The sequence below is a fragment of the Hippoglossus hippoglossus genome, chromosome 24 (genome assembly GCF_009819705.1).
Source record: "Hippoglossus hippoglossus isolate fHipHip1 chromosome 24, fHipHip1.pri, whole genome shotgun sequence".
Taxonomy (NCBI): domain Eukaryota; kingdom Metazoa; phylum Chordata; class Actinopteri; order Pleuronectiformes; family Pleuronectidae; genus Hippoglossus; species Hippoglossus hippoglossus.
The window spans coordinates 12,619,896-12,675,883 of NC_047174.1; the positions used below are offsets into that span (position 1 = coordinate 12,619,896).

General features: G+C 41.8%; 1 protein-coding gene and 1 long non-coding RNA gene across 2 annotated transcripts; both read left to right on the top strand.

Moving 5' to 3' along the window:
- The first annotated feature begins 38,893 nt into the window (after positions 1 to 38,893).
- On the top strand, positions 38,894 to 53,573 carry LOC117758454. Its single transcript, XR_004613292.1, has 3 exons — positions 38,894 to 38,905; positions 45,474 to 45,480; positions 53,458 to 53,573. It is a non-coding gene; the product is annotated as an uncharacterized LOC117758454 (long non-coding RNA).
- Positions 51,364 to 52,863, top strand: LOC117758453 (thyroxine 5-deiodinase-like). The gene has a single exon (XM_034580154.1). It carries the CDS (start codon positions 51,458 to 51,460, stop codon positions 52,262 to 52,264), a length of 807 nt encoding a protein of 268 aa, XP_034436045.1. The 5' UTR covers positions 51,364 to 51,457; the 3' UTR covers positions 52,265 to 52,863.
- Positions 53,574 to 55,988: the final 2,415 nt, after the last annotated feature.

A 55,988-nucleotide genomic window follows, 5' to 3' on the forward strand; every position in this document is an offset into this window, starting at 1 on the left:
TTTTTGATCTGCAAGTTTTTTTTGGGGGGCTCTTTGGAAAACACTGCATGGCTCTTTGAGTCTGAATGCCTTTATTTCAGTTCCGAGCCAGAGCCGGGCTTCATAAACAAGGCTTCTCCACTGTGGGATGCTTGCAGAAATTCTAGGAATTGCAGTGTGTGCTGTGCAACGACAAAAACCCCTGAATGTTGCCTTTGTTAGCTGCTTTTAATTAAACCCTGCATTTTCTTCTCACTTATGCAACAACAGCACACAATTATGCAAGCATCTAACGATCGCTCTCGATAAAGTTGCAGGCTGTGACATGACCTGAGTCCAGTGACACCTTTGTAGCATTTTTGATTTACCTCCAACATGTTTTTGCGCACGTAACAGCAACACATCGCCCTAAAGGTCAGCTTCCTAACGGGATTATTCGGACAACCTAAAGACGGTTCTAACAGGTTTGGCGACAGGACGGTGGCCCTTCCGTCTCACAAGGCAGATCATGCAACAGATTATCCTCCCAGTTGTGAAACGTGTGTACTTGAACAAGCAAATCGCTGGGGTTGCGTTGGAGCACCATTAGAGGAGCTTTTAATGTCGCTCGACCGTGTCACAGTATCTGTTTATTCAGGGATCACACTGAAGCCCGGGTTGCCCTCATTTAAAAAAAGTTCCTAATTGTCAAGAGGCACATGTCATGTCAAACAACAACATCTTCCAGTCGACTTGTTTCTAAACAGCCTCTAGTTAAGACCCTAGCATCGCTGGGGCACATCAGACAGCAGGGCCTCGCATGAGTGACTCATCAAATGATGGGCGTTCACATAATGTCTGCTTCATTTTGTTGTCAGAATCGGTCCTTGGCAACTACCACTTGGGCCCCCTTTCACCAATTGCTGTTTGGGCTATTTTGGGATCCCTGCGCTCCCCTGTCGGTGACGTGTGCTGCTGGGTAAATTTGCAGCTCCGGCGGCCTGGGCCTGCAACCTCAGATTGCATCAATCAGGAGAAAAATGGATGGATGGGAAGGTAGGAGGGAGCTGGTCGGGAAACATTAAAAATACAAGTATTGAAAGATGACACAGGGACACGAGTGGGGTCTGAATAGAAAGTGGTGCTGCTGGAAAAAAATGTAAACTATTTAATGTGAGAAACTAATCTGATTGGAATAACTGGAAAACAAGTCTTTGACGAATCATTCAAATTGGATGATGAAGAAAACGTGCTCGCATGTAATGAGATAGATAAAGAATGTGTTCATGAGGAAAAAAACAATGTCCTGGAGTGACGAGTGATGATGGAGGTGGCAGAGTGGGGGCGCTATTGCACTTCCTCACCTGGAGCTGACGGTTTGCCAAAGAGAGGACACGCAGAGGAAACGTTTCTGATGCTCAGTGTAAATTCATGTTGTGCGTGGTTGTGTGTCTGTGTAACACTTGTTGTGTTCGCTGTGTAGTGATGCAGCAAAAGAGGCTTTTAATGGGATTTATTTCACTATTTAAATACAAAAAAAGAAAAAGAAATATTATTGTCTGTCACTCGCTCTTATGAAGGAACTAATGTTACAGAAATAGTAATAAAGCATTTTTTTAAATAAGCAATTAACTGTAATATAAGAAATTGGCATTAATACATAAAAAAAACTATTGATTAAATCATTGAGTTATTTATTATTGATATTTTAGTGGGGGGGGGTGAGTGTAAAGTAAAAATCCATTTGGAAATGCATCTTAAAAGGAGAAATAAGTAACTGAATGAATTAATGAATCGCTTTCCCTTTTTCCTATTTGCTATTCAACCAGCTGAGTCATTTAGCTCCTCCATTCAACCTCTCCATTCCGTCACACTTCGGGCCTTGTGCTGGTAAAACAAGGTCAAACAAAGCAAATTAGCCACGAAATGTAAGAAGCTCTCTGATAACCGGGGTTTGGGATAATCTGATAATCTCATTCAAAACCTGAGACTATTTTGTAGTTTTTGTAAATCCCTTTTTAATTTGAAGAATTTATTGATTGATTGCCTTTGAGTCTAATTGTGTAAAGATTAATACATTGATTCGTACAATTTTTTTCTTTCTTACTGTTTCCTTGAAACTTGTGGTCCTCTGTAGTTTCCATGGTAAATCCTCAGCTCTTTGTATTCATCCAACATTTGATATGTGAGATCAGCACACACACAAAAACACACACACACGCACACATCACAAAATAATACGTTTCTTTCACTTGGAGATCTGTTGTTCCGATAATGAGGTGCACTTACTAAACTGTGAAATTAAATATGTCTGATTCAAAATAACTGAGAAAACCAATGCAGGTAACAACAATGCATCATTCATCCTGTGGGCGTGAGTGAAAACTTGTAATGTTTGTGGTATATTTTGGACCAAACCAATTTCAGACTGGAGATTGAAGAGCACATAATTGCTGACTACAGTAACTATCGGTGATTTCACCTTTCTGCATTTCAGAGATTTCATATGAAAATATTAACAATTTTCTGCTACAAGCTATAAGAAGATGTTCTATTCTTATTTTTCATTATATATATGAGCAGGTATAGACCTTGACCTGTGTGTGATCTGACGGCTTGATTAACCCTCACTCCAGAAAGGAGTGGTTGTGCTGAGGGGTTTTTGACAAGCAGCAATGTACATGTACAGGACGACAGTTATTCAGGTCACCAGTGTCACTTACTTATATACATTGCTCGCCCACATTGGTGCCGCGTCTGTGGGTGCTGAAAATCGTAAGGAAATTCTTTTGGAGGACTGTGCACAATGCAAAGCAGAGTTTTAACTGTGAGCTAAACCTGTGTACACTCCTATATTTAACTCTTTCGGTGGGAGTGTCTGGATCAGATGGGGTCTGTGGTCGATTGCAGTATTTAAGTCCAAGTCATGAAAGCAGAATCTTTATGTATCAAGACACTGGCATTGGCCCCACCTGTTAACTGGGGCCAGGAAAAGTGCACAACTACTTTCAAACTGAGGCTGAGGTTTAGTGAAATACATATTCTGCCAATCAGCAACCAGACATTGTACTTTTCTTTATTGTTTTTAATCAAATATTAGTAGGACATAGAGGGTCGGGTTACATGGAGTTATGCCAGTCAGCTGACACCAGTGGTGAGTGAGTCCATATTAGCTGCATCAGGTCAGTCAGGAGAGACTTGCGGAGAAATAAATGAAAATGAGTAAATTAGACTAAAATTAAATCAACTGTGAACAAGAGGAAAAGACTATTTATAGAACAGAGTATTTTGTCACCTGCTTAGATACAGCTCAACACAAACTTCCATGTGTGTAGAAACGTATTCCTATAGAGGGAGGGGTGTTGTTTTAATTTTCTATTTAACACATTTTATTTCAGTTAATCAGATGTGAGGTTGAGCTTGTTTGTTGACTGTGTGGAGTAACTGTGTGTTTATTTGTTGTTGTTGTTGTGGTTTTCACCATTGTCCGTTTATTTGCTGGTTGCTTTGATCGAGCGAGATAGAACGCAAAAAAACGACTGGATGGATTAGCATGAAACCTGGGGGAAGGATGAAGTTTGGGTCGAGGAAGAACCCTCCTCCGTGTGGATCTGGATCCGGGGGGCGTAATTAGTTTTCTTTATCTATTTTTTTAAACTGTGAGGGCAGTTTTGTGGTTTTCTCTTATAATAAATTATGGACCTTGATGAAAAATTAGACAAGTTTAGGGGATTGATATTTATGAGTCTGCAATTTGGTGCAGACCCAATGTTTTTTACAAGGGGACTTTTGGGCCTGGGCGGCGACATTCTTGCTTTGTTTTTCCCTCCTATTCTGTTTAATGCATCGTTGTGGGTTTCTGTTTCTCAATGTGGGAAAATGTTGACATTTAAAAAAATATTCGAATAAAAAAAAAAAAGGAACAAGTGGTTTAGATATATTAGTCAGCTTCGATAATGATTGGGCCATACAGGAAAACCAGGCAAATGACCTGGAGAAATCATTGTTTTTTAATCACAGATCTCCTCAGGGGATTTTTCTGAAAAAGTTCTATTGCCACAGGCCCTAGTGGTTTCGAGGTGAAGTTGACAAATAGGTAACACAAAGTTTTGAGACGCTGAAATGAGACCACATTGCTGTTATTAATAGTTGATCCATATTCATAATTAATTGCATGTGGCAGTGTTGCCTATTACTTTAGTTTGAGACACAAACTGCTGGGGCTCGGAAATCCAGCACAAAAACACCAGGGGGGGGTTGTTTCTTCGAATGACATCCACCAAAACTGCGAAATTGTTAATTGCAATGCTCGTCTGAGTGGCCGGAATCACCGGATGAGGTTAGGATCACCCATAATAAGCAGCTCGGAGGATCCATGAGTTGACCATAAATTCCTTATCTTCTCCAGAGCTTCCTTAATTGCAGACGTCGGGCAGTAAACACCCATGAGAAGTGATGTGAGCGGTCCCTGCATCACAACGGCCCCCAGTAACTATTCACTGAAGAGAAGTTTAGTAATGAAGACAGCACTCCACCTCCTCCTCTCTCTTTCCCGTCATATCAGAAGACAAAAAGTCTATCTATCTATCTATCTATCTATCTATCTATCTATCTATCTATCTATCTATCTGTCTGTCTGTCTGTCTGTCTGAATGTCTGTCTGTCTGTCTGTCTGTCTGTCTGTCTCTGTCTGTCTGTCTGTCTATCTATCTATCTGTCTGTCTGTCTATCTATCTATCTATACGGAATTTCAACCCTGACAGCTTCAAATGATTTTACTACTAATTTCAAATATGTGAAGCACAATGGATGTTTTATTTTATGTATATGTTATGTTTAGACACTCGGAGCACATGGTAAAGTTTGGGAAAAGATGGTAATCTTGAGCATATGACAGGATATGCTTACATTATCATGTTTGACCCAAAGCAGAGACAAAATGCTTCTTGGATCAACGCATGGTGTCTGCTATCCTCCTCACTTGCACCTCTCTGATGTCGGAATGAGATGAATGAGTTGTAAGCCTATGTGCAGTAAAGGTGCCGGGGCAGTTGAACAATGCTGTGAACGGTAGGAGTTGAAGAGTCTGTCCACACGGCTGAGATGCTGCAAAGTCCAGCAAACAGCAGAATCAGCAACAACAATTTTGTCACGTCTGCAGGGGACCGGTGAAGGAACACTTCAGAATTAAAGACTGTGTGAAGCATAAACATGTTTTTGTGATTGTTGCAGCCATAGACTGTAGATAAAGATGGATGCCAGGACAGCGCCCCAAAAGATAAGCAAAAGTTTCTGTATAGGTCACAAACCCTGTCTCTCCCATGTTAGTAGATGGGACATGGATCAAACAGAAAAGTCAAAGTACAAGTCAAAACGTTTTTTTTATGGTTTCTGTCTTTTTAGGCAGTTTTTATCAAACTGTATGACATAATAAATCATTATAAAACTGACTGACTATTGTCTCCCAACGCCGTCCATCTTTATATACAGTCCACAGCTGGGGCCTGGTGTCATTTAATCTGCTACACAGGACAACACATGGTGCACAGGCGGGACAGCGTGCTGCAGCCTTAAGCCAATTTCCGACTTGACCCTCCGGGTAAAATCTGGAGAATTGGCGACGGAGTTTACCCCCAGTTTGCCTTTCACACATGCACAACACAGTTCTCTGCACGGACGCTTTCACAAGTGAATTCCAGAGAAAATACGGAGGAACTGCGGAGGAAAGTGTGATGGGACACTGAGGTTAGACGCCACAGCTCAGGCCAGAGGGACGGAGGGAGGACGGCCAGGTAGTAAGAATTAATTCAGAATGTGAATATATCCAATCAGGGCCCAGATCAATAAGGCTTTAGTGAACAAGAGTAAAAGTAAAAAAGTAAAAAAGACTGAATTGGAGTGAGCGTGAAAAATGTGCCAAATGGAATCTTGATTGGTGGCAAAAAGAACAAATCACACATGGATCAAGGTTCAGAATTAAATCGATCATTACAGTGAGTTCAGCTAGAACTAATAAAGTCCGTTAATCGGGGTCATCGAGAGCGATGGAGGCCTGGAATTAAAGCTTCTTAATTTGGCTCGAGGCCCCAAAGACTTCAGCATTTACACTTTCTTTTTATCAGCTCTGGCAAACTGGCTTGGCTTCGGAAACCAGAAGGCCAGACCACCAACTGCAGCACGCAGAGGCTGAGGGAATCCACGCTGCTCCAGACCTCTAATACAGCTGTTTTTCACAGCAGACATATTGAGCTGTCAAAGGAGCGAAAGCACACATGGACTTTATAACATTAAGAGTTTAATGGGTGGGCCAGTTCCAGGGCGCTGGTGTTGAGCATGCTCACTCCCGGACATTGTCTGCTGAAACTTAATGGAATGGAGCCACTGTTGATGTTAGTGTTTACACACGTGTTTGAACACCAGTGATACTGATTCGAAGTTTAAGTAGAAGCAGCTGCCGCAACGTCATCACCTGCCAGCCCGTGTTTAAAGGCACAGGAGATAAGTTCTCTGAAATAACGATGACCTGAACTGAACCGAGCGAGGGTCGGCCGAGTGTGTGAAGAAGACGAGGGAGAGAGAGAGAAGAAGCATTTGCAAGGAAAAATAATGAGCAGGCATACAGAGAAAAACACAGCAGCAGGCAAGGACACACTGGAGGAGAGAGGGGGGGGTAAGAAAAACAGAGATACCAGATATAGGAGTGTAAGAGAGGTGGAACATATCTGCAAATTCACATTGACACCGAATGTATCCTCGAAATCTTTATATTTCATTTGTATTTCCCCATACAGAGAAAAACACAGCAGCAGGCAAGGACACACTGGGGGAGAGAGGGGGGTTGGGATAAGAAAAACAGAAATACCAGATACAAGAGTGTAAGAGAGGTGAATGGAAGGAGCCCGTCACGCAGCGCCGGGGGGCAAGCGTCAAAAGGAGCCCTGATTTTGACGTCCCCGATCGCCTACTCACTCTGGCAGCAGGCCGCTGTGCTGGAGCGTTCACTCCAGGTCAGGTCAGGAGATTCTTGACTCTGACGACACTTTGGCAGGCAAGACCAAGAGGAAGGAAACCCAAACTATTCAAACCATGTGTTCGGACCAGAAATCAAACCGTAAATACATTCCATGTTTAGCGTAGTTAGTTGGGACATTCAAAGCAAACAAACACTTTATAAGATGATGAAGTTATTACATATTCTGGCATCAGGCTTTCAAACTAAGTGTGGTGGAGTTTAAAGAATAACAGAGCTGGTTCCTGCCTTGTTATGTCGGACTCATTAAGAAACACAAATGCATAATTGGCAACACGAAATCCAGAATAAAGACATTAGGTTTTCCTTTTTTCCATTTCCATCAAATGAATTAAAGACTTTATTAGCTGCAAGCTGCATTTCATTTTAAGAGTGTGAAGCCCGGACAGATGATACTCATTACTAATGTTAAACAAATACTGTAATCCCGACTTTACATTCTACAGATGTGCATTAGCGAATATGTATTGAGACATAATACAACGTAATCACGTTTTGTTATTAACATAATGTTGGACTATGGTAGATGAACACATCTGCAAAGTCATAATACGTTGATACTGAATGTTTCAGCAAAACACTCTCTGGCAACACATTTCATTTTATCACAGATGGATAATGGAACAGGTCGGTATTAAGGAGCCCCTGTTCCAGAACCTATATATATCTATATATATATATCCTATCTATACATGTGACTGCTCAACCGGCCACAAACCAGTCCCCAAGAGGTGTTTAAAGAGAAAATGATCTGTATTTATCCAGCAGCTTCTCTAGTCTAGACCTGATGACCACTCAAAGCTCTTTACATCTACATCTATGTGCAGCACTTTCTCTATCACACACACATACACTTGTACACTGTCGGCAGAGCCTTCAGGGACAATTTGCGGTTCAGTATATTGCCCAAGGACACTTCAGCATTCAGAATGGGGGAGACTAAGATCGAACCGCTGACCTTTGGTGGACGTCCCATTATACCTCCTGAGCTGCGGCCGGACTTATAATTTCAATGCATTTTTTCCAAAAAAAACCGTGATGCATGCTGCAATGTTTTAGACAGGTTTCTTTGCAATGACATCGTGGGAGCAAGTGAAAATAGCTTAAAATTGTTTTTGTATAAAGCTTTCACACCTTTTTTTATGTGAGACTTTTAATTCTGAAGGTTTTCACACACACACACACACACACACACACACACACACACACACACACACACACACACACACACATGCACAGGGACGTTGCAACAGGGTAGGCAAAGCAGGCAATTACTCACAGCAACAATCATTTTGTGAAAACCGCATTAAATTTTATGAGCAGCTATGTTCAGGAGACTGTAAAGACTCGATGGTCAGAGACCCCCCTAATTAGGTCAAATGCCATTATCTTTCAGCCAATGGCTTTGTCATTTTAGGGGTTTGGTTGAAAGGCTAGTCTGTCTATTGTGTATCATTTGTTTCTTGGCAAAGTGGGGTGGGGAGTTCAATGTGCCACCCAACCCCAAGGGAAACATTCCCTGGGGCCCCCAAAGTCCCTTGAAATGCGCCTGCACACGGATGGACTGAATTCACAGGGTTAGTTGTATCTGCGACATCATGAACAGGTGCAAAAACAACTACAAAAATACAAATCTGCAACAAACACAAAGACACAAAATGACCGCTGAGTAACTTTACGGGCCTTCGTCACAGCAGACATTTTGACATGTCACAGCAGGAACAGCACCAGTGTTAAAGATAAAATCAAAAAAGGTTGAATTTCAATCAGATGGTTCAGTTTCAGGGTGCTGGTATTTTACATGCTGTCATACTGGGACACTTGAACTGAACAAAGCCTTTGTTGATGGTATCAGACGTACCTGTGCTTTTCTTTTTTCACATGTTTAGTTCATTAAAATGTATATGAAACTACAATCTTTTCCCAGCTATTAGCAGAACTCTTTCTTTGCCTAAGCCTTGTTGCTTATGGGGATAAGGTTGTAAAGAGGATTTGAAAAGGCCTATATTTAGTTTTGGTCTTTCAGGAATAAAGGCAGAAATAATGTGAAATCATTATTATCACTTTAAAACGTCCTCAGGAGGAGGCGGGGGTGGTAGAATGGGTTCACTTAAAAGACTGCTGCTTGTTTCCTGTTTCATACCAAGAGCGAAGATTTCTCTTTTGAACGTAACTTAGCACTTCCTCACTCCTCATCTAAACCAAAATTCGATTCAACTCAAAAAACAAACCAGACCTTAAAGGATCAGGTTTTTGAACCAAAACGTAACCAAACCGAAAAAAATTACCAATGCAGTTTTCTTTAATTATTACAAACTATAACCAGATTTTCATATAAATCAGTACCAATTGCCCATAAACATGTGACTATCTCTGCTGATTTTAATCTAGTGTACATATTCCAAGAGTTTTATTCAATCTGTAAAACTGCTTTTGTTGTACAATGGCAGATCATAAAAAAAAATAATGTAATACTGTCATGTGCAAGGAATAATCGTAAATCCTCAATGATAAGCCGTCACATGCTTATAATTGATATAAAATTACTTAATTTTGCAAGTTACTGCACAATTTGTTCCTCTGGAGTTGAACCCTTAAGGTCTGTGCTGTTTCCTGTCCCGGCTGACTTATGTGGCAAAGCTGCTCAGAGTTCACAGGAAACATTTTATTGACATCATGACAGGAATTCAAACGCAAGTGCTGCCGGCAAAAATTTTTTTAAGATTGACACAGCGGGAACATAACATGACCCTACCGATTAAACACACGCTTCTTTATTAGGAAGCTACTCACTCCCTGGGATGAGGTAACTGTTTGACCTGGAAAATATCAACTAATGTATGCATTCTATACGCCTCGGGATCACGTACAAACAGAGCGAGGGTGAGGAAAAGAGCAGGAACACGAATCACCTAACCAGGCGTCATGTAAACAAAGTCACAGAGTCATGTCAGTGTATGGACTGCTCTGACCAGTGTACATGACCTTATGCAAATATTGAATCTGTGATGATTCGGAGTTGGTTTTGTCGGGATGTGTTCTCTCTCTCCCCCCTCCCCTTTCTGTTCTTTCTCCTGCAGGGCATGTGTGTGGCAGGCATGGCATGTGTAAATCTTCGGTGTTCTTGTTCTTTGAAGTGCCTAACCGGTGTTTTCTCTCCGTTTTGCTCAGGTAATCCTTTGTGCCTTGCTGCGCAGCACTCGTGCCGTCCCTGGGACTCTACCAGCCAGCCTGCTCTCTGCCTCCACCGCCTGCTCTTCTTTGCTTTGGTTGAGCAATAAACTCTTTATTTTTTCTACTTACCTGCATCAGTCTCTACTTTTTCTTTGCAATTTTCTCTTTTCAGTGTTTCACAGTGGCGATGGCCCATTCAATTAAAAATAAAGGATCATATTTTAATGTCTGACATCATAAAGTACTGGCTGGTTCGAAAGGGCAAATATCAGGGTCTCCTCCATTTTGCCTCACTGAGAAAACTACAGCCAATGGGAGACAGGAGGGGTCCACCACATAAACGTCAAAACTGTTGGTTGATGCTTTGCAGTTGCCGGTCAAAGTTCAGCAAAGTTGAACTCCAAGAAACTCAACCAAGTCCAGTTGACCAGTTTTTTTAGCACTTGGATTCACCATTACCTGGATGACTGAGAATCTCCACAGACACTAAGGCCTCTGTTTATACCATCAGTTAGTAGCTACACTGATAATGAGATAGGATCCATCAAGATCTGTGTGTTTCAGATAAGCAGGTCATTTATTGCAGCGTGACGCAAACACGGGGATCAGGGAAAACCTTCAGAGGAGGTTGGGAAAAAAAGAGACAAACAGCCACAGTCGGGGTGAAATTGGTTTGGTAATCACCGGCTGAACAGACACTTAATCTTACAGCATCTGCACTGAGTTACAGTCACATCAAGGTCGGATGTTGCACAGCAGGTATTCTGTTAGTAGCTTTGTGTTGTGTGCATGTGTGACTGAAAGAGCCAGAGATTCAGTTTGAAGGGAAGTGCCGCCTCGTCCCGACAGCCACAGTCGAGTTAGGTTTGTGGTTGTATTAAAATATGCAACGTCTCGTTTACAAACTACTCGGTGTTCTGAAACGCAGCAAATGAATTCCCCTGCAGTAGAATGAGTATATTGTCTACGCCACGTCTGTGCTGGGCTAAGACACATCATTGGGCCTCATTCACCAATATCTTCTGAAGAATTTTCTTTAATTTGTTCTGAGGGAGTTTTCTCTAAGAAAACTCTACGTCAGATTCAATATAGTGCATTCCAGTTTTCCTAATTAGCATGTGCATACACAGAAATCACAGAAACTGAAAAGAACATTTAAGAATTCAGGAATGATTGAACAAAAATCTTAAGACGGCGTCGTACAGAATTTAAACCGTAAAAAAGTTGTAGTGTCCGCAGTGGAGATAAAATAACACAAAATGATACACGGAACGCAGTTACAAGTTCAGTGAATGCTGTATCGGCAGAAAGTCGCATAATTGAAGTAAAGAAATAGTTTGATCAAGTCAAAATATTATTAAACACAGAAGAGAGGGGGAAGGGAAAAGACTAGGAAGGTGAATCTGTGGATACCTGCGCCTGATGAGATCCATCTGGACCTCACATGCCAGGCCAGGTCCAGATAAAATGTTTTCAATAATAGTGGGGTTCAGGTCCTGCTCAGTGCGCACTGTGTGGTGCGGCTGCATCTCCTGAGCCATTTCTCGTCTCACAACAGAAATAAACTTGCTTTTCAGAATTAACAGGATACACAGAACATTTCAACTAAAAGCTGTAGCAGTAAAACTATGGAACATGTGACACATTTAATTTGTAAAACCTGAAGATCTGTGACTGTTCTTGTGACTAAATATTCTTCCCTTTAAGCATGTTCATGTGTTTAAAAAGTTTTATCTTAGTATAGTATCAACCAAATATTCTGTGTGTGTTCAAAACAATTATATTTTAAAACTTGTCAATTATATATTATTATGGTAATTTAAATCGTATTATACAACTGTAGAATTAAAAAGTAAAAAAAACAATAACAGATTTTTTACAGAAGCATTTCAGTTGTCCAGTGTGTGTAAGAGTGCTCTTCAGTGAGCAAAGCTTCTCTTCTTACATAAGATCAAATCCTTATTAAGAAATCATTGGTGAATGTGTGAAAAACTGCGTAAGTGGGTTTTTAAGAAGAGATTTCTTCTTAAGAACGGTTGGTGAATGAGGCCCATTGTAAGTACAGAGAGCAGCACAGTTGTTCAGATGTCAGCAGTGTTACCTCACAAGATCCTGGATTTTAATCGGCTGTGGCCTGCTGGGTGTTCAGAATCAGAATCAGAATCAGAATCAGAATCAGTTTCCACGTTCCCCAAGTGTCTGTGTGAGTCTCCTTCAGCTGCATCCGTCTCCTTACACGGTGCAAACACATGCACAGGAAGTGAAGTGGAGACTAAGGCTACATACATCCATACTGCATACATATGTTTTTGTAGCGACTCTGCTACGAATACACCTTTTACCACCAGTTTTAAAGAAGTTTGGAAACGCTGCTAGACAGTTTTAGTTTGAAAACTACCGAGCTGCATCTTAGTCTTGACGGGCAGAAACTATGAAGTTTGAAAACTGACGTAGACGCTCACAACCGCTTGTTGATTGGATCTTTTCGGTGGCGAGGTCGCCTTCGCTGATTCGTCAGGCTCCTATCACATGACCCTCTTCCTGAAGAAAATAACGGGCATTAGCCTCGGCTAACAGTGCAGCATGGATAATAAGTTACAAGCGCTGCTGACCCTGTCGTCTTTGCTAACAGCTGTTGTGCACTTTTTACTGTGATACAACTGCTTTAATGTGTAGGAGACGCGCTATTATTCGAGCAATCTGCGACAATGCCCTTGTCCAGCGGGATGAGCATTCCCAGTGTAGGCAATTGGTCACGTGACATGCGTTTTCAGGGATGTTAGTTGTTGTGATCTGACATTCTAATGCCTACCACTACATACCACTAGGTGACACTGTTGAAAACAGGTTCTCATTGAGATGTCGTAAATAGAGAGTAAGAGTGGAGAGAGAATACAAGATAGCGACTACTGAGTGTACGCTATTATGCTGCTGCTGCAAAAACGCTCTTGTAAACAAAGTTTTAGTTTAAAAATGACACTTTCAAATGAATACGTTGTGTTGTGGATGTAACCTTGAACGTGTGAAGGAAACCGTGACTTTTACTGATTTTGTACTCAGAAAGGCTCCAGGCTGCCTAACTATTTGAACTGGATTAACAGGTATAGATAATGTAGTCTACACAACTTGTCAAATCACTGATAAACATCTATAAATCTAAATGTAATTCGAATTCCTCAGATACTATCTCTGAACCTCACTCGTTTGTGCATAGTTAAAAAATGTAACTTTGGTTCATTGTGTCTTTGTGTTATGTTATTCAAGTAAATGATTTATTAGATTAAAGCCAAACCTACCTCATGTTCATTTTCTGCAGTGTACAGTGCATGCATAACTGTGACGACTGCAGTAAATATCCGTGAGTTCAACCGGGGCAGCACAGAGAAAACTACTTATTTCACACATCTATGTTTTTCACCGACTGTGAGAAAAGGAGCAGATCTGACGGGAGCCCTGGAGGTGTGTGAGTGGATCGGGGCGGTGCGCTGCTCTCACATGAACTCAGTGATTCCAGCAACGCTCAGGAGGACACCGGGCTTATTGACAAAGGAGCCTTGTGTCCTTTGGGAGAACTGCGTGAGGCCACAACCTTTTGTTTCCTTTGGGGCAGATCCAAACCCCTGTTTGAAGCAGACCTCCACTCGACGTCGAAATCAATGTCTGGACCCAATTAATTACAGAGCACATTTGATCCTCTGCAAACGCTTCCTTGTGTGATGCTTGATTGTACGTTGTTGGCAGCATGAGTTCAGCCTCTTGTTGGCCCATTATGCGGCTGTACATTCCCATGACATTTACTTACTGAGCCACCACATAGGGTTCAGAAGTTCAGTCTTTCATTCGTCCTCCATTTTTTTATTTGTTGACCCGATGCAATGCACAACTCTGATTCACAATCACAACACAACTGTACTTACAAGTTCTATGACTAAAACGGAGCAGGGAGAATAAATATATCTATGGCCTGCCCCTTATTTACAAGAAACATGAATGAAAATAAACAGTCATTTAGAGTTACTTAACAGCCAGTACTTACAGTAGCATGAGGGGAAAAGAGAATGACAAGCCACACATAAGAAAACACAACATCTGAAAGAGTCATTTAGTCCTCGTACATTTTCCTGAACAACATATTTATATAATACAAGATATTTAACTCTTTAATCATTCTGTAGCTAATCTGCTTTAATGTACTCTATGATGCTTAAATTACATTTTCTTCCGTGGTCCTCAACCTCTGAACTGGAAAAAACTCTGGCAATGCTCTGCTTTTACCTCAATATATAACTGATAATGTCTGTAATTCAAAAAGATCTATTTAAATAGTCCTGACTGGTGTGTGCTCTCTCCATCATCACATATTATGGGACCAGTGCTGTATCCACTCTAGGGCAGTGTTGTTTGTCTACTAATAAGGCTACTTGACATATGTCATATTTCCATTCTGAGCTATGAGGCTTTTTAGCAACTTCTGAAGGAATTAACAATTGTTACGTTACAGAGGAGACCCCAACTTATTATGCTTTGAGATCAGGTCAGTTAATGTTAAAACTAAACTTCATAAAGTTCTCACATAGTGTTTTACAAAGGATTTAATACTTGATCCAACTTTTGGTTTCAAAACACATCCACATGCACACACACACAAACAAACACACACATCCACACACAGAGTGGAGTTCTCATGGCCCATCACTGAACTGGACATATGGAGGATGTACGTTGGAAAGGTTAATGGGTTACATTCCTCCGGAGACTGTTTTCATTTTCATATAATGGCGCCCTGATTATAATCAGACCTCTGCTCTTTTGTGTGTCTTTGTTGTGTTCTAGTGGACCCACACACAAAGTGAAGGCGGAAAATGAAATTACAGGCAAATCGAGTGGAGCTGAACTCTGCAGTGATTTAGAGCGTTATCACATCTAATGAAGCTCTTCTCCTCCTGCCCTGGAAGCCACAGATATGTATGGATATTAAAATGACAAATAAAACACACCAGAAAAGAATCAAATATGGGACCTTTAAAAAGTTCTAAGACCCCAGAAAACGGTAACTGTTTATTTGTTGAGATAAGAGAAGTATTTTCTGCAGCCGTCATCCTTGCATCAGCGACATAAAAACAGGAGAAATGGAACGCTCGCCCACCGCTCCAAGAGTCTGCATTTTTTCTGGGGAGCGCTCGAAGAACAGCTGCGGAAAAAGAAACGCATTAAAATTCAATTGCTGTCTCATCCAGTTTGGTCCTTCCCTGGAGCAGGCCAGCAGAGGATAAGTGACACTGTTGACAGAGCTGCATCATATTTGTGACTCAGCAAGTATTAATGATTCAGTAACCGGTTTGCGCTGGTAGAAATGTGTCCTCGTCTCTCTCATCTGACTAAAAAACGAAACGTTGGAAGTTTGCCTGAGGTCGACGCTGAGGTGAAGCAGAAAATGCAGCCAATGACAAATGTTGCAGGTTCACAGTTTTTAATTGCAATGGACTCAAGTGCTCACATATGAATTTCAGTCAGAGAACTCACGTTCAAACGTTTATTGCAACAGTAGAACAGGTTTAGCGTCTGGCGTCTAGGCTCCGACTTAATCACTCCCCCCGATATAATTACACAGATATGGTGGGAGTGATAATGCAAAAACTTGTAACCCCCCGTTGGAGCCTATGGGTGGATACTGGGGTGGTGGAGGGGCTGAAGCAACTGGTAGCAGTACTGCAGCAGCAGTGCGAGCAAAGGGGGTGATGGGAAATTTATCTCTGCTTAGATAGGCCGCCTAATAAGGTGGGTGTGTATTATAGATGGTTGTGGATGGTGAGGTATGTCACATGATGTATGTCACATGATGTATGTCACATGATTGGAGCAGCGCACCTCAAGTTGGCTGCCTGACCTAGCTCGTCATATGAACCTGTTTTGCCACAACCCGTCATGATCCAGTGCTGTAAGAGCAACATCTCAGCAGATCTTTCTTCCATCAGCGGTGACACACAGTCTTAACTCTTTGCCCCTGTTACATTTTAAAGGAGAACTGCCCGACAATAATTTAGCTAATCTAATACATGCAATTTGATATGTATAGTGACTATAATGTTCTGAGCTATTTACGTTTACAGATTGTTTTTTTAGAAATGACGTGAGCGATACCTCCTGTTTGTCTGTGTGTCTGTTCCATTACCTCTGATGCATAGAGCTTAATTGTAATGCACAGTATTCAGCCTAACTTTATTTAACAGTGTTTGAAAAGTATGCGAAGAAAAAGGCACAATTAATTTCTGGTTCTCACCCACATTGTTATTTCTGGCCACACCAGACCACACGAGACACTGTTACACTACTTTACATTTTCATCATCAAGAGTAGAAAATACTAATGAGAGGGACACTTTAGAGAATATGACTCATATATATATATATATGTAATTCTGTGTATTCGTACTCAACCCCCCAAACGAGTGTGTGTGCATAGTTTTGCATTTTGGTGTTTGTATTAAACAGTTATCTCATCGTGCATTATATGTTCAGCTCTCCTCAGGTGTATTGCTTCAGCCACCCTCTCGTCATTTTTTATCAGCAGAAAGGTTTATGTTCCCCTCAGAAGTTTTACGATTATATCTTCACATTTAAAGATACTATACAATAGTATGGTTAAAAAAAGAAGGTTAATAACGGCAAATATTTTTTACTTAATTTGACACCAAATATAAATAATAATATTAAATAATAATAATAATCAATAGTAATTCAATTCAATGAATTATTCAATTAACTTAATTGCTTCAATTGAGTACAATTAATCAAACTATATTGACTTTAAATAATTAAAATGTAAAACATTGAACAAATAAATCAAATCAACACAATTTAATGGAGTAAATTCAACTAAATTGGCTGAATGAACTTTGAATAGGATTATTCAAAAACTTGAGGCTTGATATTGACTAAAAATATTACAACATTTTAAAAAGTTACCAAAAAATAATTTATAACTGGAATGATTTATGACTTGAATGATGCTTGATATTGATTATTTACAATCCTACTTAGAGAAGAGGTCATCAGTGTGTCAGTGAATGAAGCAATGTAAGACTCATTGAGTGATGTAAGATCAAAGACGATCTAAGAATGGAAGGATGGCAGGTGTCTGGCAGAAGAAGACAGGTGTACAGCTCTGAGTTTACAGCCCTGAGAGCGAGAGGTCAAGGCCGCGTGACAGCTGGAGCAGAAGGAAATGAGACACATGTCAGAGGAAGGTGAGCCAGCTGAAAGGAGAAGGACAGTGGGACCAGCGCAACCAGAGAAAGACACAAAGCAAACACTGGAGGAGAAGCTCAGGCAGGAGCAGAGAACGAGGATAGCTGAGAGAGTTTCGTTTTAAAAAGGAGAGAGAGAAGGAGAAGGACTGAACCATCAGGTCATCCTCCTAACTCCAAACTCTGTGGTCCTGCTGGTGGAGTTCCAAGCTGTGGAGAACAAGAACAAAAACAAGTGTAACTTTTGGCACCTTCCTTTAGTTCTGGTGTTTTGAAACTAACTACTGTCAAATAGTCTAGATGATACGGAGCATTTTGCTCCGTATCATCCCCATCCATAAAACACACATCAGGTGATCACTTGCGTACACTGGACATGCACATGCCGGTGTAAACAAGAAGGCATGCACGTCCAGCTGGACATGGGCATCATCGCAGATTGCTCAAATGATAGTTTGACTCCTACACATGTAAAGAGTTGTATAAATTTAAAATGCTGAATTTAACAGCATTAAACAGCTATTAGCAAAGACAACAGGGACAGTAATGTGTGTAATTGATTATCCATGTTGTGTTCTACACTGGTATCCGGGGCTAATGTCGGTTGCTTTCTTCCGGAAGGGGTTCGTGTGATAGGAGCCTGACGAATCAGTGAGGGTTGTGTCGGGACCAAAAAGACCCGATTACCAAGTAGTTGTGAGTGTCTACGTCATTTCTAAACATCTCAGTTTCTGCCCGTCCAAACTTAAACACAGCCCCACAGTCTCCAAACTAAAACGGGACGGTTTCTAAAAAAACTGAGTAAATTCAAAAACAAGTAATTTCCACAGCATTTGTGCGTCATGTGCTGCCTCATGCTGCTCTTCCGAGTCTCCACCTGAATGCTGCAGACATTTTCCTGTTGTTGTGAACGCATCTTACCCGGACAATCTCCTACTATGGAACCAATTTTCCTAACATTTTCCAGAGTTAGTCTCTGAAAACTGCCAAAGTTGAAGGTGCTCATTCTGATTTCCTTCGCTCCACCACCATCATACACTTTCTGTCCTTAAAGCCGAAGCCAGGTCACAGACGCCTGGCACCAGACGAGGCCCATGGTGTTAACATACTTATACGTATAAAGAGGTCACACAACAAGACATTCCACTTATACAAAGGCTTGACACAGAAGACTGGCTTCACAACATCGATGTTTGTGTTCTTTGCTTGTCAGGAAACAGGCAGTAAATGCTCCAGAACTTTCTCTGCTCCACTTCACACTTGCTAGTCTTACCTCTGAGAAAACCAGGTCCAACCGTGACAGCAGTGTCGTTCTTCTATATGGGGACGTGAGAACAAACGAAGGGGCTTGGTTGTCCCATTATGTTTTGGCACAGTCCAAACAGAAATGGCAGAGCTGATTGACTTTGACTAAATTAATTTGTTTTGGGGCTTAGTCCCACTTGAATTAAGCTCGCTCAATGAACCTTCATCTCACTGGCCTGATTAAAACTGTTGCGTTGCTCTATTTGCCCGTTTGTCTTACTGCTGCATTTGAGCATACAGGGCTTTATTTTCTAAATAGCCCTCTGCCAGCACCGGGCCCGCCAGATATTTTCATTAGACCACCAACCCATGCCTCATTAGGGAAGAAATGCACAGAACCCATAAATTGCGGATAACTGGCGCTCCAATAAATTATAAAGCCGTGTTGACACAACACAAAGCAGGATACATAGGAGGAGGGACAACGGAGCAGCATTCACAAGCTTTATCAAGGATGATTATCCAGTTGTATTCAATAAAACTTTCAAGATTTACCTTGCAGCTTTTCAATTTACAATTCTTTCGATTTTATTGGCTCAGTAGCTTAGTTAGTTGTACGTGGCAGTGCAGGGATGTAGATTCATTCTGAGCAGTTATCATCTCAGTCCTAACCGTTCTTCCACTTGGCACAGCCTTCACACTAATGGTGTGTGAGTCAGAGAATGTAACGGCAGACAGCGCCACGCTCGACAAAAGACTGAATAATGAATCGGCGAGAGCGCTAAATGAAACACGTATCAAATCAGAGTTCATTAGGATTCAACCAGTGCATCTCTGTGCAAGGCGGAATGAGACGATTCTCAACGGCCGAGCTGCACGATAAAAGACGATCAAACGGAGCATTGTGTATATTTCTATCATACACAATCACACTATATTTGTGATTGAAAGGATCTAGTTAAATGTGCTTTGGCAAAAATCTTTCTATAAGGTCTAACATAAAACATTCTGCATGAATATAAATAGGGGATGCAGACAGAAAGGCTTTGGATAAAAAGGGACAGGGTTAGAATATGTAAACTCTAACTTGAGACAACTGTGTCTTGGATTTTTTCATTGTCTCATTTCCCCAGCATGGATTAAGTTTTACAGATGATTTGACAAATGATAAAAGATCTCATGTCATGAATCCATGTTAAGATGTCCCACGTTTTGTCTCATGAACACATTATTCAGTGAGCAAGTTGAAAGAGTGAGGATTTATGTTAAGCACTATTTATCTTTGGACCGACTTTTTAAAGTGGGTGTCACTCACAGGGCCTCTCGGTCAAACGTGATATTCAAAACACTGTCAGGTTTCTTTAAACAACTTCATGCAGCTATCATTAATTATACTACAATACAGTTTCAACATGTTTCTAACACAAGAGAACAAAACTAATGTGCGGGATCAGTCACATTTCTGTCACGTTTAGTCTGTGTGCATGTCTTGTTTTGATAGAATTGTTTAGGATTTCAAAAACCTATAAATTCACTATACTTGTGGGGACCAAAACGCTGGAGGTTTAGGGTTGGAAATGTAGTTGTGATGGCTAAAGCTGAGGTAAGGGCCTGGAGAATGAGTTATGTCATTGAGTGTCCTCACAGTGTGTGTGTGTGTGTGTGTGTGTGTGTGTGTGTGTGTGTGTGTGTGTGTGTGTGTGCGTGTGTGTGCATGCGTGCGTGTGTGTGTGTTTGTGTGTGTGTGAGGTCATGAAGGACAGCAACAGCAAAACTGGGATTTTGCCAACCATACATCCACTACTAATTAAATCGACAATTAAATTTAAATTTTAAACTGTGACAATGGCTGCACTGATCGTCTTGGACGCATCTTTTTGACACAAAGGGAAACAAAATTGTAATTACTTTAAACACTACTTGAGCAGCTCCAGGTTAGACAGGCCTGTCATACCAATGTGAAGAAACCATCACATTTAGCTGCATTTCCCTTATACGAATAAGCCCTTCACAATATGTTGCTTCCAGGGAATCAATGTGCAAATGCTCTAAAAAGAAAATATGAACCCGCATGCATTTTTTGATTAGTTTGCAATAAAGGCCACGACCTAATCCACACGGATCATTCGATAGATTTGCACAAGCTGATTAAATGGGAAGTCTATTGGCTGCCAAAACGTCTGTGAAATAAGATTCATGAGTGCCATGCACAGTACAACCACTGTATATGTCAGATCCCATCATGCCGTCCAAATCTGAGCTAAAACCCTGGAACACAAATATTTGTACAACTTAAGCAGGGGAACTATTTAAATTCCCCTTTAATGTAGCCATTACACTGGGATTACACAGAATTACTGTTAACTGGGTACATTACAATGTGTAATGCTCTGGCTGAACAGTAAGAACAAACAAAAAGTAAGGTCAGTGCTTATGACTCTGTTAAATAATTGGCTCCAGTTTGTAGAAGTTGTCGAAGAGACTTTAAGATGTCAGTATCAACATGGAGAGGATTCAATCTTGTGCCTTTCCTCACTTTAAAGATTGAGCCATTTGTTCCAGTTCTTACAAACTGCAAACCCTGTGAATAGTACAAGAATCAGTGTTGCTCTGTCTCGATTCAGGCTACACATCCATGCAAATATGTTTTTTGCTTGAGTTTTAGAGACGCTAAATTAGAAAATGCTGCTAGCCTTGTTTTACTTTGAAAGCTCCAGGGCTGTGTTTTAGTCTCTACAGGCAGAAACGAAGATGTTTGGTTATGATGACGTAGACGCTCTGATTGAGTCTTTTCGGTCACGACGTAGCCTTTCGCTGATTCGTCAGGCTCCAATCACATGATCCTCTTCCGGCATTAGGTTCAGCTACCTATCAATTGCAAGCGTTGCTGATCCTGTTGTCTGTTTTCATATGAAAACTTACAGGTATATGGATGCAGCCTCAGTCTTGTCATTATTTTCCTGAGCGTGGACTTGTAATTTCCAGCATTGTATTGATTTAAAAATGAAGTGACTGGCTATTCACATAGTTGTTTCTTTAAAGGACACATGTGATGCTTTTTCAGTTTTTCTATCTTCTAGTGTGTTATAGGTTAGGTTGGTAATTCTGGTTTGTGTTGGTAAAGATTCTGCAAAGATAAAAAGCCCAAACTCTGTGGGAAAGGAAGCTCCTCTCATCCACAGAAAACACAGCCACTGAAGCTCCTGAACAACTTGTCAGGAGTCCAGCCCATACTGTCGAGTTATGTCATCACATGCCCCACATTTGCATAATGCACGGTAAACAGCTAGTCTGGCACGTCCCGTAACAAAACCAGATCAGGCAACATTTCCTACACCCGCCAGAAGTGGCTGACCAATCACAACAGAGTGAGCCAGCTGGCCAATTAGAGCCGACTGGGCTTCACGGGAAGGCGGGCCTTAAAGAGCCCGGAGCTAAAACCAAGGGTTTTAGACGAAGAGGAATGTGATGTTTTCTAAACAATTAGGGCAGGTAAACATGCCAAACTGAAATTATGAGCCTGAGCATGATACATCTCAGTTAAATCTGGATGTTCAAAATATGATCTTGCCATAAAAATAAAACCAAACATCGGTAGAGCAGCGTTATTAAACTCTTGTTTGTATGTTTCAGGGATCCACGGCACATGGTTGATGTTAGGGTAAGATCGTGGTGTGGTTTGATACGGCAAAAACCTCAAGATACAATGTGTGTACACATTTAATTAAAAGCTTGTTCTCGGCCTAACCTTCACCGAAGTTCTATTGTTGCATAACTCTAACCACAGATGGGACTCCAGATGTAAACAGCAGTCTCTGGAGTCAGTCCGGAGCTTCATGCGCCCTCCATCTACCCCGTCCACCTTCTAGTGACTCTGGTCATAAAACTGCAGCGTTTCATTCATTCATTCAAAAATAATGCTGCTTTTGAACATAACCCAGCTAGCAATTACATTTGCCACCACAGTGTAATTGGGAAAACAGTTTCATTATATAGGAAAACCATTTCAAAGAGACACAATAAACTATTGTGTATGATGTAATTACTTCTAGCTGGCCTCAATAAACGAATAAAAAGGAAAACCTCGGACTGGGACAGTTGTGTTTATAGGAAAGCATTTTTAACATGCAATTTGTAACTCTGATACTACTGTGTTGTGTGAACTCCTTTATTCCTTTTTTATCTTACTTTTATTGCCACCACATTTTATGTAGTTTATTAAATAGAACAGCTTTTGCTTATGAGAGTAGGCGTTTAGTTTAAAAAGGAATGAAGGTAATGATGTCTGATCTACTGAGGCTTTCATAGCACTTCTATACAAGTCAGTAGCCAGTCAGATTTACCTTTAGCCTCAGTGTACCCTCAGGTTTTAATGATATTACGATTAAAAGGCCCAAACACCTGATGGTTTGTCTTTTTATTGTTTTCATTATAACAACCAGTCTGACAGAGCCTAAATATAATGGTTTCACAACTGTTCCTGGTCTCTCTCTCCCCTTCTCCCCCCTCTCTCTCTCTCTTCTCTCCCCTCTTTACAACCCACCACTCTTCCCCATTTTCCCCGCTCACCCCAACCGGTCGAGGCAGATGGAGGCCCACACTGAGTCTGCTTCTGCTGTGAAGTTTTTCTACCCACAGTCGCCAAAGTGCTGCTCATTGTGGGAACTGTTGGGTTTCTCTATACATTTTAAGGTCTCAGGGATAGTCTCTGAAACTGAACATTTTGTGCACTTACTGCATGATCGCAACATTTGACAACAGCTGTCGGCTGCCAAAACATTCTGGAAGCTGCTCCGCTCACATGAAATTAACATTTTGAAACTGTGCCAACAATCATCCTTCCTAAAATTGAAAAAAGATCGATGGTCCCTCCCTGTAGCCATGTCGGGAAGATGGCGTCATTGAGGGTGAGAAGTGTCAAGAATGTCACGCTCAACATTTTGACTGCACCATCTGGTTACTTTTAGTGCACTGCAGGTGGCTACAGTTATCAGTGTAGATGCACTTATGCACAAGTGCGGCTCGGGTCACAGTTTCCTGTTCAAACCCATCTGAGAGAAAACTAACCGAGGCCTGATTACAGGACCAATTCTGCAAGCAGATAGCCCAGCTAACGTAACCGAGCCCGACCCAAACCCGATTATGGTTTTAAAAATGTTGTTCAAGGTCAGGGTCATCCACACACTGGTGCTCAACAAAAAAACAAGTGTAAGTACAGAGGAACACAAACTGAGACTGTGTTAATGTCCATGATTTCGCAATGAAATGTATCACATGTTACAGTGGGAATATAAATTATGCAACACTACCACACTTGTGATGATTAATTTGTCTCCACAACTCTGAACCCTATGAAGAAAACAACTATTACATTGGGATTAGGTATTAGGTAACAATGTGGCTGGATTAAGCCGCAAGGAGTCCCAGGCAAAGATTTGTGCATTGGGCCTCACTCCCCCTCCGTCCTCCTCCCCTCTGTTAAAATATGACCTTCATGTCAGTTGACTGTTGAGGATTTAATGGTCCCTGTTCCCAAACAAGAAGAACATTTTCCAAGTAAAGTTGGACCTCGTAGGGACCTCTCCGTCTCGGGGAAGCCAGGCCAATATTGACTCTGGTCTTATCTCATTCTTTGTCGGAGGCCTTTTCTGTTACCGATCAGACAGGGAGGACCCAAACGCTGGCACACAAAGCCCTGGGCCGAGCAGATACTTTAATGAGGAACGAAAGTGAGCAGCAGAGAAAGCACACACGGAGCACGGGAACAAAAGCTCAGGAACTTAGAGAGAAAACTAAACAGTGTTATAGAAACTGACGAAGGCCCAGTGACAATTGATAGGTATATGGAGACTGGTAAGGATGAATGAGGTGCAGATGAGGAGAGATCAGGTGGCCGCACATCTTATTGGAGAAATGGAAACTGGTGAGTTGAGGGAACAATTGAGGGAAAAAAACGCACAAAGGTCAGTAAAACTAGAATACAAAAAATTGGCGAAACATTTTCAAAACAAAACAGGAAATAGCAAAAAAATCCAGAATGCGAAATTCTGTAAGGGCTCTTTCACCTGAACACTTTGAACTGGCTCGCTTTGGGGGGGAGGGCCAGTGTTTTTACAGGGCGGGACTCACATGCACTAACATGCCAGACTGGCTGGAAGCTCAGGAAACCATTTTATCTCTTTGTGGAAAAGTTTGTTGTTTGTTGTCATACATTTAAAATCATGTATGTGACCTTTAATGATTCAAAACACGACTTACTCCTATAGTATTATTTAAGACGAAGTTTAAAGTTTAAAGCTTCAAATCATTTCCGCCTCTTTCTATCTTTCTTTCTGTTTGTTGGGGGGGAGGGGTCTGTTTCTTAGGAGGATTACACTGAAACTTCTTAACTGGATTTCCAGGAAACTTGTGTTATGATACTCATTACATTTTCAGGAATTGCTCTTCCCTTTCTTTAACATTGCGTTTCACAATATTTCCGTTGAAAATAATTCTGAGAATAATTCCTGAATCTTGATGGAGCATGTTCACGGGACTAATATTCCTGTGTGAGAAAAATTTGGTGCAGATCTAAATAAAAAAACTGCTCTGGTGAAATATGGTTTCATAAGGGGATTGCCTGGCCTTGGTGGAGGTATTTCTGGTTTATAAATGTGTTGTCTTCATGCAAAACTTTTTGTGAAGTACTCCTATTGACCCCCTAAAAACCCTGTTGCGTCAGACGTCCCAGTTTTGTGTGTGTGTGTGTGTGTGTGTGTGGGGTGGGGGGGGTTCAATTGCGACTGTTTGTGTACTCTTCAGGGTCAGTTCAGGTGAATTGATTACCCGCTGTGGTGACACTGCTTGAAAGCCACATCAATAAAGAACATCACCATCAACAAAGGAATTAACGGCGGGGTCGTGTCCCCGCTGTTGGCTCGCACAGTCCCAAAAAACTGGGCCAAAAACTGCGGCCTGCGAGTGAGATTTGGGAGAGTGGGGAAAGACCAGCGGCGGGGGGGCAGGGAAGGCAGCAGATGATGGGATACCACTACAAGAGCAAACATGTTTTTTAAGAGCATGTCCTCATTTCATCTGTAACAGACCATCACATATTTTAATGACTCTCTTGTTTTCGTGGAATTTTTCTGGCACGAGCATTCGCAGTAAAATTGTAATCGCCCAAAAAAACACCTTCATATAAAACAGAGATAGTACACAAATAGCTTAGATGTTGCTTATCCAATATTTTACCACAATAAAGTTGTATAGGGAATCCAGTGATTATGAAACACATTTTAGTTAATTTTTTTAATTTCAAGGATTCCCCCATGAAGCGGAGCAAGTGGTTTAACCATCTGATGGGCTGACGCCAAGAGGAAGGAGGGAAGGTGAGCCGAGGACAGGATAAGAATGGAAAGGGTAAAAGAGGACATGACAGAAAAAGAAAGTAAAAGAGGATGTGAGCTGACAAATGACAGGAGGAGGAGAAGGGAGGTGAGAGAGGACGGGGGACAAGAAAGGACAGGAAACAGAAAGGCATGTTCACTCCATATCACACGATCTTTCTGGATACACACACAGACACACAGACACACACACACAGACACACACACACAGACACACACACACACACACAAACAGGAACGCTAGCACACACACACCACAGGACTATTACATAATACAAGAGACTGACAGGAGAGCCTAAAACAGGCTGTTATAAATTGAGATATCACTTCACTGTGATAGACTTGACTTTTTTCTCTTCCTGGCACGGAGCCTGACCTTGTGACAAACGACACAATTACTACCCTTTGGATACTATTGCGTTCCAGCCGCGTGGAGATTTATTACACACAGTGGGAGCAAGCGGTTGTAGTCAGGCGGCGAAGGAGGAGGAGGAGGATGGGTCAGTCAGTGTGGGCTCGAGCTCGGGGGATTCATATAGTTCAAACAAGGTGACGAGATTTACTCTCAGCAGATGGAGTGACTCGAGGTCAAGCGGCGATACTGAGCAAGCACACGTCTCACATCCTGACAGCCGGGACAGTCTGCACTCATAAACAATCTTGACAAAAAATAAATTTGTCGTAATGTGCGTCTGATGCACGCATATGACTCATCGGCAGTTTCTTTTCATAACACCGTCTGCTGGAAAAAGTTCAATATCTGACATTGTGCAGTTCTAAAGAAGTTGATAATTTTCAGCTTAATGCAATGGTTATTACATAATTTGCAGCTCAGCAGAGAGATCTTTGCCAAGACAAGATCTTTTTTTCTTTCGCCTCAAAAGGAGCATTAATTAATTGTGAGAGATTGTGACAGGCTAGGATTTATCTTCAGAATTCTGATGATATATAAACCTCACACATATGCTAACAATACGAATAAATAAAATACAAGATGTGTATTCTGTAACTATACTGTGTTATTTACAGCACATACATAGAAGGTGCACGAGTCCGGTCACTCTCTTCCATCGTCAAGGATCCCTGCTGACAAGCGTGTTAGCTGCTCCCAGCATCTCCATAAAACACAAAGCTGCTGACGCCGCAGACTTTATTGGGAATGTGATTTTTTTTTTTGTCTGTTAATGTTCAGAAACAACAGTTAGCATGAGAACAGTGTGTAAAACACCAGAGAGATACCACAAGAGATAAGGGCGTGTCAAAGGTTACGTCTTATTGGTTCCAACCTGCTCACTTCACCCGCTGCACCCTCCCCTCTCATCACCTCTGACTCCGTAAATATTTTTCCTCCCTTTATGAGCTTCACATGATCTCGATTTGCATTTTTGCCTGCGCTGCATGTTAGGACTGTGCGCTGTATGTCCCGCACGCTGATAAGATTCATTATTACCCAGAGGCGTATCTGGTGACAGCTGATGAACGAGGTTACGAGAGGTGAAGATGGGATGGGCCCAGGTTATGAGCACGACAATTATACACAAGATTTGCATGTGAAGTTTATCTTTGTTTAATTTGCAATAATTCTTTCATGTTGATGCATGACCCACTGCTAGAAGACGACTTTCCTGTGACTCCCTCGCTAACTTCTGGCACTCGTCTCTGCTTAGATGATGTTTGTCTCCCTGAAGACTCTTGGGTGTGTTCAAAAGATTGGTCGAGTTTATTACAGTCCTGTGACGGCCACAGACGACTTTATTTATTGATGGCTATCGGGACATGGAGAGGATTTCAAATGTTTCCAAAACAAATAACCAACCCTACATTTAATTAACTGAGGATATAATCAGCAGATTAATCTATAAAGAAATGTTAATTGGATGCATCCTGATATCGAGCTCCGCCTCCACAGACCTACGGGGGCCACAGACACCGGCTTGTTTACTTTATTTATGGATGGAAATATGTTTGTTTAACTTAAAGTTATAAAGTTGTATGAACAAAGTTGCTAACTTTAGTGTGAAAATTAGTTTGGGTTTTACAATTTGAGGTCATTTTTTTAAGTTTGTAAAATTGAAACAGTGTGTTTGAACAATATGAAAACGCTGTTTATAGTGTCGGTGTCTTTGTCCCTGTGTTCCTGCCGAGGAATTGTGTAACTCATTTGCAAATTAACAAGTATCTGTAGTAAATGTTAAGAAATAAAAGGTGTATATATGTGATTTGTATGTGATTTGCAAGGGATTTACAGATTCATTTCAGTAATCTTTACAGGGTTAAATTTGTTTTTTTTAAAGTCGCATCAGGTGGGAAAAAAACATCAGAGGCATTGTCAAGCCACAAATCCTGGACATCTGACAAAAGCCAACATGTCTCATCCCGACACATTTCACATCACATGCCTCAGAGTTCCTGTAATGCTACGCCTGACTCAAACATGGATTGGGAAACTGGCAGACAGCATTTCCAGCCGTGTTTTGAGACGGCCCGGTAGACTCAGCTGACGTGCTGTACAGATAGCGGAGGGAAGTGCTTCGGATGACTTTGAAATGGTGACTGATAAAGGTTTTGCGTCACACACACATCAACAAACACAACGTGTACTCCCGGAGGTTGTTGGAACATGAGAGGGATGTTCTGAAGGGACAAACACAAACACCTCACGCACGCACACTGAGCTCAGGAGGGAAATACAGAGCGGAACCATTTGACCATTCATACACAGCGATGAATCAACACAAATTGCAACACACACACACACATGCACAAATGTTATGTTTCACATGCATATTGTGACACACTTTGAGGTCTGACAGGTTGGCAGCATTTCAAAAGGAAATCCAGGAAACTAGGGAACATACTGCTCTCATCATGCCCTTGATACAAACTCACCTCACATGAACCAGCCATTACCTCATCCACTAAACCACATTTGTCTGATTTTAAACTGTATTTACTTTAATCTCACATGAAGGAAAGGATGAATGCAAATAAATAAACAACGAAACTGTGCAACAACAGCTCTGATTAAAATAAGAAAAGACATTCCGTGTTATTCATAGCACTCTGCAGTGACCCTGTGACCCTTTGTCCAAGCTGGGTTTTGCATTTCTAGAGGCTGGTACTCTTTAGCAGCAGAGTTGAGAGAAGGTAACGTTGGTTCACCGTTTTGCCCCAGACTGAAATATCTATTCAGAATCAATGGTTCTACTGAACTATTGATTCTTTTGTACCTCTCTCGCTTTCAAAATAAGATGTAATTTGCTTTAGCACTTATCCGTAAAGATTCTCACTCCTCCAGTTCTTGGTATTCAGGAGTAGTGTAAAAAGGGAACTGGACAAGCGAGTCTAGTTGTTGTTCCCTTTAGCACAGCTTTAGCACTTATGTGTTACTTCATGCTCCTACAACCTGGCAGCACTTTTGTCCGGTGGAACATGCCACTCAGTGAACAGTTATGTTCAAAAGTTTTCTCCTTGAGCGACTGTGGCTTGGACAGTATCTAAACATCACTTTGGACACAAGTGACTGGTGGGTCACAGACTGGATGTAAAGATTGAGAATGCGTTTCCCCTCTTCCTGTTGTGCTAAAATGAAGCCAAAACATCAGCCGCCATCTTGCTCTTTTGATGTCATTTGGAGCCAGGGTCTATGCAGTAGTGATCGTGATCTACTTTTTAATTTTAGTTTCTTTAACTAACATGGAAGAGGCAAGGTTTATGACCTATACTGCAGCCAGCCACCAGGACGCACTCAAGAGGATTTGGCTTCACTTTTTAAAAATCCTTTTATCTAATTTTCAGTACAAATGCTTAACATAATAATTGCCTTAGTAAATTATTTTTACAGGTTATTTGGCAGGTGACAGAAAAACGCATTAAGCAACATTACAACAGAGCGGGAGAAATGTAACACAAAAACAGTCAAACAAAAGAAAGACAAACTAAATGTAGGGGGTTTTAAGTCCTTCTTAAAATCGAAACTTTCGTGTAAACAAGCTTGTAGATATAGTTCGTCATGTCCTTATCTCCGTTCACCAAGTTGAGGAAGAAGAGGGAAAAAAGAGAAAATGTAAATTAGTGTAGATATATGTCACCCTGGGATTCTGGGTAAACCCACTTGACTAGCATAAGGAAAAAAGGAGTCCCAGAATTTGTTCATAGACCCTCTAAATGTGTAGTTTTCATTCATCTTTATTCTCATTCATCGTCTATGAGTGGGATGAGCTGACGACATAAAATCACTCTAGATTGAGCCATGAAAGACGTTCATGAGACCTTGTGAATGTGTCAGAAATAGGTTATAACCTGCAGGGGGGAGAAAAGTGTTTTAAATCTTATTTTGGGGCAAAGTCACCAAACTTTTTATAAAGTTTGACGTGTTGAAAATTTTAAGTTGCATTTAATTCTCTTCCTATTCATCTAGATGGGGGCCTGGTCTTTTTGGCCCTAAATAACAGCCTGGGGGCGTGCATGGGGGCCATGGTAGCATGGTGGCCACTCCACCAACTGTTCCATCTACATGGTGTCCAGTGAGGACAGGAAGCCCAAGGGCTTTCACGACCTTGGCCCCTTATTTTCCGAGAACTATGCTTCCAGACCTGACCCCTTACACTTAAGGTGGCCAACCCCTAATCCTGGCGGCATTACGTATTTATAGTGTAGGAGCATGCGGGTGGCAGGATTGTCAGGGCTATTTCTGTCGCCTTGATCAGGCTTATAGTTGTGGACGGTTTTTCATTAAACTCAATGGTATGTTTACCATAATCCAATCTGTCTAAATTACCCGAGGAAGGATTTAACACAATAAGAATTCCACCTGCAATGATCTGGACGATCGGCTTTCTCTCATTTCCACGCTTGTGCTTAGTAAGTTCTACCTGGAAGAGTTTGTGTCATGCTCTCAGACTTAAACAGAGTGACACACCCACTCCCAATATCTATTTATATTGGCCTAGTTTGTGATTAGACACGGTGTATTTTTTCCTGGCTTTGTTTTTGTTGTTATTGTAAAGCTGCGTGTGCTCATCCATATTTTTTTCCTGCATTGATAGTCCACTTGTGTCCCAGTTGTGTTGTTGTTTTTTTCAGGGTTAAGGTTACATCAATAAGTCAACATTGTAGGGACAGGTCTGATTCATAAACCAACACATGGCTCATATCCTGATAGGATGATTATTTAAAGACTATCAATGTTCAGCCAAATGAATAATCTTAGAATATAATACATCTCATGAATGGCCTCTTATTATTTAATTCAAACTTAATATATAAATGCAAACTTTTTTTTTCAGTTTTATTTTCATCATTTTTTCATGTTTTACTTATTTTTGCTTTATTCCTTCTCTCATCAGTTACTGATATTGTTTGCCTTCATTTTTTATTTTATTTTAACTTTTAGTACAAGTTTACCCGAAGAACGTTCCCTTCCGGTGAGACGTGTTCAAAGGTCCTGAAACAAGTCCACAGATCAATCTGCAGTCATAACGTTTGAACACTGAAACTCAGACAGATGTCATAGTTCAAACGAAGCATGTAAACAGTATGTACAGAATTTCTGTTGCGTGATAAAAAGAAGAGCCCTTCCCTGTAATTACACAGGAAACAACCCTCAGTCAGGTAGAGGCTTGGTCCCAGCAGAGAATCTCCTTGTCCACCACTTCTCTGTGCATATTTACCAGCGGCGGTGTTGCTGCTCCAGGAACGCACAGGAACGTGTGCTCAATTTTTTTCCCCTACACTTTACTTTCTACTTTCATCTTGCTGGCATCATTCTGCTAATTGTATCTGCAGAGCTGTTCTCTCATTGCCATAAGCTAATGTAACACCAGTGTTATGTAAAACCATTCAATAGGCTGAAAAAACTCATCTGTGCTCGAACAAGTGTCCTGTGGTCTTAGTTTTATCAATGCTCAGTGAGTGTGTGTGTGTGTGTGTGTGTGTGTGTGTGTGTGTGTGTGTGTGTGTGTGTGTGTACTTATACATCTCTGTGAGGCCCATTTTCATCATAAACCAGATTGAAGACACTTGCTCAAACTACGGTTTCAGGGTTAAATGTATTTGTGAAGCACATTTCTATTCTTGATGACCACTCAATGCACTTTACAGTACAGTTTTGAATACGTAACACTTTTTCTATCATATTTCTCTCATATGATGTCGGCACAAATTGTGGGGTTCAGTGTCTTGCCCAATTACACTTTGGTGTAGTTGTGCCTTGTGGTTAATGGACGACCCACTCAAACTCCTGAGCCACAGCTGCCCAAACCTATTAATGCGTTATGTCATTGAGTGTCCTCACAGTCCTAGAAGTACAAGTGTGTGTGTGTGTGTGTGTGTGTGTGTGTGTTTGTGTGTGTAGCCCTCGTGCTCCTGAGCTCAACACACACCGAAGACGGATGAACTACGTCACAGTAGCTGGCAGCATGTTTGGAACTTTTTGGATTGTGTGACTCACGTCGTTCCGCCTACGCCACTCCTTTCATGTCATCCTACCCACATCCCCGTCACTTTTTTTTTTTTACGTCACACATCCCATTCATGCCCCCCCCCCCCCCGAGCTCTGCCTTGTACCCTGTCATTGTTCCTCTGAGACACCCTGGCCTCGTATGACCCTGGTGCTTCTGCGCCTGTCTCCGTGCCCCCTCCCTCTTTCCTGCAGCTTCTCCCGAGTGTAAGAGCCAGTGCCTGCTGTTAGATTTTAAAAAAGGCTCTCTCCGAGTGACTCCTCCTGTTTAACACATTCTCACCACTGTTCAGCCAGGCACAAACCCAGGGTGATAGTTAAAAGGAAACAAAGATGGAGAATAAGGGAGTGGGAATGATTTTTTTATTTTTTTTTGTCAGAGAACACATATCAGTAATTTATTCCTTAAAGCACTGATGAGTAATTCTTTAACCCTTCCCACTGTGGAGCAGCTGCTCAATAGCTTCTAAATACTGTGTTATCCCCAGCAACCACTCTTTGAAATGTGATAATTTGTGTTGTATCATGTGTGAAAACACCATGGCCATCTGCTTTCACACAAGCACCCTGAACATATCTGCACATCACCCGGAGGAGCCGTATGTGAGAAAGCAAATGTCCGAATCATTTGGAACGGACATTCAACAGACTTCCATTGAAGTCCGATAGTCCGAATGAGCTGATGTGTAAATAATTGTCCGTAGAAATGGACAATGTGGACCAAGACCGGGGCGGAGTGGGTTTGTTGATGACGTTGGTATCCTCCTTTACGCTCTACCCAGGCCTCGCCAAATGCACCAAAATGAGTATTTTCCGGCTGCGAGAACGCGTGAGGCACGGACAATCTGATGTCGTGTGCTACAGGTGTGAAAGGGCAATCGTCAGCTCATACTGCCAGACTGATAAATATATATATATATATATATATATATATATATATCGCCGCCTACAATAGAAATAAGGTGTTTTCCATACACAGTTCAACACAACAACAAGACTTATGTCATTACTTTTTAGTCTAAATATGGGAGGGCTTTTAAATCATAACTCCTAAACAAAAACTAACAAACTTACCTGAGAGTCTATGCCTCTGTCTCCCCTGTCTGTCTGTTCCCAGCTCCTCTCTCTGAGTTGCCTTTGCCTGTTGTATTGTTTTGAGTAAGTTTATCTAAAATATTACTACATTATCATCTACAAAAGATCACGTATTTTTGTATGAAAGCCTTCATCTTTAATGTAAGCAAGCTTTTTGTGTCATATGCACACATCTGACGTTTGTAACAAAGCAAAGTGCTAGAAAATCGTATGAGAATTCACAGAGTTATGAACATTTTAATTGTGGATAGACCTCCAGCCTCACCTGTGCATTAGAAGATGCAGCTGCAGCTTCATACTCCTCAGATTCACCAGATCTGACCACAAACAATACTTTTCACTGTGTCATGCTGGATATTAACCATACAAACAAAAACAAATGAATTCATACATCCTCGTCAATGAAAGTGAATCGATACGAAGTGAATGTGTTGCAATAATGAACTGGAAAGCAAGTTTAGATCATAAACAACCTTGATGGATAAGAGAGCACTTTTTGTAACACTCCCCTTCTGAGGGGGTTTGACGCTCGCTGCTCTTTCATCCTCAGAAAGATGAATTTTAAAACTTTATTACATAACACAGAGCGGAGAGCACATCTCCATAGTAACAGCAGGATAAACAGCCTCCGGCTTGGTGTTGTGCTAAGTGAGGCTGCTCAGCATTCGGCACTCATCCTCTGGTTTCATAAGGGCAGTGAACATCTGAAGACGCTGCAGCCTGTCAGGGATGCCCCCTCGAGGCTCAGAAACACAGGGTGATCACAAGAAAAGCAGGCGAAAGTTCAGCTAAAGATTTTATGATGAAAAGTATTGAAAACCTGACAGAAGTATAAACTGTTTTATATAATAATGGCGTGTCATAAGCGACGCACCTTTTGCTTTGGCACAATATCTGTGTCAATGTAGGTAAGATAATATATATATATATATATATATATATATATATATATATATATATAAGGTTTATATACTTGTTTCTGTACTGCAGAAGAAAGTGAGCCCAGGAAGTTTTCTTTCTGTTTCTTGCAGAACAGAAAAAGAAACACAACAAAAGAAGAGGGGTCTACGAAATGGAAAAGAAAAGGTCACACTATAACAGATTATTACATAAAGTTTATGTATCAAATATGTCACATATACTCAATCAGTCCAAAGATTATACATGGTATGAATAGATAGTAGAAAAATGCTGTTTAGGAAAACGAGAAAAAAGAGAAAGCGGCTCACTGGATTGCTTACTATCGTCCCCTCTGATGATTGAATGTCAAGGATGTGCATTTTGCTGGTAGTTACAGCGTAATGACATTACAGTGGCAATGGAATCAACAAAGTCAACTAACTGGTTCAGTCAGTTTCTCCATTCAAATGAAAAGAATACTTTTTATGCAAAAGTTAGCAAATACAACTGCTGATGTCAGTCAGCGTGTCATACAAATGTCGATAGGGCGTTTCCCTAAGTTAAAATGTAGACCAACACTAACCAGATCAAATGTAAACAATGTAACAACGACATGAACCTTGGTTCTGATCATGGTTTGAACTTTCAGTTGTGAAAACGCATTACATCATCCCAGTTTCCTATCTCATCATGTCAGTGATACAATGTTACTTTTCTCACCTGACTGATGTGCAATTTACATTCTTATATCCTGGGAAAGGTTTCACAGCCTCTCCGTCCCCCAGGCCAACATATACTCCAGCACAGCAGTGTTTATATAGCATGCAGTAGCAGTAACATTTGCCCTTTACAGTTTATGCATGTGAGGAAGTGCCTGGAGGCAGGAACTTGTAGTTCTGATAGCTCAGGGGAAAATGCTGTTTGTGAAGCAAGTTAGTCTGACCTGTGTTACCTACCTCAGAGAAAGAGCTGGAGGAGGTTATCTGAGGAGTCGGAGATCTCGTGCACGATAGGAACAGAAGCTGGGTTTTTACTGTTTCACTTTACGATGACTATAAAAAAAAAAGATTTACATTTGCACGAACAAGCAAACGGCTTTTTAGTTGCATCACACCTGGAATCACCATGGAGTTCTTTCCAGATGCCTTTGTAAAGACATGAACAAATAGAAAATGGAAACTGACCCTTGTAAGTGTTACATGTTAAATCTGGCTTATTTAACCCTTATTTAATGTGTTATTGAACCCTACATACATTTTTTGATAATTACTGAAAAATAATAAGTAGAAACTAAACTTAAAATATATCTTGATTGCAACCACTTCACATAATAAAATTTAGTAAATTCAGTTTAGCTTTATCAGTGTAGCCGACTGAGGCGCTGCATGATTTACTCATGGTGAATATCAGGTATCAGGTGAACAAGAGACAAAAAACTTTGAAATGTGTAAATTGTGAAATTCAGTCAGCTATGTTCATGTATGTTTCTCCGGTGTATGAGAGGATTGTTTTCAGCCATCTCCTCTTCCATCAGGACACACTTCCCTCATTTCTTCCGTTTCCATTCCACTGGTCATTTGGATTTGTTGTATTTTTTTCCTCAACTTGGCAAAAGCCACATTTGCTGCATGTTTAAAAAAAAAGTCCCACAAAGTTTGATTCATTCAACAGCCACTTTTTTTCAGCCCATCCTCTTGGAATGTCCACACACGAGCTCCCTGAGGCAGAGCCAGAACCAGATCCTGGGCTGGAGGGTAAGGTGGAGCAGGAAACTCATCTCCCCAAAGCTCGTGCTCATGTTAGCCACTGAGGGATATTCTGCGTCTTCCTGTTGAGTGGAGAGAGGCAGGATATTTGTGGAATCTTAAAATAAAAGTGATGGCGACTTGATAGTTTTCAACATAATAGTAAGGTAAGTATAGTAAGACGAGCATCATAAAGGAAATGGCGAAAATCTAAAAACCCTGACGACCTGCTCACTTATCAATCTCTTCCCTCCTCTTTCTCTGCCTCTATTTCTGCAGCCAAAAGCTCTTTTTACCAAACTAGAATTCAATCCTCATTTTCGAAACCCCTAAAAGCTGTTCTCCATCTTCTTCTACTTTACAAAAAAGATAAATGACATACGCTCCTCATTTTCAAATCCACCTCCTGCAACTACATTTCCGTCAACTTCATCTTCATCTTCATCCCCTTCGCTTTCCTCTTTCACCCTCCTGTCTCCCAATCAAGTTCTTACCTTGGTAACCTCCGCCCGCCCGACCACCTGCCCCCTTGACCCCATCCCATCTCACACTCTCCAGTCTATTGCTCCCGACCTTCTTCCTTTTCTCACCCATCTTATCAACACTTCCCTGTCAACTGGCTGTTTCCCTAACTCTCTGAAGGAGGTAAGACGAAAGCCTCTCCTGAAGAAACCCACCCTCAACCCGTCTGAAGTAAACAACTACAGATCTGTCTCTCTTCTTCCCTTTCTTTCCAAATCTCTCGAGCGAGCTAATCAACTCTCCTCCTATCTTCACCATAACAACCTTCTCGATCCTCACCTGTCTGGTTTCAAGGCAGGCCACTCAACTGAGACTGCCCTCCTTGCTGTCTCTGAGCAACTTCACACTGCTAGAGCAGCCTCTCTCTCCTCTGTCCTTAACCTTCTAGACCAGGGGTATTCAACTAAAATGTAAAGAGGTCCAGTTAGAGAAAATTTCTTGAAGCAAAGGTCCGGAAGATCATAAGGTCTAACTATTTAGTGTGATATATATTTAAGTAGCCTAGTAGTTGTACCAACATCTGCATGTACTAAATACCTGACTGTCAAATCAAATGAATTCAGTACGATTCAAAAACTTTGACAATATTTATTGTCACGTAACATAGAACTGAACATATATGTATGATTGCAGATATGTATAATGTTCTCTCATTAACTAAATAAAAGTAGGGCTGCATTTCAAAATAAGAGAAAATAAATAAAATGTGAAAATTGTGCATGTTCAAATAAAGGGCTTAACTTCAGAAAAATAAAATAAAGGGAGCAAAAGCTTGAATTTCCCTTTTTCTGTTTCACATCTTGACTCAAAAGTCTCAACTAATTTTACAGATAATAAATCTCAACACATCTTAACAATTGAACAGTTTTAGAATCACTTTCTTCCCCTCTTATATCCCACTCCCTCACTTTTTTCGTCTTTTTCTCTCCCTTTCTCCGTCTCACTCCTCTGTTTCTCAACTTTCTCCGTCTCACTCATCTGTTTCTCAACTTTCTCCGTCTCAGTCGTCTGTATCTCTCCCTTTCTCCGTCTCACTCCTCTGTTTCTCAACTTTCTCTCCGTCTCACTCATCTGTTTCTCCCTTTCTCCGTCTCACTCCTCTGTTTCTCAACTTTCTCTGTCTCACTCCTCTGTTTCTCAACTTTCTCCGGCTCAGTCGTCTGTATCTCTCCCTTTCTCCGTCTCACTCATCTGTTTCTCAACTTTCTCCGTCTCACTCATCTGTTTCTCAACTTTCTCCGTCTCACTCCTGTTTCTCCACTTTCACCGTCTCACTCCTGTTTCTCCACTTTCTCCATCTCACTCCTGTTTCTCTCCCTTTCTCCGTCTCACTCCTCTGTATCTCTCCCTTTGTTTTCTCTACCTGTATCTCTATCTTTCTTTTTCTTTCTACCGTCTTTTCATGTGTAACTTGCCTCTAACTCTCTCATCTGTCTGCACTGTAGAGTCGCAATGTTTACCGCCTGGAATGCACAGACTTGATTGGCTGAGTAGTATCACGTGGGATGGCTTAACTCGCATGCAATTGGTCTGTGCGTTTCCTCATCTGCTAAACCACTACCGTAAAGACTACAAAAGCTGTGCCGGTTACAAATAGAAGCGCTCCGTCAGGTTTTAAATCATAACCTTCTGTTTTGGCTGTAGGTTCGGGTCCGTACGGGACGGCTTCTGGGTCCGGACCCGGACCGCGGTCCGCCTGTTAGTGACCTCTGTTCTAGACCTTTCTGCTGCAAATAACACAGTGAACCACCAGATCCTTATTTCCTCCCTTCAGGACCTGGGCATCTCAGGCTCTGCTCTCTCCCTGCTCTCATCCTACCTCAATGGCCGCACTTACCGGGTAACTTGGAGAGGATCTGTGACAACTCCGTGTTAGCCCCCACCCAGCCTGCTAGGAACCTGGGTGTGACACTCGACAGTCAACTCTCCCTTACTGCGAACATTACTGCAACAACACGTTCCTGTAGATACATGCTGTACAACATCAGGAGAATATGTCCCCTTCTCACTCAGAAGGCAGCGCAGGTTCTGGTCCAGGCTCTGGTCATCTCACGCCTAGACTATTGTAACTCCCTCCTGGCTGGTCTGCCTGCTAGTGCCATCCCACCTCTGCAGATCATCCAGAATGCAGCAACTCGACTGGTCTTTAACCTACCTAAATTCACTCACACTACTCCGCTCCTCCCCTCCCTTCGCTGGTTACCAGTGGCTGCCCGCCTACATTTCAAAACACTAGTACTTGCGTACCGTGCTGCGAACGGATCGGGTCCAGTGTACATCCAGGACATGGTCAAACGTTACACCCCAGCCCGTCCACTCCGCTCTGCATCTGCCAATCGGCTTGTTGCTCCCTCACTATGAGCTAAACACTCAACAAAATCACGACTGTTTGCTGTCCTGGCTCCTAGATGGTGGAACGAGCTCCCCAATGACATCAGGATAGCAGAAAGTCTACACATCTTCCGCCGCAAACTAAAGACACATCCCTTCCGACTATACCTTGGATAAAAAAAAATTATTAAAAAATAAATAGTAGGGACGATGTCAGACCTATGTCATAAATTAACAATATATTTGAAGGTCTCAAAACTGCCGGGATCTTTGGAAAGTTTAGCTTGTAGTTGGTCGAGGAGGCAGGTATCAGCTTTCAAATCCAACAAGAACTTTGACGATGATTCCAGAGGTAACGTTTCAAAATTTGTTAGAACGGGGACAATGTAGGAAAGATTCACGCTCGAGTTGTTCTGCAGAAAAAGCCGAAGATGAGGCCACGTAAAGAGCAAAGTGTAGGTACTGTGTGGGTACAGTGTAGGTACACATTTTGTTGAAGCCAATCATTCAGCTAAGCAGGTGACTGTGCACAGAAATGTTCCATCACTCTGTCACTTCACTTCTCCTTCTCACATGGTGGCATATCAAGTTGCATTCCTCAGCTGAGACAAATGGCTCCACGTGCCTGCACTTGCTCGACCGTGTTGCCATTTGCCACACTGTCGTCTTAAAGTAGATTAAAAATAGAAATTCAACACCTTGTTAGATCACATCAAAAGTGACCATCCTGTAATCCTGACACCTTGCAATATGACTCGGGTTATTACAGGTTTATATGTCCCTGTTTTGTTTTTTTGTAAATACACATTTTATTCTATTACTGTATATTTATCTTATTATCATTATTATTGTTCTGTCTTTTATAAATTAACCCCATTGCTATTTAACTGACTATTTGACTGAAACTTTTTTGCATGATTGTTCTTGTATAACCAATGTGATCTTTCACCTTGAGCTCAATTTTATTTATCACCTAGAAGTATAATTTATTTGTTTGTGCAGTATCGGTCAAAAATCCTGAATGTGGACATGCTTGACGATGCCTTTTGATTTATAACTTAGGTAGAATATCTCACAGCAGACAACTCAGCATGTGCAGATGTTTGGAAACTCTGTGTGTGCCAGGACAACAATTTTAAACATTCAGTTCATAACATTACATTAACTATTGTAATATGTGTTTGTTCCTTTAGCCTTTGCTTTTAAAATTTGGTGGATTGCTGCAACCTACAATAACACTGTCATTCGATATAATGGGTCTGGCTCTCTCCAACTTTGTTCCACTCATGTTCAGTGAGTTAGTTGCTCGCCCACAGAGTCATTATTATTGCCTGCTCCACCAGAAAGTGCAGAGATCTGTTGATGCTGCTGTTACTTTGCTTAAATGTACAAATTCTTACATGGGAGGATAAAAAACACTCAATGCATGAGAGTTGGCAGCAGAGTGATGCAACAAAGTTAATAATCGACAATAGCTGCTTCCATTTTGGAGCAAGCCAGAAGGAAAATGATCAGCATTGACTCTGGTCTTCTGTTTTAGCAATGTAATTACTTAAAATTTAAAACCGTGGTATGAATACCCACAAAATATACAATGGCAGTTATGAAATAATAATAAAAACCTTTGTAAACATTGGGATTAGTTTATCAAATTTCTTTTCCACTCTTATAATTTCATATTTTAACATTTGAAGCCTCGTCCTTTCTCTACCGACTGTGTCTGTATCTGTGACAGTTAAGCCCTACTCTTGTAATTTAGTGGGGGGGGGGTCACTACTTTGGAGTTTTTTGTAACATTTGATGGCTCACTTTTGAATTTTATTTATTCTCTAGGCTCTGTACTGCACAAAGTACTGTGTCTCTTTACAAAACTGCTTTCAGGCATGCACTGAACTCCAGACATTTTTTCTGTGATGTAGAAATTCTCTGGAACTTGAGAAAGGTGAGAAAGGTGTCATACACGTAGAAGATGGAGATGATGATGTCAACTTAGAGAGACTACGAGATTTAAGAGCTTTGTGATGAGGGACAATACCAGTGTTGATGTGGTGTAAACAAAAACATGTGATTTCCTGCCTCCTACATGTGTAACCCAGGCGCCTCCTCTCGCCTGATTGTTCCAGAAATGTTCCTGATGTTGTGAACACGTCTGACCTGGACAATCTCCTGCTGCGTTCCTTCATAAGGCAGAGTCTGGAAAATGTTGTGATCCAACTTCCTGGATATTTTCAGGAGTTCACGTCTGATAATGATTTTGAATGTCCACCCACCCCGAGCCTGTTCGGTTTGAGGTTTCTCTCCATTTCCACGCCTCCATCACTGGGGGATTGTTGGGTCTATACGATCTAGACCTGCTCTATAACAAAAGTGCCCTGAGATCATTTTTGTTAGGGTTTAAGGCTGTATAAATACATTTAAAAGAAAGAAAGACAAATGCAATCAGTAGCTGCACGGCTGCTTGTGTTCTCCTTGTACTATTCCGTGTTGCTGTTAACATTTAACAAACCAAGACATGTCGACGTTGAAATTGCTTCCACGGGGAAAAAAAATCCTTCATACTGGAGGGAGTTCAGCAACTCAGCTTCAGCTCTGTGTGAGTCTGTGATCCCTCAGCCACGTAAACCGGCGCTCGGGTCATGTGAGGTGAACACAGTTCATGAGGGAGAAGAGAAGTGGTCCCTGAATTATGCAAAACTTTGCTCAACACCGCTCCTGAAGGAAATTCTGCTCTTAAAGTACAAAGCTTTCCGGGCGCACTGTTTACCATATGTTGCATGCTGTTAATTCACAGTTCAGGGTTTTCACGTGGCTCATGATAACAGGACCAATGGTTAAACTGATCCTAAAAACACAAGTCTACAGCTGGAATTTTCACAGACGAGGGGCAGAGGGCAAATAAAATGAAATTGTCATAGATAAAAGAAATATTTCTTTCCTTTCAAATTTGAAGGAATGTGGAGCCTTGGCAAATACTCACACAAAACCAGCAACTGCGTAAGGTCAAAGGCAGTAAAATCAATGACACATTCGACTATTTCATGTTTCATCCATCATTAAAAGAACAGACTTTATTTTTAGAGGTGAAATGCATTGAAACAGCCAAATAAGCCCAAATAAAACATAGTTCCTGCTGTTTTAATAAGTGCTGGGAAAACAACAAGTAATGCAGCCTTCTCCTAAAGTTATCTGTAGCTGTTTATCAAAACACAAATACTAATACAATTTTGGCAAACAGAATATACATTTAGTAGCAAAGATACATGCTATTCTTGCAGTATATTAAAATTTGTAATATGGCACCTTAGCGTTCCACAAAGTCTATTTTAGTACAGTCAAAACACATTGTTATATTTGGGTGCTCCAACATTTTTTAAGGTAAAATATATAGTGAATGTTTTCCACTTTGCTAACTATGTCAAATGTATTTCCGTACTTTTATCAGATAGAAAACTATATAGCATATAGTATATACATATGTATGTAGTATACATATAACTATAGCATATGAAAGGAGTTTTGTTTTAAAGAACACTTTTCATGCTGAGGAGAACATTCACATACTCACAATTCGTTATAGTGATATATAACACAGATCTATATTATCCTATTCTAAATATCCGGTGTTTAGATAAGTGCGGCTCCTACATCCCTAAAATATATGGCTGTGATAAAACGTCATATTTGAGTGATTATGGTCTTAACGCCGTCTACGGTGTCGCCTCTGGAGGAGCGGAAACAGTAAAGACAGGCCTATAAATCAGGTCATTTCCAGTTCAAGGACAAACATGTAAGGAAAAACCAAGGTTTTCTTTCTCAAAAAACCCACATTAATATATTAATTTAAAGGAATTCACAGTCTTGCTTGGATGAGAACACTAACATCACTCACGTGTACAATAAACATGCAGCAGTTTAGCTTAGCTCAACTAGCCTGATCCTTTCCCCATAAAACATAACGTGTCCTTTTCACACTTAACTTTTAGTTTAGATATAAAAAACAATATATAACGTGTGCATTAGTAAACTCTATAGGTGCTGGATCATGGCTTGATACCACATTGATACAACTCTCATGAGTCAAGTATATTTTACAACATTTTAAGCTTTTAAAATGAATAATGTGCTTTTACCGTATCCACTGTGTGTGTGTGTAGAATTTTAAAACACATGTACAAGGCAAATCCAAACAATTTTTTTACGATTGGTATTTCATCATTCATTTAATTTTAATAGTCATTGGACATTCATCACACATGGAGGGTTTGCTTTAATTAAAACCTGTTGACAACATGAAAAGAAAAATATGTGATTTCAGTTTTGTTCTCATTCATAGTTTCGTTTTCCAAGTGGGTCACGTAAACACTGAATCCCAGGAAAACATTTCCAAAGAAAGACTTTGTTATCGTGCCTTAATAACAAGCATCCTTCGAGACAAGGACTATCCCTGGGAAAGGGTTGTGAATGAGCAAAACATGACGGAATTTCCCGTCAAAATCCAAATAACATAGTAGCTTCAGTACTTGGAAATTGGAAACCCCTCCTGGATATTAACTCTATGCTTGTGGTTTTGGGAATAGTTGCGTCATGTACACAACAGTATCACATCCAGCCTCAGCTGACGCACTTTGTCCCGACTTCATCTGCTTGGTTTTGGTTGTGTTTGTGGTAAAAAGTCAAAAGAGGCTCATTTCTGATTACGCTGATAAACCGCAGGAAGGAACACGGTGTAAAACACGCCTACCCTCCCAGCGCCGACTCTTTATCAATACGACAGATTGGTTATTTTGCAGCGGCTAAATGGCCGAGCCGCGTGGAGCCATGCCTCTTTAAGGACGTGCCGTTTGGTGTATCAGCGCTGCTCTTGCGGACAAAGGGGTGCTGGTGATCCGAGGTGATGTATCAGTGTGCATCGAAGGCTCCATGCAGCCACAGCAGCCACAGGAAGGATTAGCCTGAGAGGGACTACATGTCGGTTGCTTAGTAACTACAAACCTACTAGAATGCTTGACAAGCATAAGGGACAAGGCTGTGTTTTAACCATGAATAGTCAAAAGTGCCTTTTATTGTAACTTTACCCTCTCGTGAAACTTATATCACCACAATGACATCACAGAAAGTTAAAAGTATAGTTGCAATAACAGGTGCGTGTCGTACCTGGGACTTGAGTGTGTACTCAGTGACTCTCCAGCGGCCAGTGTAGTGTAACGGTTTTCGTCTGGATTCCTGCCACTCTTAGTGCTTAGCTGGAGGCTCTGTCCGGGCTGTTTTTCCTATTCTGGGATGTCCTTGTATGACCTGCGCTCCCATGCCAAGATCCAGGCTGTTGTCTAATGAAGCAGGGTTCCAGCAGTTTTATTTCAGCAAAAAAAAAAAAAAGAGAAAAATCTCAGAAAACAACAGAATCGAGGCTCAGACCGCCAGTGTTTCATCGAGCTAGACTTGTGAAGCTGGCGGTTGACAGCGTGAAAAGTAGCAGGAGCTGTGGGACTGTGGTGGCAGAGTAGCATGTTTAAAAAGAAAGGAGAATTCACACAATTTAAACGCTGCCTAAATTAGTTTTGTGGTAACATTGTATGAGAGAAAACCTCATGAATAATGACTTTTTTATTCCTGTTCCTCTCTGGCATCTTGTATGATTCATTTATTATACTTGTGCAGTGGCCGTTTAAACCTGCCTGTTTGGGAAGGGGCTGTTCTCTTGTCCTGTGTTAAAGCTCCGGAGCTACTTCATTATTATTCCTTGTCATTAGTGAGTCCTCCTCAAACGGATCTAGAATATACCGTCACTTTTTATTGTTTGTGTGCTGCACGTTGTGTGCAGAGCTTTTTTATAAACAGTCTGTGGTGCAGAGGGAAGTTAGAAAACTTTGTGTTCATCCTACCTGGTTTATCTGCAGTGAAGATTGCGTAGTCAAAGTTTTTCATTACTGTTCACGTGTTTGGTTCATATATTAGTTTGAATTATTTACTGTAAAAAAGAATCAGGGAAGTGATTTTGGCCCGTAGTTTATCCGAGGACGTAGAGGAGGACTTGTTCAACTCCCACTGACTGCTACAGAGCGCTGCTTATTAAATTTCTATTAATATTGAATGTATCCTGTTTCCAAATCGCACCAAACTCGACACTGCACTTTTTCGGTCGATTTTAAATACACATGCCAAGTGTGAAGTTGATAAGATGGACGGTTTGCGAGATGTGCGCTCCACATATATACAGACGGACAGATGTTTGTGGAATAAGTAGGTAGATTTGCTGTGTTGTGTTTATTTAATATTATTGTCTATATGCATATCCACACTACAATGAAACAAATTCATTCTAATTTAGAAAAACAGATTGTGAGACTTGCTGACTAAAGCTGAATAAGGGTTTCTGGAGGATAAAGGTGATTGAGCGTCTGGGTTGAAGCACCCGAGGGGGCTTGTGTAATCAGTGTAAATCAGTGTCCCAGTCCTTCGGTTGCATTCGTAATCATGTGCTTAAAAGGTATTCAGCGGTCATGTGTGTGCACATGTGTGCACGTGTGTTTGTATGCGTGGACAGGGCCTGTGATTTAAGGGATCCATGACTTGTTGAGTGTCTGTATGTTGACAATCCTCGCTAGGGTTAATGAGCTTAAGCTTAAACTTTCTGCGACGGCCTCTTGAGCCGTTTTGTTCACACTGGGCTGAACTCGAGCTGATCTTAGAAGTCCTAGCGGTTCCAAGAAAATCAGATTCGGCCCAGAGAATCCAACGCTGACCAGGAGTTGTCGGCAAGCCAGCACACATGGTCTTTTCCTCGTTTTAGCCTGGGTGTCCAACCAAACGACGCCAGTGGTCTAATCCAGATCACAGCAGCAGTTTAACAGAGCGCTGTGTGCAGAGACCACTTTCACAGGAACTCCTGATTATAGAGGCCGGGCTGTTAAAATGTTGCTCTATTACAGACTCAGATCAGACACTTTGGGCTCGGGCGGGCGACGTTCCTCGCGTTTAAGGTAAACGCTTGGTTTGGCAGCACTTCAATGTCCTGCAGTACAAATTACATCATTAGTGTGACATTACATCAGATAAGAAACTCCTCTCCGTTAGCCCATGTTCAGGAAAGAGCAATTAGAGCATCGCCTTCCCTCTGCAACAAGTGTTTAAACTAATCAAGTCCCTTTCTTATTGCTGTCATATGCTAAGCCTTTACACACACAAATGTGCATCATCTTGTAAATCCAGATCATGTTAAGACTGGGATGAATTGAACGGAGTGGCCATGTTGGAGCTAGAACGACAGGCTTCGTGAGACAGCACAGTAGCTCATTAGTTCAGTTCATTAGCTTGCTGGATTTCAGCTGCTTGAGGGGTCGTCCGCTTGCACATCAGCATCTGAGTCACTTCCATTTCAATGGAACATGTTCTGTCTACCCTTTTTTTTTTTTTTCTGAACTTTGATCAACACAACCAAATATAGGCTCTAGTCCTTTTGAGCTACACAATGTGAAATCCATGTGAGACGTGCACGGAAACGTTTGCACAACCCCAGGACCAAAGTTTTTATTTTCAAATGTCAGAGTTGTTTGTGTTCCACGCTAACACAGGACAACAGTTAAACCACTTCAGCAGCTACTATCTCATGACATTTAAAGATAATGTAATGTATTCCATTCAGGGTGGTTCCCATTTTCTGAATGAGATCAATACTTAGAATTATATAATTACCTTCACCAAGGAGGTTATGTTTTCATTGCTTTTTATCTGTCTCCCTGCCTTTTTTATCTGTCTGTCTGTCTGTCTGTGTGTAAGCAGGATGACGTGAAAAACTATTTCATTGCCTTTATTTAACATTAAAAATTAAAAGATTTGAAACTTAAAGACTTCAATATTTTCAATTTCAATATTTGTTAAAAGTTGTTGTGTATTGTTGTTTAACTTTAGCTTTTCTGCTTGACATATATTGTGTTGCTATATAATATTTTGTTAATTCTATTTCTCTTGAGCAGGTATTCGTACTGAGTAAATGTTACATTGGTTTTTCATATCCACTGTTTTTTCTTTTATATTACTGCTATAAGAGCTACACATTAATATGAAGAATTCTGTTGACGTCTCTCCACTGAGTACCATTCTAGTTTTCTCATCGTTTAAGCTTTGAGATAAATCCAGTGAGCTGATAGTCGCATAGTTTTGATGATGTTAACCTCCTAAATGCTACTTATTCTGTTTAGTGTTAGATGTTGTGGAGTAATGGTAAACATATTCACACTCTAATCCTAGTGGAAAGCGCCTGGTATCACTTTTACTACTTTGTTTGCTAAACAAACAAACTTTATACTTGCAGTTGTGCGTGTAAAAGTAGTTGAGACATGTAGTTGCTGCACATCTGGTTTGTTATTAGTTCTGCGAAACCATCATAGGCCTCCAGTCCCACAGCTGCTGAACAGTCCCAGGTGCCTCCAGTCGGCCTGGACGTCTTGTGCTGTGATTGCAGGTGTCGGCCTCAAAGAAGTGAGTGTGTGTGTGTGTGTGTGTGTGTGTGTGTGTGTGTGTGTGTGTGTGTGTGTGTGTGTGTGTGTGTGTGTTTTAAAGGGTTATTTAATTTTGTTAGGTCTTAAATCGTATTTTCCAAGGTTTGGCCAGTGGTTCTGTATCCATGTGTTAATTCCTAAAAAGAAGCAAAACAAGACACAACAGCAGTCGTAACGATCAGACAGTTTGGAAGTAGCCCTCAGGGCGAGTCACGTGGATCTGGAGGAGAAAACCGAAAAGCAGCCCGTCATGGTTTATGGACCAACGTTCTGGTTCAACTTCGACCCACTTCCACGAATACACTTTCACTGTGCAGTGAGGATTTCTATCCACTATATTTATTTATATTCATGCATTCACTTTTGGTTTCAAATAAAGTTGGAGTAACCACTAACACTCAACTCTCATTAATACCTTGATTACTGAGTGCTGAATCCTTAATGTGGTAAATAATGAAAAAGAAAGCCAAGGACCGAACTCCAATTTCACTTTTAAAACTGCCTCATGGACAATTTGCACAAATCTGAAACGTCCATGTAACAATTATGGAGTCAGTTTGGAGTCTCTTTTTCAAGTGTCGAGAAGAGAAACCCGTCAGTTAGCTTAGCTTAGCACAAAGATTGGAAACATTGGAGGAAGCCGCTATAGCCTGGCTCTGTCCAAAGGTAACAAAAACCTAAGCCCCTGTAAAGCTCACTAATAAACATTAGTTATACTGTATCTTGTTTGTTTTATTCGTAGAAACAACACGTAATGGTTTTATAGGGCCATGTGGTGGATTATCTCTTGGCCAGATGCAGTTTCCACTGGTTCCCTGGAGCAACAACACAGTATTGTCATGTTTTGGGTCAATTAGTGAACTTTAGAGGTGCTGGTGGATGGATTTTGTTACTCTTAAATAAAGCCGTGTTTAGTATTTCCACCTGTTAAGCTGTTTCTTTGTAGTCAAGGCTCATTTATGCTGCCTTTATGTACGTCAAGAGATACGTCAGTTCCAAACGATGAAACGGTCGTACTTCCATGCGTCATTTATTAGAGGACACGTGAATTGAAAGAAGCATGGCAACAGTGGAGGAGGTTGTGATGTAATGTACCCCTTAAGAAAGAGGTAAAAGCGGCTGGGTTGAAAACAGCAAGGACACCTACATATCTAACGTTGGGAATAAATTAGCCTTTAGTGTACGGATATGAGAAATGCATCAATCTCATTTTCTAACTGTCAACAAGAAGGAAAATAAGGATACTTCTCATAATGGCAATGTATTATTTTAAGCGGTTTGGATAATCTGGTTAATGTGACGTTCATATGGTATCAGAGTTACTATAACAACCACATCAACACCCAGGTTGGCTGGCTGGCTGTATGGTTGGCGTTTTGGCTGGTTGGTTGGTTGGCTGACTGGTTGGTTGGTGGGTTGGTGGGTTGGGTGGGTGGCTGGTTTGTTGGTTGGCTGGCTGGTTGCCTGGTTGGTTGCCTGTTTGGTTGGCTGGTTGCCTGGCTGGTTGGCTGGTTGGTTGGCTGGCTGGTTGGTGGGTTGGCTGTATGGTTGGCTAGTTGGTTGGCTAATTGGTGGGTTGGGTGGTTGGCTGGTTGGTGAGTTGGCTGGTTGGTTGGTGGGTTGGGTGAGTGGGTGGTTGGTTGGCTGTATGGTTGGCTGGTTGGTGGGTTGGGTGGGTGGGTGGTTGGCTGGTTGGTGGGTTGGGTGGGTGGGTGGTGGGTTGGGTGAGTGGGTGGTTGGTTGGCTGTATGGTTGGTGGGTTGGTGGGTTGGGTGGTTGGCTGTATGGTTGGCTGGTTGGTGGGTTGGGTGGGTGGGTGGTTGGCTGGTTGGCTGTATGGTTGGTGGGTTGGGTGGGTGGCTGGTTGGCTGTATGGTTGGTGGGTTGGTTGCATTTTGTCTAGTTTGTGTTTAAATAATGAAGACAGTTAGAATCTCTGTAATGAGTGATATCAGGAGCACAGGGAGGCTGCTGTCCAGGGTTCTCGATGACATGGAGGCTCACAGATAGTAAATCTAATGCGAACTCAATCTAAGCTTTTGGCTTTTCTGATCATCGGACTGTTTGCTCCTTGCCCCAGAGGACTTCAGTGTTAGTGATAATGCAGCATTCTCACATCTCAGCAACCACTTTGGTGAATGCGACATTTTCACATCTGAGCGGTAGTGTGACCCATGATTTAAAGCCTTTAGTTTATTTTCAGCTCTCTGCCGTGTGTTTCCTGTTGATTTATGTTGGACCCGTTTCTTTTATCCAGGTGAGAGGGTGAGGAAAATTGCTCCCTTGTGATTCAGCTTGCATCATCAGACTTGTGGAGTGCTTATACGTCTCAAGTACAAATGAATCTGTTTATGGTATGTCCGCACATGGCCCAGACATTTCATACATCAGAGGACTACACCACCTCTTCGAGTACTCTTATTTCTCCTCTGCGACGTGATGAAGGAGCTCTTCACACATCTGCCTCCTCCCTTCTCCCCCTCGTCTGCTTCCTCCAGATGCCACTTTCCTCCCTTATATAAATCTTCTCTCCTCTCTCTGTTGTCCTTACATCTCCCTCCACCTCTGCGTGCTACTTTCTCAGTACCGCCGTCTGCTTTTAGGGTCAGCATCCCCTCCGTTCCTCTGATATAAGTTTCTGCCGATTGGGATAACAACCCGCATTAAAAACTAAAATATCCATAGTAACAAGGCAGTTTGTGTTGACGATAATAGGCTTTATTTTTCCATCTGTTTGTAGGAGGAGGTGGACGACACAAAAGACACTAAAGGGGACACAGGGGGGGGGATTAAAAACACACACACACACACACACACAGTGGCAGGGAGGGGTTTGGGGGTCAGGCTGGAAAGTCAGGGACACGCCTGCACTAACAGGTCAACCGTCACATGTACAGTATGTATGCCCTCCTGTCAACCACTGTGAAATAGTGGAAAGTTTCAAGGTGAGGTAATATGGCTCACGCTCACGCTGCGGTCATGGTTAAGACCAAACTGTCATCGCTTTGTATCTCAGCAGATTAAATGAGATTACAAAACACAAGGCAATATTTCTCTATTGTATTTTGTTTGACCTTTACTCCAGCGTTTGAGGCTGAGACGCCTGTTTGCCAGGTCGTCAGGGTGCAAATCGCAACAATAAATACACAGAGAAATTACAAATGTTTGTATCATTGCTTTGTAAAAGGTGGTCAAAAGAAAAACCTCAACCATAATTTATTGAAAAATGTGTTATGTTATGAAACTGGTGGTGGCAGGTTCACGCCGCCTCTCTCTCTTCCTCTCTGGGTGTTTGGGTGAGCTCTGAGGCGGATCACCCGAATGACTCATCCAGGTCTGTGCGGTGTGTGTGAAACCAGCGCCGTCTAGTGGCCACAGCGGCTCCTGCAACCCCGTTCCACAGAGATCTGAGTTCACAGGCAGAAATGACGTGAAGTCAAATGTTTCCCCCTTTTTTCCCCCCGACTTTCAGGAGCATCTGTGCGTCCGGCTGCGGTCACGTCCAACTGCTGCGAGTGTGTCGCCGCGGAACGAGAGCGAGATCCGCGCGCTGTCATGTCGAGTCCTGACATGTGGACAGGACACGCTGATCCAGACTCTGTCCCTGGATGTTCGGAGCCCGGAGTTGATGGGAGGTAATCCCCACCATGTGAGTGGGCGGTGCGGGTACCGGAGGCGTGTTTTGTTTCCTTTTTTTTTCTCCATTATTCAAATGCTTGCTGTACCTATAAAAAGAGCGCCTGTGTGCGTCAGATAGTTTTCTCCAATGGGTAAAGGTGACTAAATACTAGTTTGTCTCTTTCGCCGGCCCAGTCGCATCCCATCGTCTTGGGTGGTGGTGGTGGTGGGGGGGGGGTGGAAAGAGATGATGCACGACTCCGGCGGTGTCCAAATGGCGAGGGCGCTGAAGCATGCGGCGCTGTGCCTGATGCTGCTGCCCCGGTTCCTCCTGGCCGCCGTCATGCTGTGGCTCCTGGATTTCTTGTGCATCAGGAAAAAAGTGCTGCTGAAGATGGGGGAGAGGCAGGACGGCCCGGACGACCCGCCGGTGTGCGTCTCCGACTCCAACAAGATGTTCACCTTGGAGTCCCTCAGGGCCGTGTGGTACGGCCAGAGGCTGGACTTTTTCAAATCCGCGCACCTCGGACGCGCGGCGCCCAACACCGAGGTGGTGCTGGCGCAGGGGGGGCGGCCGGTCCGGATCCTGGACTGCATGAAAGGGAAGAGACCGCTCATCCTCAACTTTGGCAGCTGCTCCTGACCGCCGTTCATGACGCGCCTGGCCGCGTTTCAGCGCGTCGTGAGCCAGTACGCGGACATTGCGGACTTTTTAGTTGTATATATCGAGGAGGCGCATCCGTCGGACGGCTGGGTGAGCTCGGACGCGCCGTACCAGATCCCCAAGCACCGCTGCCTGGAGGACCGGCTCCGAGCCGCGCAGCTGCTGCTCAGCGAGGTGCCCGGCAGCAACGTGGTGGTGGACAACATGGACAACTCGTCCAACGCCGCGTACGGAGCCTACTTTGAGAGACTTTACATCGTGAGGGACGAGCGGGTGGTGTACCAGGGGGGCAGGGGTCCCGAGGGATACCAAATATCGGGGCTCCGGGACTGGCTGGAGCAGTACAGGAGCGACCTGGTGACTTCCCAGACGCCGGTGCTCCATGTGTAGCTGAGGATGCTGAACCAGCCGCTGCTCTGCCCATTCGGCCTCAGTGTCCAGCCCAACAGTGCAAACTACCAGATGCTGCTATCAAGTGTTCACACAGGACACTTGTTTATTTTCCACGCGTAAAGACATAAAGACAGAAACCGGACTCATAGCCTGAAGTCAGGTTGAAGCCTCTCTCCAGGCTGTAGGCTGATCTATTGATACATTGATAAATTGACTCATGTGTGCTTGTCTCGACGTTAATTGATTAATTGCTTATAGCGATTTTATTTTCTGTTTTTTTTTTTTGTATGGAAAAGTCTTGGATCAGTTGAAACTGGATTCAATAAGTAATCACTCTATTTTTCTACAGTGTGTGTGTGTGTGTGTGTGCGCGCGCGCTCATGTTAATATCTCGCTCCTCTCACGGTGTTTCTATGAAGGTCGGTTTTTAAAAGGCGCAGCCAGAGAACCGACACTGATCTTTTCCCTGACACCGGGAGCGGGTCCATATTAACGGGGAAGTACTTCCTCCTCCATGCGCCAACCCCATGTGTGTAACATGTTGACAACATTGTGTAACTGAAATTTTTTTTTCTAATAAATGTCCAGATCACTCATCCATCACGTGCTGTTGACTGTGGAACCAACACAAGTTCGAGTTCTTCCTTTGGTCTTTTATTTTTTTTTGTGTGGTTCTTTATTGGGAGTAACAATGACACAGGAGGAAAAGTGATGGATTCATGAAAGACATTTGAGGGATTGCCAGTTTTGTGTTGTTGCACCTAAGTGCAGTTTTCAGTCTGTTTCTTAATTGTTTATAGGATTTACTGTCTTCCCCCCCCCCCCCCCTCAGACTCAGGCCTATTCAGGTCCAAGTGATCCACCATTGTAAAGTGGCTGCATAGTAATTTACAGCAGCAGTTTAATGCTCCTTGTGACTCATTAGTGAAGAATTCATGCTTAATTAACCCACTTTCAGCCAAGACACACGCTTAATAAGGGAGGCTAGAGATAAATGTTTGTGTCAAAGTGTGTGTGTGTGTTTAAAAGAGAAGAAGAGGGCCTTTCCGCGTTGTGTTCAGGGGTGATCGTGAATCATGACACCACTGCTGATCGAGTGAAAAGCCAGAAAAGGTCAGATTCTGACAGCTCAACAAACAAGTGCGTATTCAGTGTCGGCTATGAAACATATACATGCTCATCGGAGGGAGTGAGACACGTCACATTGTTTTCTTCTGAGCGCCGAGAGGTGCGTCTTTAATCCATCTATCTTTAACTCTTTCTCCCTTTGTCATCATTGCCACACACGCCCCTTCGCCTCCTCCCCCGTAAAGTCACTGTGTATGTGCACCTACACAAGCAGGAATTTACACACACATGCACACACACACACACACACACACACGAGACACCTCTGCCATACACAATTAGGATTAGAGAGCAATGTGATTACTGAAGATCCCACATGGGCCTCCTCCCACTCCGCCATGTGCTTTTTAAATGTGTTCAGGTCCAATCATGCCTCGTCTAAAAGTATAAGCGTCATGCCGGAGTTAGAGCATTGACGACTGACTTGCCCGACCCCGGCCTCCTCTTCCTCGTCCTCACAACTCCTTCACTGTTTCAAAGAGCGATATGAGAGAGAGAGAAAAAGAAAAGTCTGTCCCCATGTAAACCTCCCCCGCTGTCTAAATCAATTACAGGCCTTCAGGAGTAAACACAGTGTTGAAGTGATAAAAAGAAAAAGGGTCGGTGAATCAGTGATGTCTGACCGAAGACCTTTTGAAAGTTTCTGTGGTGACCTGGCACTGATTGATGACGTGGGGGAAAAGGTCAGAGAACCTCAAAGCTGTGATTCCCCGCATAAAACATCTTCCTCGGGCACAAATGGTATCTTTAAAACGACATTTCTTTGTATCACAGCAACAAAAAAAAATGCAATTTAGACTTTTCACTGGCCTTGTTGCAGGAATTTAACAGAAATCTGTGTCGTGGTCTTCAAACATGCCACAAACGAGACTGGGGAAATAAAACTTTATGGAGAAAACTCTCAAAAGTGGCAGATTTGGGATGGAAATAGGTGAAACCTTCTTAACCCATCTGCTCTGAGGCATCTCTGAAGTTTATTTTTGTCCACTGTGGTACGCACTGTGTGTTGACGTATGCTCACTACACACTTGAATAGAAGACTGTTGAGATGTACAGAAGAAGCGCCTGTGATTATGTTCTTTTTCTGTGCCGGGGCACTGACTCCAGGAGACGGCGGTTTCTTCGACAGCGACTCGCAAGTCACAGAACGTGACCGACATGTGTCTGTTCCCTCTCGTCTGTGGTCTGAGCCCTGTCACATTACAGAAACAACATCTTGCCTTTTGGCTAAATGATCTGCCAACCTCTCCTCCCTACCACTGTCTTTGCTCACTAACTTTATTTTTCCTTTATTTCTTTTCTGTCACTAATGTAAAAAAAAAAAGAATAATCCAATACAGTAACATTTTACTTAAGAACAAATAACTGGATTACTTTTATATGTGATAGAGTATTTTTCGTTTAGTGGCTTCTTCTGCATTATTTTTCTTTCAGTTGTGTCTTCATCGTGTCTAACGTGCTTTGCATTTTGTGTCCATCTTTCTCAATAAATCAAACAAATGATCACATGTTTGCTTTTCTTCTAATTCAGGTTTTTAATTATTTTTGGTCAGTTACAAAGTTTTGAAGTATCATTTTCAAATATATGCTTCTATTGGGTACATCATTTTTTACCGTTATAAAACATAATCCATGTTATTGCATTGGAGGCAGCTTGTTTCAATGAAATGAAATAAAAACCATAATGAACAGGACACGTTTTCTTATCCCATCCTATTTGTCAAAATGGGATAACAGTACATTATCTTGTGTGCAGACTTCTATAAGACTATAGTGTGATTTGATTTGTATCCATTTTGTGCATTCAAATTGTGTATTTATCTCCCAGGCAAACAGGCACCAAGCAGAATTAGCAAGAACATCTTTAAAGACATGTCCTGTATTATGAAATGTAATTTCAGTCCCTACGTGTTGAATAAGACTCAGCTCATAATCCCTCTCATAGCATGCTGGGAAATTCCAAGGTAGTGCAATCTGGGACTGTAAAATATCAATTACAACAAAATGCCCAAAATAAGATATATACTGTATAATGGCAATATTATAACATGCATTTTTCCAAAATTACACTTTGTCTACTGAAAGCAACATTGATTAATATATTTAAAAATTAACTATTGATGAAAGGAAAATGGACAAGCATAGAAACGCTCCCTTGAATTCGCAAATAATTAAAACCCATCACAGATCCCCTCAGTTGTATGATGCATTTTAGTGTCTTTCAGCTCGTTGTTTTGTTTTTCTGTGTCACAAATGTACTGTTTTCAATCCGGGTTCCAGCCACAGCAGGTAAGTAGCTCCAAAAACCCAATGTACACTACCTGTGTACTATTATTCTAGAAGATACTCACTCATTTGGTGTTTTGATGATGATGATGACTTAACTAATAATAAAAAGCAGTAAAAGAAACTCCTGTCCTTCCACTAATTGATTAATTTACTAAGTTAATAACTTAGGTAGTAAAAAGCACCTTCATAAAATGAATTGATTGAGAAAAGTACAGGTATGTCAGCTTTGTGCTCAGGCACAGCATTTGAGTACAAGTACTTTACCTTCCTCCATTGTCAGCTATTCCATCTTTTTTACAATGAA